Below are 72089 nucleotides of genomic sequence, written 5' to 3'. Positions count from 1 at the left end.
GCATCGAAAACGTGCGCCGTTTTCTGATTTTGAAACTAGACACATAGACCTTTAAAAATATGTAAAGGTTGCTCCTTAATTATGCCTGAGCAAAATTAGGTTTTGGTTTGAAGTTGTCAAAATTTCAGATTCTGTAATTGTTCTCTCGAGGCTCGCTATTTAACTTTATATTTGACCCTAGAGTCTTGATTAGTAATACTTAGGACATCGAGAGAAAAGGATCCGATTAGAATAGCTTGAATTGTATCTAATATATGTTCTTGATGCTTATTTGATATAGGAAGTTTTGTGAAAGCTTGGAGTTGAGGTGAGTGATTTAATATCTAAATTACATAGTTTTGAACTTGTTTTCCTTAACGAGCTTATTTGAACAAGTTTTATAAATTGTGTACTCCATGGAATAACAATGGAAGGTGGACCTATTTTTAAAATATTTGTGAATCTATTTAATGGCATTCCCAACGTCCAGTCTTGCTAGGGGACGGCTTAATGGCTAGCAAGGGTGTTTGAGGTTGGTGTGTGTTTTGGGATAATGTGTAGACGTCTAGCGTATCTACTACCGGGGATGCCTGGTAGCTTTGAATTTTGAATAGTGGAATGTGCATTATATTTGGCTTATGGATTTGAGTTCTTTGTTTTGAAATACTATCAAATTATTTTGCATTGTCCATGGAGAGCATGTAAATTACATATTTTTCACTCATACGAGCGTTAACTTATGTGTTTTCTCCACCTTTCAAGAATTGAAGAGTTGGATGGCGCGACACTTGTTTTGTGGAGTCAGGTCTTATGGTTATTTTATAGACAGGAGATGTGTTTAGATTACTTGTTAAATTCTGTAACCATTGTAAGTAGCTTGCTAAACCTCATAATTAAGCATAGCTCTGAGGTGTGTTTTGGGTATCCTTAGTCTTTGTCAGTGTAAGTTGTCGTTTTATTAGATTGCATAGAATATGCTTCCGCTAGTTACGCACTCTTGTTCCTTTTGATTATATAATTTTGAGAAGTTGAATATATGATTTGGCCTTGGTAATGGTGTCACCGGCACTTTGTTATGATTGTGGGCACGCGCCCCCCGAAAATTTTCGTTTGCGAATACTGAGCGCGGCCCCTTTTTCGGAGAGCGCGGCGAAACGCCTCGATTCAGAGTCGCCACTCGGGTTTTAGCAGTGAAATACCCAAGGAACCGAACTCGAAAACGTTTGCCACGTTTGTTTGATTTTGAAAAAGGCTTGTAGACTGGACCGTCGTCACCTTCGATATCTGAGTTTCGGGAGCCAGGTTACGAGAGGGGAAGGGTTTTATGGCACCCCTCTCGCCCAATCCGGAGATCGGTCTTTACTCGGGCATTTCTTTGTAAAACGTTTGCATTTTTCTCTCATTTGATCATTTTTAGCCAGTTAGGGAGGGGGAAGCAGTTAATGGGGGTTAAAACTGTAACAAGTTGTGATTATATGACAAAACGCTTATGGATGATTTGCTTGCAATGATAAATATAGATTGAGAACAAGCACTGGGCAAACCGATTGAATTGAAGTACGCTGCCTTGAAAGAACATGAACAGGGTCCGCGCCAGTATACACTGGCCAAGCCAGTGCATGCAGGTACGACCTGCGCACGCCATAATCAAGCTGGCGTACTCCACTTGCCAGGTTTCACAGTCTTTGTTTGCAACCCTCTGGGCTCTGGAAAGGGACCAGCGCACACCCAGGGCAAGCCACGCAGTTTAACAGAATAGAATATACTTGGTTACAGACAAATGAAATGGCTTCCAGCCTCAAAAGACAGCAGAATGCCCCGAAACAACGTGGGGATAGAAAAGAGGCCGAGTCTAAGCAAAGATGCAAGAGCCAGCCACTGGATTTTGGGACAAACTGCCGTACGCCAGTTATGGATAGCCATACGCCACTTTGACCTTAATCCAGTGCTTGGCTTTGCGTTACCTGGGCTCTGGAACATGACCAGAAGGATCCCAGAGGCCTTTTGAATAGACGAAAAGTAAGCAATAACTACCCCATCCAAACAGTTCTAAATATACAGAAAGGAGTAAGCTGGTTATTTAGCATGCTAAGGTGATCGACAGAAATGTGAGATAACAGAAATGATGATCCATGATCCCCACGCTAGTAGTGCTCGTACAGCCATGACTAGCGTACGGCCTATATATACTGGCGTGCGCCAAGGTTCATCTCATACGTTTATCGTATTTTACCAGTTTGAGACCAGGACTAGTATTACTTATTAGCCTGGGCCTTACTAGTTCCCCTCAGGGGTCAAAAATAGAAAGGGACACAAATGTGGTATACCTTTTTGCTTGAGGATTGAAGGTGGTATTGAGCTTAAAGCTTGGAAATGGAGGCTTAGATGGCGACTGGATATCAGTAGGATGTATGGAAGTGGGTTGTCTTGCTTTCTTTGTCAATGGAAGAAAAGAGATGGAGAGCAAGAAAGAGGGAAGAAGAGAGCTTTTTCTTCTTAATGAGACTAACCCCTTGCAAATGAATGCAAGGGGGGTATTTATAGGGGAGAGAGACTGAGATCAGTCTGGTGCTAAAGCCCTGTTTGGTTGGTTGCTTGAGGAAGGGAGCCTCCCATGCATTAAATGCATGGGACTTGCCTTGATGGGGGGTGTAGGAGAGAAGTGGGACGGGCCTAGACGATATAATCATCAGGGGCTACTGTGGCCGACGTCAAGGTGGCACAAAAGTCTCGTCCATGTGGCTGAATAAAGTTGATTTGACTGGGATTGACCGGCGTGCGCCATAAATTGACTGGCGTGCGCCAGTTATAACTGAGTCAACGGTCGATGATCGACACGTGGTAGATAACTGGCGTACGGCATCAAGGTACTGGTGTAAGCCAGTTGGGTTTTACTGGGGCTGTTTGGCTCTGGTTTGAAAAGTTTGAAAAGGGTTTGAAAGAGGTTCGGAACGCTCAAAGCTCAAACACACCATCATCCTCAGACTGTTCTTGACTATAATCATCATTGGGGAAAACAAATGATCGACAAATAACGTTATCTGGACAGTCCAGAATGGGGTGTCTACATAAGCCCGCCTTTGACGGAACTTGAAGCACCATTGATTGGAGACAAGTAACGTCAAAGGTTTCCTAGACACCCTCTTCAAGGCTATCCAGAATACGTAAATTTTAAAGAACCTGTTTGATTTGAAGTTGGGCGAGTGGATAGCCGTTGATTTGATTTCGGACGAATAGATCGCCGTTGATTTGAAGTTGGGCGAGTGGGTCGCCGTTGATTTGAAGTTGGACGGATAGATCGTCGTTGATTTGAAAGTGGATGAGCAGATCATCGCTGATTTGAAATTGGACGAGTGGATCGTCGTTGATTTGACTTTGGACGAGTGGATCGTCGCTGATTTGACTTTGGATGGATAGATCGTCGCTAATTTGAAATTGGACGAGTGGATCGTCGTTGATTTGACTTTGGACGAGTGGATCATCGCTGATTTGACTTTGGACGGATAGATTGTCGCTGATTTGAAATTGGACGAGTGGATCGTCGTTGATTTGACTTTGGCCGAGTGGATCGTCGTTGATTTGACTTTGGAAGGATAGATCGTCGCTGATTTGAAATTGGACGAGTGGATCGTCGTTGATTTGACTTTGGATGGATAGATCGTCGTTGATCTGAAATTGGATGAGCCTCTGCTTGGGGATGGGCCCATGTGATCCAATGTGAAGTGGGGCAATTTCAAAATATCATTTGAGAACGGACCCCGTCGCAATGGGGTGATTTGGGCCTCAGGCCCAAGAAGTACTGGCGTACGGTATAACAATACTGGCGTGCGCCACTTTTTGAAAAGATCCGAGCCCAGACCCGGCCCAGATCCGGCCCAGCACGGCTCCCGTGTCGTGTAAACTTCTGCAGACTGTTTGAAAACCGCCATTCTTCGATTTTTTTCGAACTCCACAACTCCAAAAACTCCCACCCCTCTCATCTTCTCAGTTTCTCACTCAATCTAGCCAAATCACATCCACCCATACCTGTCAATGGCGGAGTCCGGCGGTGGCAGCGGCGATGGTGGTACCGGAGATGAGGGAGGCCAACCAAGGGTTGGAATCGAGACTGTGGGGTCTCGAATCGACGATCAAACAGTAGTAGGGGCTTCGTCGAGTACTGGTGCAGAGGGTATAGGCAGCGGCGATGGCAATGGTGGCCATGCAATGGAGGCAGGTGGCGACGGCGAGGGGCGTACACCAGGAGGGATAAGGCGTACGCCAGGCTCTGTTGTTATAGTGGGTCCTCAGGTTCGGCGTTTAGACCCACGGAGTAGTGTTGAGGGCTCGGTGGTCACGGGTTTAAACTTGGCTGGGGTCGGCGGCAGCGGCAGCCGTGATGGTGATGATGGCGGTGATGATGGAGGCCGGCCGGAGGTAACGGTGAGAGATCCGGCGAGGGGCAAAGGTCCCGTGGTTGAGGAGGGAGTATCCGGAGAGGTACCCATGGAGGAGGTGGAGTTCCGGCCTGCAGTAGGGTCTTCGGTGCATGTACCCATCACTCGGGGTGACTTTGCCGAGTTCGTGTCGGAGGAGGAGCTTGGCCGCTTACTCCGAGAGAACCCAGGGGTGGTGGCTGCAGTGTTGGCAGCACGAGAGGATAGGGTCCGGCAAGTTGAGAGGGCCCAGGAGGAAGAACGCTTGAGAGAGGAGGCCGAGAGGGCTAGGGCCGAGGAGGAGGCCTTTGTGAGCAAAACTGAGGCAGCCAAGGAGGCTCAGGGGGAGGTGTGGTCTTTTGAGCGGGCAGTGACGCTCGCAGAGTCCATACGGCTAGCACCCCGTGCTAGGTTTGATGCGGCCACATACGTCTTGCCCGAGCCATACTTGTTTATTCCATCCGGGGTTGATAGCCTTACACCTTTGAGGGAGAGCTATGACGCAGAGCTTGTACTGAGAGATCCACAGAGACACCTATCCGTGGACTGGGCGCAGGTATACTCTTGAACTCACTTTGATATGCATGCCTTGTCATTCGTAACCATATGTAGCTTAAATTGTGTAGCATAACTTGTAACGTACGTAGGCCCAAAACCTAGAATTGTAGCTTGACTGAGAGAGTGGAATTTGAATAGCATGCCTCGACTTTGAAACTTGACTTGACTGATAGAACACTTGAAGTGGTTGAATCAACTTTGCAGAGAAACCCGTAATTTCGACAAAAACCGTTAGTGCCAAACTTGAATCAATCATAAGCTGTCTCGACTAACAAGATTGTCCTTTGAATTTGAACTCGACTATGTAGATTGCCGTGGCATGTTGAACGCCCGCATGGCGTGTCCCGTAGTTTGTATCGACCATATTGATAAGCTGAACACTTGTGAAATCGACTGAGAAGTGTACCTCGAGAGAAACAGGGCCTTGTGGCTCGGAACTTGACTGAGAAATACCTTTGAATTGATTCGACTGATAGCAGAACTGGATAGAGTAATACGAGTGCCCGGTAGTTTTGTTCGACCTTTATGATACCTATTTCGACCGTAGAATCACCTTTGAAATTCTGAATTCGACCAACTACTTGAATTACAGACTCTGATGAACCTCTTTTTGTTGTCTTTCTTTGCATGCAGAGAGGAGCAGCCAGCACTCGGGGCCATGGAGGTCCAGCGAGCTCACTTGAGTTGTGCCGAGGTTTGCCCGAGCGAGTCAGGGCTTTAGTTGATGCTGCAAGGTTCCGGCTGTTTATCCTCACGTTGACGGCCGTGAAGAGTGATCACACCCTACTTACAGGGCTGGCCGAGAGGTGGTGGGATTCCTCGAACACCTTCCACTTGCCGATCGGGGAGATGACGGTGACTCCGTCTGACTTTGCAGCTCTCACCGATTTGAGGGTGGGAGGAGAGCCTATCCCGTTTGAATCGGAGGTCTACAGGGATCCCAGGGCTCTGGAGTGGTTCTTAGGGCAGGCCCCAGCAGGCGAGGCAGAGACCGTTCACTATGACCAGTTCAGATGGTACTTGCACGAGAGGGAGCCGGATTCGGAGTTGGAGGCGGAGCAGATGGCGAGGGCCTACTTGCTGTACTTGTTTGGGGCTACACTGTACCCGAACAAGCGGTCCACGGTGCACCTGTCCTATTTACCGGCCCTCTATGACTTGAGCACAGCTTCGAGGTTTGACTAGGGAGGAGCAGCTCTGGGTACGTGCTACGGTTTCATGGGAGAGTTCTCTCGCGGGAAGAAGGCAACGGCCGGCTACTAGAGGGTGTGGGAGGTAATAAACACAGCTTGTATTGCATTTCCTATTTTCCCTTTCTTGCACTTGTCTTTGATTTGCTTATAAACTGTATTCTGATGCTTTGATTGTCTGACCATTTGCAGCTGTGGGCTTACGAGGTGCTGAAGATGTACCCACCAGAGAACAAGTGCCCGAACCTGAGGATGCTCCCTCGTGCCATGATTTGGGGCCCTATGTACAGCGGCAAGAAGAAGTCGAGAGGGAGCCTCTTAGCCTTCCGATCGTACCTTGACGAGCTGTCAGGTACTCAGGTATGCAACATGTCAACTGATCATCCTGCCCTTTAGAATTGCTTTAATGCTGTCGCTGATGCCTTTGAATCTGTGCAACTGTCTTGTAGGTAGAGTGGAACCCATGGAGCAACGCAGAGCGTGAGCCTGAGTACCTAGCACGGAGCAGGGTGGTGACAGCGAGCCGGGCGTTGTTGGAGTCTGCCTTCGGGTGGCGGTGGTACCTGGGTGACCGGGTGACACGGCAGTCACTGGGCTCTCTTGAGTTCCAGGTTCCTGGGCCACTTCCTCCTCACGCGTCTCACACAGATAAGTACACTCTGGCTGAGTTGCGGCGCTTTACTGTTCCGGCCGGCCTTGCTACTTTTTTGAGGCCCGAGCGCGACTGTGCTGTCTACCGGAGGCAGCGCTTGGCGCAGCCGCTTGGAGTTTTGGAGCACATTGCCATGCAGGGCGAGGCGCTGGAGGCTAGTGAGGAGAGGCGGAGCCGGGAGAGCAGGGCAGCTCGGCCGAGAGAGAGGAGCAACTATGCCACAGCGACTGGGCTGCCTCGGCTTTCTTGGACACTGGCGGTGCGGGATGCGGAAGGAGAGGAGGCTACGGTTTGGTTTGAGCCCGCCAGGACAGATCTAGCAAAGATCACAGGCCCGGTATGACACTCTTCATCCCTTTGTAGTTTCCGCACTTTACTTTCAGCATGCATATTTGGCTCGTAATCTGATTTTGCCCCAAAAATTGTATCACAGGCTCCGATGGAATGGGTGCGGGAGGCAGCTCGCTTGATGAAGGCTATGTAGAAGGAGTTCCATAAGATAGCCGGCGGCGCCTCTTTGCAGTTACACTATCCACTGCCAGCTCCAGCTCCTACTGTGCAGCTTGAGGTATAACCTTCCGTTCTGCTTTTGACTAGGACCGCTCCCAAAACTTCCTGCACTTTTTATTTCAACATATACAATATGCACAATGTATGCTAAATGACTTGAATGACCATGCAGGGACACGTTAGGGCGGCTCCTAGGAGGAAGAGTGTGCGGCCTCCTCCAACAAAGAAGGTAGCACCGAGCTCCTCTCGGCCAACAGCGAGGGTAGAAGGGGGAGCGCAGATCACTCCGGCTAGCGAGGAGCTCCAGTTCCGCCGAGAGCTGAGGAAGAGGCCTGCAGAGAAGAGGCTCGCCGAGGGACCCTCACAGAAGAAGAGGAGAGAGGAGGAAGAAGAAGAGGAGCAGACGTCCCTCAGCAGCGGTTCTGACTCGGCGAGCGACCCCAGGTTCCAGATGGACCCTCGAGAGTTGGAGGAGAGCGAGGAGGACGACGACGACGAGGACCTTTTTGACGACTGCGGGCTACCACCGAGCCTTAGTTTATTTTGCTGATACTTGATACTTTGGATAGGGCCTGCGTGCCTTTTGACTTTTTGGGCGAGTGTGCCCTGCTACTTTCAGTTCTGCCCGGGCCGTTGTGCCGTTTTGATTGTTGATACATTTCCACCTTTACGCTTTGACATGGTAGTATAAAATTTCTGCATTTTCTGTTTATCATTTTCCTTTTGCTTTGATGAGACTTGGTAAAGGAAAAGAACAAACCATCCGCTAATATCTAACATGCACTAATGAATGCTCTGAATCGACAATAGAGACTTGCATATGTACATAATTGACTTAGCTCATAGAAGAGATGGACAAAAAAGCCCCAGGATACGACACGTACCCCAGACATGCGGAGGATACGGGAAATTCGGGCACCGGTAGGCCAAACTCTGAGATTCTCCCGGGGGAAAGAAACTGACCCTTTTGAAAGATAGCATAGGTGCACGATGACTTGCACGAACCATCAAAACCGGTAGAATTGTCCCGGTGCGAGGAAAATACCAAGGAAAGCTAAAAATGCCGCAAAAATGGACATAAGACGTAAAAGATGACTGGATATGGTCCCGGACTGAAACCGACATCCCCATACAGTCACATAAAGCCTATGTAACATGTGTGGTATGACAAAACTTGGTAAGAGCCCCTGAAACGAGATTTGACCTCCCGTATCCTTGATTTTGGCTTGAAACGGGCCACCGAGGGTCCGGAATCTTCATCGGGTGTGGCTTTTGGAATCCGACGCCTTGCCATAGTCCCAAATGACATTTGTGACTTGTAAGAACCAACAAACAGCCAAAGCCAGCCCCGGAATTGAAAACGACCATGCGGAGGCAGTAGCTGCTGCAAACTGGTTTCTGGTGCATCTTACTGGCGTACGCCAGTAAGTGGGGGACACGGACACGCCAGTTATAAACTGGCGTACGCCAGGTTTCTGAACGCCAGATCCACTTGACTGACCAACTGTCCTTTTTCAAGGGCCACCTTTGTTTTTAACCCCACACGGTTTCCACACGGTTTCTGAGCCTTCAGAGGGCAGTGTACCCTGCTGCATTGTGCTTTGGACACTAGCATGATGCTTGCATGAATCTTTGGTAAGGGGAAGGAAAGGCCAAGGCCTATAAAGCAGAGGGATTACATTGAGGCCTCCACGGCTTGCTTTGCTTCCTCTTTTCCTCAGTATACTTCAATATTTTCCATGGATAACCCCCTCCCAACTTTGCTTAGGCCCTGGTTGGTGCAATTTCTAAGCATCGACTGGCTCAACTTCCAATATCACGGCCTTGCTTCATTCCGCTTTCTTCGACATGTGCCGCTCCGCCCAGCGCTTCTACAGGCTGCCCTTAGAATCTGGGACCCTGACGTCCATGTCTTTCGCTTTGGCGATAAGGAGATGTGCCCGACCGTCGAGGAATTCCAAGCGTACCTCCGGACCTATTCGTCCTCTACGCTTGTTGTTCCGCCTTATCAGGCGAGTATGCCCAAACTGCTTGCCAGCTCGCTCAATATTTCCCGGGGACTAGCGAACACTATCCTTGAGGGCAGTCAAACGAACATCCTGCGCTTGATTGAGATGTACAGTCCAGACGGTGACTTGGACAGCGATGAAGCTCAGGCGCGCCGTCGCTTTGCCTTGGTAATCTGCCTGCTTGCCGCCTACCTGCTTGTGCCGACCTACGGACAAGTCAGCCCTTCACTTGTGAGCGTTGCTGCCCAGATGGGGGTACAAAGGAATGTGATCCCTTTAAAACTGGCTGAGGCACTCTTGGGTTTGGACTTGGTGTATACGGGCCAGTCGGCCGTTTTCAGTGGGAGCCCGCTTTTGCTTCAGGTAACCTCACTCAGCTCACCTTTTTTCGGTTTTTCGCACGTTCTCGTTTTACCTCGACGCTCGATCTAGGCTGCTTCCTAGCTCCTTACTTGTCTTTTCGCTCAGGCTTCATCTGACTTCTTCTTGTCTTTTCGCTCACGCAGCTGTGGCTGTCGGACAAATTGAATCTACTACACCCTCCAGTGGCGGGATGGAATCTCTTTCCGAAGAGGATTCATCAAAGGGAGATGCACTACCCTGGCATGGACATAGAAGGCTGGTACGAGTTTATGCAGCAAATGCAGCCTGACGAGATCACCTGGAGGTGCCCTTGGCTGGACCTTCTGGATATGGCTATTCATTCTGATGGATTCGACAGGATGGTGATTGCGAGACTGTCGAGCTTCACTTTCTACATTCCCAGCCGCGTTCTTCGACAGCTGGGTGCCTCTCAGGAGAACCACCGTATCAGCATTGGGGACTTCCGTGTCCCAAATTTTAACGCTCAAACACTCAACGGCTACCAGAGGCGCTGGGGCCTTAGAGCCCTTCATGCTGAGATGCCAGAATTTACCACAAGGCTGAGGGGTCGCTACAGGCAGTGGCTGAGAGCGGATGTGAATGCAAGGGAAAATATTAACTGACTCCGGGCCACTTTGCTATGCTTAGAATAAACTGCGAGCCGTTAGGCTTCCTAAGCATTTTGTTCTGTTTTTCATGCTTCCTCTGTTTTAAGGCTTTTATGCTCAGTTTATGTATTAGAAGTAGTAATTTGCAATAAAGTTGAAAGACGATGGGTTTCCCCTTTTCTGATTCCCTTCAATGCAGCCTTTGACTTGTGCTCGACCTCCTCGAACTGCGACATGGGCCTGAAAATGTCGAACCTGGATTGAAATTTTGATGGAATGTGACCGAATCTCAAAGTGAGATTGCCTACGTATCCCTTTTCAAGGAATCAGGTCAAAACGTAGTTCAGGCTAAGGTTCCCTCGTGTATTTTACCTCTCCTTTTACGCTCTAACTTTTGCCTAGGACCTCCCTTTTGGGTTTTCGGCCTAGCAAGCTTTTGACTTTTGCCTATTTATTTTTGCCTAGAACCGCCTCCTTAGGTTTTCGGTCTAGCAGGCTGCTCTAACTTTTGCTTGGAATCGCCCACCCTTGTGGTTTTCGACCCAACGAGCATCTCTCAAGGATAGTAACGCTTGAGTTGATCCAGGCTGACCAGGGTGTTGAATTTGTTGCCGTCGAGGTCGATGAGCTTAGCAGCACCCCCGGATAGGATGGTCTTGATGATGTACGGCCCGGATCGCTTTGGCATGAATTTCCCGCGGGGATCAAACACTGGGCCCCGGATTTCCTTTGTAACCATGTCTCCTTCGACTAAGCCCCTGGACTTCACCTTTTTGTTGAACGCACGTGCGATTCGACGCTGATACCCCTGAACATGATACAAAGCCCGGAGCCTTCTTTCATCAAACAACATCAGCTCGACAAACCTCCCGCTCAACCACTCAGATTCTTCGAGGCCACTTTCAACCATGATTCTCAGCGACGGTACCTCAAGCTCAATGGGAAGTACTGCCTCCATCTCATAGACTAAGGAGAAAGGAGTTGCACTTGTTGAAGTGCAGATAGACGTTCGGTACCCCCAAAGGGCGAGAGGCAGCTGCTCATGCCAATCTCTTGCAGACTCGGTGGTTTTCTTGATGATCATTGAACATTCTTGTTTGCAGCTTCGACCGCTCCATTTGTTTGTGGATGGTAGGTCGTCGAGTGATGGATTTCAATGCCGAATTCCTTAAAGAGTTCCAGGATCCTTCCTTTGAAATGACTTCCGTTATCCGACACAAACGCCTGAGGGACCCCGTACCGATAAATGATGTTCTTTCGAATGAACTGAGCAACCTGAACCGTTGTCAGTGTCTTGTAGGATTCGGCTTCGACCCATTTGGTGAAGTAGTCTATTGCCACCAGTATGAACTTATGGCCATTCGAAGCAGATGGCCTGATCATCCCAATAACATCGATGCCCCAGACAGAGAAAGGCCACGGTGAAGTCATGCCATACAATTTAGACGGAGGCACATGCTGCAGGTTCGCGTGAATTTGGCATTTGTAATAGCGTCGTACGTAATCGATGCATTGTGACTCCATTGTAGACCAGTAATAACCCTGCCTGATGATCTTCCTAGCGAGCATGACGCCGCTCATGTGAGGCCCGCAGACTCCCTCGTGAACCTCTTCCATTATCCTTGTCGCTTCGACGCCGTTGACACAGAGCTTGTGCATCCCGCAGTGAGACCTTCGATACAACTTCCCCCCACAGATGATGTACTGAGAGGCTAGCCTCTGCAAAGCAATCCGATCCTTTTTCGTGGCCTCGGCAGGAAATTCCCCACGCTCCACAAAGTTCCAAATGTCATGGTACCAGGGTAGGCCATCATCGACATCATCAATGGCGTTGATATACTCGTAAGCAGGCAGGTCCCTCTATTCAATCACAATCGGCCGCAGTTTAACACCTATTGGAAGTTCGATCATTGAAGCCAAAGTTGCCAAAGCATCGGCGAACTGATTCTTCAAGCGTGGGACATGGGTGAATGTCACCTTATTGAAGCGAGGAATCAGTTCTTCCAAATCTTGGTGATAAGGCTTCAGCTTTTCCTCACGAACCTTCCAATCTCCATTGGCTTGGGAAACCACCAAGTTTGAATCCCCAATTACTTCGAGCTTCTCGACACCTAAAGCAATAGCAGCTTCCATTCCGACGATGTAGGCCTCGTACTCGGCTTGATTGTTGGTGACATCGAAATTCAGCTTGAAGCCGAGCGGAATGTGAGCGCCGGTGGGCGTGATCAGCAGCACTCCGATCCCAAATCCCTTTTGGTTAGCAGCCCCATCAAAATAGAGCTTCCATACTTCCTCGACCACTATTAAAACCTCCTCGTCGGGGAAAGTGAAATCCACATCTTCCGGGCCATCGATCGGGTGATTGGCCAGAAATTCGGCCACGGCACGCCCCTTTACTGACTTCCTTGTGACGTGTTGGAGTTCGAACTCAGCCAGCAGAAGCAACCAACGTGCTAGCTTATGGGTGAGCGCAGGCTTCTCGAACAAATACTTGATAGGATCCATCCGAGAAATCAGTCTCACAGAATAGGCTAGCATGTAGTGTCTAAGCTTTCTGGTAGCCCAAACCAGCGCCCAACACGTCTTTTCCAGAGGGGTATAACGCTCCTCGGATCCCACCACCTTCTTGCTCAGATAGTAAACAGCCTTCTCGATCCCGTTGCTTCCTTCCTGTGCTAGTAGACATCCCATGGCGGTTGGAGAGACGGACAGATAAAGAATCAAAGGTCGGCCCGGCATAGGCGGCATCAGTACAGGCGGGTTCTGCAAATACCTCTTAATAGACTCGAAAACGGCCTGGAATTTCCCTGTCCATTCGAATGGGACCCCCTTTTTGAGCAAACAGAATAACGGCTCGCAAGTTAGAGTTAGCTTGGAAATGAACCTGCTGATGAACTGGACCTTCCCTGGAAAACTTCACACACCTCTCTCAGACTTGGGAGGCTCCATTTCGAGGATTGCTTTGATTTTGGAAGGATCCATTTCAATTCCTCTTGCGGTGATCAGAAATCCCAACATTTTGCCTGACGTGACCCAAATGTGCACTTTTGTGGGTTCAGGCGCACGTTGTACTTGCAGAGCCTTTCGAGAAACTGCCTGAGTGAAGGAAGATAGTCTTTTTCCTCCTTTGCCTTTACAATCATGTCATCGACGTAGATCTCAACGGTTTTATGGATAAAATCATGAAACAAGGTTGTCTGAGCCCGTTGGAAAGTACATCCGGCGTTCTTCAATCCAAACGGCATCTTCACATAGCAATAAGTGCCCCATTCCGTGACAAACGTCATCTTCTCCTGGTCCTCGGGCGCCATAGAGATCTGGTTGTATCCGGAGAATCCGTCGACAAAAGAGAGCAAGGCATGCCCCGCCGTGTTGTCCACAAGCACATCGATGTGTGGTAAGGGAAAACTGTCTTTGGGGCTTGCCTTGTTTAAGTCTCTGAAGTCGACGCAGACTCGGATCTTTCCATCCTTCTTGGGGACAGGCACGATGTTTGCGACCCATTTGGGGTATTCTGCAACCCTTATGAATGCCGCATCAATCTGCTTTGTAACCTCTTCCTTGATCTTCTGAACCCAATCCGGCCTCATCCTGCGGAGTTTCTGTTTGACAGGGACAGCCCCAGGCTTCAGTGGGATTCGATGCTGCACTATTTCAGGATCGATGCCGGGTGCTTGACCGACCGGGTGTTAATAAATAAAGACTAAAAACGCGTCCCAAGCGTAGGACTCTCGACCAATGTAGCACAATAATTCCGGAAGTACCGGAGTCGAACCACAGAGACGGACGGACGGTGTTGACTCAATTGTGATGAACTTTAGTTTAATCTGGCTCTTAGGTAGCCACCCTTTGTTTGATTGATTGATTTACTACCTAAATCACTGAATTGATTTAATTAACTATAAATTTAAAGGAGAGTACAGCCGTGGGAACCCAGCGTCTGCAACTAGCCTAACCAATATTTACTCGGGACACAATTATTCAATTCACTGATCTCAGAATAAGAAAAAAGGGGTTCCTAATAAATGCCCACCACTTGTCACCAGCTCTCATGCGCATTTAAAATCTGATGATGCCTGGGTTTTGTTTATTAGAAAGGGATTTTCTTTCATATCCCAAAACTGTTGGAAAAACGAATTAATTCGTACCCGAGGTAAAACATTGATTAAACTAGTCACAGGACGCCTTCGTCCCGTGGCTGCACCCTGGGGAACTACTCACGCATGCTTGAAATAACAGAAAATAAAACCCTAGATCGAAACATGATCATCTATTGCAGAAGAGACGGAAAAAAAAAATAAAAGAAAGATCCACGTAGAATAGATAATAACGAACAACTTTAATTAACGAAGAAATTCGACAAACGTTACCAGAATCCAAGCGATTGAAAGAAATAGTGCAGAAAACTTAAGAACTGAGAGAAAACAAAACAACGTTAGTGAAAAAGCTGCTACGTAAAAGTCTGGAATGAAAAATCTACCCTAAAACTAACTTAAAACGAGGTATTTATATTAATCCCCGTTAAAAACAATAAAAATCCTAAAATTAATCGGAATTGGAACCGGCTTAACCCAAAACGTCAACGTTTTAGGCCCTTTTTAAGCCCCTCGGTAGCGCTATACAACAAATGGTATAGCGCTCGCGAACTTGTTTGAGGCGTTGACTCCGTTGACCTAACTTTGGCTGTTGTTCTCTCTTAACCTTTAGGTAGCGCTACACCAAAAAGGGTGTAGCGCTAGCCAACTCTCTGATCACTTTGTGCAACACGCTATGCCACTTCTGAGCGCTGAACTCATTCCCCTGTAGAGCTCACGGAGATTCTGATCACTTCCTCTCGAGTTCTACTTCAACATTTAGTCTCCAAAGCCTTCCTAGCGCTCTAACTCCATCATGGTCTTTCCGAATACTTCTCATTAGCGCCAAAACATCTCAATTTCCTGCAAATCAAGCTCAAACACAAAATCCAACCATGTGCACGTATTAAATGGAAAATGAGAATTAATAGCACGTCTAACGCGCTAATTTCTCTTACTTAGGCGCTTAAATTCATGAATTCCGCGCGCCTATCACCGGGCATATCCTTGTGAGACCATGCGAAAACCTCGGGAAATTCTTTGAGAAGCTCGATTGTTCCGGCGTAATTTTCTGGGTACAGATTTGCACCAATTTGCATCATGCGGGGGTCATCCTCGTCTTTCAAATTTATAAAAATTACTTCTTCTTTTAGAGGCTGAGCACGCCTTTCGTCTTCCTTTTCGATGAGGGAACCCAACTCAGCCGGGATGTCCCCGTCGAAGTTTGTTCTTTCATCGTTCGGGTCAACACAGTTTATGTAGAAGCTAGCAAAGTATTCGGAAGTAGGATCATGCATTGCATAAAGCCCAACAGGGTTGCCAAGTACAACAGACTCGAACTCAAAGTAAAAGCTACGACGTGGAGGGCCAGGAGGCACAAACTCCGACTCTGAGCTAGACTTAGACTTGACAGACTCTGTGTCAGATTCAGACTCATCGTCAATGCATGTTAGACGCGGAGTGAAAATGCAGTTATTGAGACTTCCCTGTGCCTTCACGATGAGAGAGGTAGGATCCTCGAGGGCATTTGAGGAGTCGGGCCCGAGCATCAGCACTTCAGCTTCTTCGCCCTTGCCAACCAAACCTACTTGGGAGAACAGCATCTCCAGACTCCCTTGATCAAAAGGCTTTAGCCAATCAAACTCTTCTTTGGTCCGACCCAGCTGTTTCTCGAATTCCCCTTTGGCAAGCTTTTCTTCGACTATTTCCTCTTCGCCATTGGACCAGGTGTCTGCAGCAAAGATTTCGAATCCCGGCAGCCAAGTGGAAGTCTCTGGATGCCAAAACGGCTCTATTTGTCCCGAATAAGCAGAGCCTCCTCCTTCTCGCACAAAATAGTTGTCGGGGTTACCAAAAAGGGTCCGAGGTTTTCCTGTGTCTTTCCTTTTTTTGACGTCTTTGGCCGGCGGAGTGTAACCCAAGCCAAAGCGGCCTTCGGTGAAAGGAAAGACAGGGAACTCAGCGATCCCTTGTTGGTTGATCCCGAGCCCTAAGCCAGGCTTGAATGACATCTTCCTCATCATTTCGAGGACAGTTGAGCTTATGGTGAAATCGTTATCCATGGCGATGGCGAGGACTGAACAAGAGGTGTCAAAAGAGAATCCTCCGAAGTCTGAGTCTTCTTCCCCATGCATAATGCCCAAAACAGGCGTTCCATCATCCGTGAGCGGGCAGATCCTCGAGTCCCCGCAGATCGTTAAAGTTCCGGTAGGGAGCCCCAGCATGACCTTCTGGTGCAGGGTTGAAGGTACTGCCATAATGTCAGCCCTATGCAGCCACGGCCTGTCCAGCAGCAGGTTGAAGGTGGCGGGGACATCGACCACGTGGAATTCTACGTCCATCTCGAAGCCCTCAGCATCCAGTTTCAGCATCAGAGTTCCTTCCACCATGCGGCGTGTGTTGTCGTATGCCTTGACGGCCAGATTAAAAGGTGTTAGGTCATTCTTGGTGAGCCCCAAATGGTAGGCAACCTTCATTGGGCAAACGTTGATGGCAGAGCCGTTGTCGATTAGCACGGTTGGCACCCAATGTCCCCGGCACTTAATGGTGATGTGCAGCGGCCGGTTGTGAGCAGTTCCTTCGATGGGCAGATCCCTCTCGGTGAACGTGACGGAGTGCTTAGAGAGGAGTGGCAGTACAAGAGCAATCATGGCCTCGGGAGTGATGTCGATTGGTACTGTGAGCCGGGCCAACGCGGAAGACAGCTTTTCACGATGCTCCTTTGATGACGATATCAAACCCCAGATAGAGACAGCGGCCGGAATCCATTCGAGCTGTTTCAAAATGGCGTCTTATTCTGGAACCCCATTTGGAAAGAGCGGATCATTCCTCTAAGCAGCGGGAGTGGTAGTTTTCTGAGCTGGCGGATTGGAAGAGCTTCCAGCCTTGAGGTTGGATGGCTGAAACACTCGGCCACTCTTTGTGACGTTGGCCACATGCCACCAAGAAGACGAGTCTATAGAGTCCCACAGATCGGCTGGTACCACTTCTAGCTTGCGCTTTCCTTTGTCTGCTGACGCAACCGTTGCGGTCGAGTCTGGCCCCAGAGCTGTGTCCCATTCCAAATCCTCCATCACTAGTCCTTCCCAAAAGGTGGGGTCCTGTGCAGCATCTTCCTCAAAGGGCGCCCCCAGGTTAGTGACGAACGGAACATCCCAAAATCCTCCATCGACGAGAGCAGTGTTGACGGTCCATACCTCGTTCCCCATGTTTAGATCGACGATATTGTCGGCGTCCCAAATATCAGCAGGCGGCGGAGTCTTAACGGTTTCTTCTGCATCCCAGAGATCGACCGGAGGCGCATCTAGGACCATGATCGAGCAGTCGTCTCCGGGGGCCGAAATGATAGGGCAAGGCTGCTCCACAGAGACGATGTCGAGAGTAGGGTCAACCTCATGGGCGCAGCGGCCGACCATCCCGGCAATCGCATCCACCAAAGGTAGCACGTCGCCGAGCGGGCGACGGATATTGGGCTCAATCTCCCCTTCTTGAAAGTGGTCCCAGTACTCCTCACTAATGTCGTCCTGGTTCAAATCGGCCTCGAGACCCTGACCCATTTGCCATTCATCAGGTTGCGGATCCCATACGTATTCCTCGGCTTCCACTTCGACTTGGTTCAGTTCAGGCTGGTAAAAGAGTGCAAACAAAGAGAGTCCGTCCACAGGGTCAGCTTGCGCCGCATTCCAGTCTCCTTCCCACTGGTCTAGCCATATTTGATTGACCTGAGGGTGCGCGGGAAACCCCATGTTATACTGTTCGGTCCTATCATTGCAAAGCTCTTCCCATTCCTTGGCTTTGTCTTCCATGGCCCAACCGGCTGCCATCATGTTAATGCTTGGTTCAGATGGAAAGGGTACGACTGGCTTTTGGTTGCTGTTTGAGGTAATATGGTCGGTGGGGTTGAATATGGTGGAGCTGAGGTTTATCTGGTTTACTTGAGGGTTGGGGTCTTGTATCGCATGACGGAGGCGATAACAAGAGTCAGTGTGATGGCCGGGCATTTGGTGATACGCATAGAAAGCGTTGGGGTTATGGCTAGGGGGTGGATTTTGAGGAAGCGGAGTTGGGGCTAGAGGCCTGAGGTGCCCAGTTTTGACTAACTTCTCCAATACCGAGGAAAGTGGTGCCTCGAAATTGGCGAAGTTACGGGGTTGGTTGCGGTTTCGGGGTCTTTGAGGGTTTGAACTTGGTTGATGTCGGCGATGTGGTTGGAGCTTTGGGCAGAGGGGTTGTTAGCAGAGTTTGCATTGGCATAGCTGTTGCCATCGAACAAAGTAGTGTTGTTTCCGATGTATGCACGGGGCTTCGACTTCAAGACTATGGTGGAGGAGGGATTGTCGCTTCTGGGCAAAACACCAGTTTGGAGGGCTTCTTCGATGGCCAGCCCGGAGTCGTAGAAAGTTTCGAAGTTCGTGCCCTGAACCAATACAAGGTTTTTGGCAAAGTCCTGCTGCAGATTGTGGGAGATGATGCGGATCTAGTCCTTCTCGCTCGGGCAATCGGGCATGAGAGCGGCCTTGGCTCTCCATCTCTGGATAAAGTCCGCAAAGGACTCCTTTGCATTCATCTTGGTGGATTCCAACTCCCGGGTGGTCATTTTGAGCTGGGCATTGTAACTGTACTGAGCATTGAAGGCCGTGCCAATGTCTTCCCATGTCCGTCTCTTGGAAATGTCGAGCGATAGGAACCACTAGAAGGCAGGGCCGGCAAGGGTTTGTGGAAACAGCTGAGCCATGGCATCCTCCCCCACACCATGTAGTTTCATCGCGCCATGATAGGCCAACATGTGAGTTTTCGGATCCCCGGTACCGTCAAACTTCGCAAAGTCGGGCATTTTGAAGCGATCGGGCAACCTGGCGTTCGGGAACGGGCAAAGGCGATCCATGTCTAGTACTCCTGCCCCTTTTCTTTCGGACTTAGCAACTGTCTCTTCCAACTTGGCCATTTTGGCGACCAAAGCTGCCATTTCTGGGCTTGGAGTAAGGTTCTCGATTAGTGGTTCCTCTTCGGCGGCGACTTCCCGTTTTCGCCTTTCGCCGCCTTCCCCTCCTGCTACAAGAGGAAGTCGCTCTTCAATTAGGGTTCGAAGATTGGCCATAGAGGCGTCGGCCTAGTCGGCCCTTTGCTGCATGATGGCTAGGTTGTGCTGTAGATCTGCCAATACGGTAGAGAGATTTGGAGGTGGGACATCTGCCATGGTTTGAACTTCTATCTTAACAAACCTTGGAGATGCCGGCGGAGATGGAGTAGACGGAGGGGACTCGTGCGGAGTAGTCGGCAGTGAATCCTCCTGTGACACAGTGCAGGCCAGAGTTTCCGTTGCGGTCGACTGAAAGACAAACCCTAAATCATACCCTCAAACAGACTCGACGGACGGTCCCAAGTAGGTTTGGCTCTTTGATTTCGGGACCCTGCTTTGAAATCGGCATGACTAGACAGCAAAGTATAAGAGCTCAGTGGCAGCCTGCAGTCATTTTATTTGAAAGAATTGATAAGAATGGAAAAAAAAATCATGCCAACGTCGTCGGTGTCCTCCTAGACTCTAGAACTAGAGGGAGTCTGCCTTACGACACTTGGACAGTTGCCATGGAATCCTCGAATTTTCTTTTCGACGGTGTATCCATGATTGAATCGAATGTTACTAAGAGACGCCAAAACAGCCTAAGCCTTTGACTTTTACCCTTCTCGAAGTTTCAAAGTTTGATTTTGGAACAACTCGGTGTAGATGGCATGATACCGTAACCGAAATGACGTAAGCAGCACTGTGCCGGAGCCTGAGCGGTGTAAGTGTTTAGCACTTTTAACCTGAGTGGTGTGAGCATCACGACATCTTCCCCGTTGTTCCTAGTTGCTCAGTTTGAAACCTCGATCGGGCGTTTGGACAAAGACCTATAAAAGTATTGATTTCCCGAAGCCCCATTGATTAAGGACTTGAAAATTTTTGGTAACGTGCAACATCGAGATGCACGACTCGTCATCGGTCCAAGGCAACGCCGAACAGGCGCAAGACAGACTCGACGAAAGACATTCTAAAAGCCGCCCTAGCATGCTCCTACGCAAAACGGTTATGAATGTATGTACAGACATGCGATAAGGAAAGCGGTAACACATAGACAGGATATGGGGGTTAGATGCAAATAATCCTACCCTGCAGGTCCCTGTCTTAGGTTGAAAGGTTCTAGTGCTTTGTAAGCGCTGTAGAGGCCGGTTTTGGCTTAAAGGGGGTCCTCTGACTAGAGCCGCGATATACCTCCCACTACAACGCGTAGAGCAAAGCAATGGTCGAACGGTAGTACGACTCATCATCGTTCAAGGTTGTTGGGCGTTCGAGGACCCCGGGCTCCAATAAATTGTGCCGGTTACCTAAAACACCTCAACGGGGCTGACCAAACATCGATGCGAACGGAGAACGCCGAAGAATGATTTGCATGAGAGAGAAATGCAACGCTTTGGAAAAAAATGCTCTTTTGAAGTTTGGCTCACTTTTGTTAATTGATATTTGGAGAAAATTACATAAGAGAACAGTAGTAAAAGCCCCAGTTTGGATTGGTCAGATGCTGAGATCCTGTTATGTTACCATTCCGTTCTTCAGCAACGCGAAGCGTACTATTTTGACAGACTTTTGAAAATTGTTCGATTATGTATTAAACGCCAAATACCAATTAACGCGATGAGTCCCCAGCAGAGTCGCCACTGTGGGCACGCGCCCCCGAAAATTTTCGTTTGCGAATACTGAGCGCGGCCCCTTTTTCGGAGAGCGCGGCGAAACGCCTCGATTCAGAGTCGCCACTCGAGTTTTAGCGGTGAAATACCCAAGGAACCGAACTCGAAAAAAAGGCTTGTAGACTGGACCGTCGTCACCTTCGATATCTGAGGTTCGGAAGCCAGGTTATGAGAGGGGAAGGGTTTTATGGCACCCTTCTCTCCCAATCCGGAGATCGGTCTCTACTCGGGCATTTCTTTGTAAAACGTTTGCATTTTTCTCTCATTTGATCATTTTTAGCCAATTAAGGCGGGGGAAGCAGTTAATGGGGGTTAAAACTGTAACAAGTTGTGATTATATGACAAAACGCTTATGGATGATTTGCTTGCAATGATAAATATAGATTGAGAACAAGCACTGGGCAACCCGATTGAGTTGAAGTACGCTGCCTTGAAAGAACATGAACAGGGTCCGCGCCAGTATGCACTGGCCGAGCCAGTGCATGCAGGTACGACCTGTGCACGCCATAATCAAGCTGGCGTACTCCACTTGCTAGGTTTCACAGTCTTTGTTTGCAACCCTCTGGGCTCTGAAAAGGGACCAGCGCACACCCAGGGCAAGCCACGCAGTTTAACAGAACAGAATATACATGGTTACAGACAAATGAAATGGCTTCCAGCCTCAAAAGAAAGCAGAATGCCCCAAAACAACGTGGGGATAGAAAAGAGGCCGAGTCTAAGCAAAAATGCAAGAGCCAGCCACTGGATTTTGGGACAAACTGCCGTACACCAGTTATGGATAGCCATACGCCACTTTGACCTTAATCCAGTGCTTAGCTTTGCGTCACCTGGGCTCTGGAACATGACCAGAAGGATCCGAGAGGCCTTTTGAATAGACAAAAAGTAAGCAATAACTACCCCATCCAAACAGTTCTAAATATACAGAAAGCAGTAAGCTGGTTATTTAGCATGCTAAGGTGATCGACAGAAATGTGAGATAACAGAAATGATGATCCATGATCCCCACGCCAGTAGTGCTCGTACAGCCATGACTGGCGTACGGCCTATATATACTGGCGTGCGCCAAGGTTCATCTCATACGTTTGTTGTATTTTACTAGTTTGAGACCAGGACTAGTATTACTTACTAGCCTGGGCCTTACTGGTTCCCCTCAGGGGTCAAAAACAGAAAGGGACACAAAGGTGGTATACCTTTTTGCTTGAGGATTGAAGGTGGTATTGAGCTTAAAGCTTGGAGATGGAGGCTTAGATGGCGACTGGATATCAGTAGGATGTATGGAAGTGGGTTGTCTTGTTTTCTCTTTCAATGGAAGAAAAGAGATGGAGAGCAAGAAAGAGGGAAGAAGAGAGCTTTTTCTTCTTAATGAGGCTAACCCTTTGCAAATGAATGCAAGGGGGGTATTTATAGGGGAGAGAGACTGAGATTAGTCTGGTGCTAAAGCCCTGTTTGGCTGGTTGCTTGAGGAAGGGAGCCTCCCATGCATTAAATGCATAGGACTTGCCTTGATGGGGGGTGTAGGAGAGAAGGGGGATGGGCCTGGACGATATAATCATCAGGGGCTACTATGGCCGACGTCAGGGTGGCACAAAAGTCTCGTCCATGTGGCTGAATAAAGTTGATTTGATTGGGATTGACCGGCGTGCGCCAGTTATAACTGAGTCAACGGTCGATGATCGACACGTGGCAGATAACTGGCGTACGGCATCAAGGTACTGGCGTAAGCCAGTTGGGTTTTGCTGGGGCTGTTTGGCTCTGGTTTGAAAGGTTTGAAAGGGGTTTGAAAGAGGTTCGGGACGCTCAAAGCTCAAACACACCATCATCCTCAGACTGTTCTTGACTATAATTATCATTGGGGAAAACAAATGATCGACAAATAACGTTATTTGGACAGTCCAGAATGGGGTGTCTATAATGACTAAGACCTTCAAGATCGAGTCAGGGTCGTTACATATATATAGCAGGGTGAGGGAGTAGAGAATCATTTTTCTCCTCCACCTCCCTCACGTCTCTCTCTCTCTCTCTCTCTCTCTCTCTCTCTCTCTTGCTCTCTCTCCAAATTTCACCCAACCCACTCAAAACCCACTCAAATCAACCTTCAATCTTTCATCCCTACGCATATTGTGGTCCGTATCGCACTGGTTTGAGCTCGGAGGAGTTGTATTCCAGTTGGACCATGGTTTTCGGATAGCTAGGGCTCGTAACTTCTTGGGTTTCATGCTCCGACTTTGAGGTAGAACTCCCTATGTGTATTGTGGTCCGTATCTCACTAGTTCGAGCTCGGAGGAGTTGTATTCCGGTTGGACCAAGGTTTTCGAAAAGTTAGGGCTCATAACTTCTTAGGTTTCGTGCTCTGACTTCGAGGTAGAAAATTCTACCTCTCTTTATATGTTTTTTGAGTATTTTTGTGTTTGTTTTGAGTTTGTATTAGTTGTTGTTAAGTTTGAACGAAATTCTATTGTTATTGTAAGAATCGTCTGTTTTTCCCGGATTCCTACCGGTAGGCCCGTCCTTCCTACCCGTAGAACATTGTTGCTTTGCCAGAAAATCAGTTTCCTATCGATAGGAACTTTTCACCTACCGGTAGGACAAGTGAGAAATTCTTCTACAACCAGCTCAAACGTACTGCAGCAGCTTTCAAATGTATTCATCCACCTACCGGTAGGTCAAGTATAAAGTTGTTTCATTCAAAATGTTGGCTCTCCTATTTGCACCTACCGGTAGGACTTGTTTACCTACCGGTAGGTCAAGTATTAGTAGGTTTCGTTCAAAATGTTGACTCTCCTGTTTGCAGTTTCTACCAGTAGGACTTGTTTACCTACCGATAGGTCAAGTGCTGAATTCTTCTCTTCTACCGGTAGGATTTATTCACCTACCGATAGGTGGTTGAGCTGCTACAGTGCCGAATTCTTCTCTTCTACCGGTAGGATTCATTCACCTACCGGTAGGTGGTTGAGCTGCTACAGTGTCTTTAAGCTGCTTTACCTACGTCTTCCAAATCACATTCTGAAACTTCTCATCGATCTTAATGGGTTTGTTTACACATTTCTTCAAGTGTTTTGGAGAGTATTACTTGTTTCTCACTTAGAGTGGTATCCAACGGACTAGAGTGAACTCGTTGTATTAAGAAATGAGAAATGGAGGTTATAACACATTGAAATACGAACGATACACCTGAATATGTCTAGGGATCCAATGAGTAGTATTGCAATTCATTTCCTCTTAACTCGTAGAACTCCTTAGATTCCTTTAGCATATGCTTTACGGACTCCAAGTATAGAAACTAGAAGACCGGGTATCGCAGAGTCTAGTCATGGGTTGATATGCGATATGTGAAGATACGGGGGTGTGCTTAGAGGTACGGTAATGACGTGTGCATTTGATAATACGTGATATGGTAGATTGATGGTCTTGTAATACCATGTGATCGATTAGATGGCTTTTGGATTCAATTGAATGACTTGATGTTTTGTGAGTGAGAAGTGGAATGATAATGGATAACAAATAGATACAAAGAGAACTTTCAGGTTTCAGGAATGAGTAAATGCTTGGCAGGAGCTAAATGCTCATATCATATACTTTCAGGGCTCATGAATGAGTAAATGTCTGGCAGGAGCTAAATGCTCATATCATATACTTTCAGGCCTCTTAAACGAGTAAATGCCTGGCGGGAGCTAAATGCTCATATCATTTGTCTTCAGGGCTCGTTATCGAGTAAGTGTCGGGCAGGAGTATCGGCTCAGACTCTTATTGATACATAATTGGCTTATGAATTTAATTAAAGGATTTAAGTTTTGGTTAAAGGATTTTGATGGAAATCCTCCGGTATTCTTGAGCGAATCATCGGTTTCCGGTATTTGGGCACAAATCAACGGACTCCGGTATTCAGCCCGAATCAACGGAGCTCAGCCTACAACGGTCTTAAGTTTTCTCTAAATTATTTTGGAAATCAAAAAGGAAAGTTTTATGACATTAGGCTCTATGGTTGAATAGTTGTTGTAGTTCGTTGGATTGATATGAGTTTAAATGCTGCTCTTAGTTGACGTGTGAAAGGTTAGGGTTATGTCTAAGTCGTCCGAAACCTCGAAACCTAAATTAGTCAGTTCATTTTGGTAACTCCTATTGTATTTCATGTTCGCTTGTTGAGTCTCATCGCGTTTGGTGTATACTTCATCGCATGATAAAGGGATCAACGACGAACGAAAGAGAAATGAGAAAGAATATGGTACCGCTCGAGAAGTTAGATTGGCGATTGTCGGATACTTGATCATGATAGTTATGTTTATCTTTGTTGTCATTGGGTTTCTATCGTCGTTCTTCTGTATTGCTCATTTGCATATAGAGTTTGCGTAAACTTTTCTACTGGGCTAGTGTAGCTCAAACCTTACATTATTTTCAGGTGCCAACCCAGAATAGTAGCTTGCATGCCTGGAGTACTTGGAGTGTGGACACACCTTTTTGAAAGCTAACCAAAGGAGTTACTGATTAATCCTTGAAACTTCTTTTAAAAAATGTATTTGTAACTCAAGTTATAATTCTTTGATTGTGAAATATTTGTAAACTCTTAACTCTTAAGACTTGATACTTAAGTAAAAATTTGGGCCGTTAAGTCGATGATGTAATATTTGGAAATCTAATGGACTTGGAACTATGATTATGGGAATGGTAATACTGTACTCTTTTGGGTATCATATGGAATGTTGTGAGGACTTATTTGTGGAAGCCCTTTTTATATTTATGTTAAAAAATTGAGGGCGTGACATCACCTCCTATGTGGAGTCGCAATGCTTTTTGCCGCTTCCGAACCTGACATACAGCACATAAATCCATACATGTGAGTATTAGTATAGAGATGCCCATAAAATTAAACACCGGCAACCATTTTCTCTATACCCTCTCCTTAACTAAGTGTCCCAATTGATTTTCACTTGCTGTTAGTACCAATTTACGACAGATTTATAGCAGACACAAAGCTTATGTCCAGCAATAACAACCAGTTTTTTGCGATAAAAATCAGTTCAGACTAACCTCAAGATTAGGTTTGACATGTCCACAAACATAAGTAAAGGTCTTTTGCATTACAAGTTCCCATTAGAGATGTAACAAACTATGTGTAGGATAAGTAATGACCCCTTTCACATAGGATAATTTTTCCAAAGCAGCCGTTGACAACCATTTGCAACGACAGCCAACAACGACAATAACACTGCCCCAATTCATTTCTTTCTCTTTTTCCTTAATTCTCCTCGTTAACCAAATTAATCAAAATCAAATCTTTCATAATCAATAAAAAGAGAGTCTAAGAATACTTGCAATCACATCTATCAATTCGAGCAGAGAAAGAAAACTAAAAATAGCCCAAGTTAGGGATACTTAGAACCCAATTGATTCTCAAAATCCCAAAATAACTCAATTCAATATCAAGATATGTTAACTGAACAATATGCAAAAGAAGCTAAGAGTTACCTACTGAGATTGGAACTACCGTTAACGTCAATTCTCTTTGCTTCGATCCCTCTCTCTGCGCCTTTTTTTTTTTTCTCCTGAACGTTTCTTTTTTTTTTTCCTTTCCGTTTTGTTCTCTCTCTCTCTCTCTCTTGTTCTCTTAGCTATACCTATCCGCATACGCACTAGCACCTCCTTTGTCATACACGTGCACACCAGCACACACATTTTGTTTTTTTACAACTACATACCTATAGTTTTAGGAATCTACATTGCTAACCACATAAAGAAAATAAAATTCACTTTTAATAAGACTACTTATTTTCTTTTCTTTTAAAGTAAGAATCAGGTCTCACAAATTATCCTAACAAAAAACTAAAAAATAAAACTTAAGTTAAAATTGGTCATACTCAACCCATTTCCTCAGAAAGGTCGAACCCAAATCCTTGTCTTGAGACAGTTGAATAATTAATTTTTTAGTAAACTCTCATTTATCCACGAAAAATTGGAGGAATTTTGATTTTTTGGATTAAATTTTTTTGAGAGAGAATTTGATTTGGAGAAATATTTTGAGAGGAAGCTGTAGTTGTATTCAAAAATTTGGGTATAGTACTTACTTTTTGGTGAATTTCTTGGATGAAATTTTGAGCGAGAATTTCATTTTTAGTTTAAATTTTTGAGATATTGTATCGGGAAAAATTAAAATTTCAAAAAAATAATATGGATGGAATTGAAAATTAAGATAATATGGCAAAAATTTTAAAATTTGAAAAAATAATGTGGCAGAAATTAAAAAATAATTTTAGTTTAAATTTCGTACAACACATTGTACTAAAGTAACGACAATCTATAGTATTGTTACTGAATTTGTGATTTTTTTAGACATGTATTTTGCTTGGGTATAATTATTATTGATTGTGGTACGACATATTTTGGTCTTATTACGAAATATTTTAATCGATTTTCATTCATACAACACGTTGTGGTAAGAAAATGTCAATTTTTGATATTGTCATAACAATTGTGATTATGTCATATGATTTGTGGTATATGACATATGTTTTCTTTTGATACGACACATTATGGTAACAAAATGACAAATTTTGGTGTTGTCATAATAATTGTGGTAATTTTACGTAATTTGTGGTATTTTACACATGTATTTTGCTTGGACATAATAATTGTTGATTCTAGTACGACATATTTTGATTTTGTTACGAATAATCATATCTGTTAAAGAACTTTTGGTACGACCCATTGTGGTAAGATAACGTCAATTTATGGTGTTGTTATAACATTTGTGGGTAGCATTATTTTATTTGTGATCATGTATGCATATATTTGGTTGGGGTATAAGTATAATGGATTCTGGTACGAATAATTGTGGTTACATAATAATAATATTTTTTAATTATGGATAACCTGCTAATGATATGTTCAACAGGTAAATTTTAAAGTACAAGTTATAACTAACACCATAAATATACATTAGAAAATCAAAAATTAGCATAATGAAAATTACAAATTGTTATAATTTAGACATACGGTATACTATGTACCATAGCTTTCTACAAAACAGTTGCTTCAGCGGAGAGCAATTTTTCTTAGTTGAAGTCACATTAAAATTTACCTTCGAACTATTATGTCACACAAGAGATTAAATAGATATGTTATCATTTCAATTGAAAATGAGTACATGATTAAGCGTTCAATAACTTAATTGAAGATTTTACTTCAAGAAATGCAAGAAGTTGTTTTCTTTAAATTGGATTGTGGTAATCATAAAGCAATATAATCAGAGTTACATTTTAATTTAAATTTTTTGATGTAATTCTAGCTAAAATCACAATGATAACGTTGTTTTTTTTTATTTGTATGTTTTTTTTTTATTTTTACGACATATTAGTACATAAGTAACCAAGCTTGGAGTCAGGTTTGGGCAACCCAAACATCGGGGCCGACCCTGATCTCATCGCAGGAGGGGCGGGCCAGCGGGTTCAGCCAGCGTGCGATGACATCACCCTTGCGACTGTACAAACGATCGTCGTGGGATCGTGATCCTATTTTCTTTTTTTTTTTCAATTTTACTTGTTTATCTCAACGGGCAGAATCGAACAAAAAGAAAGAAAGATTAGCTTGAATCAAATTTGAAAAAGTTGTGTTAGAGATGAAAAATGAGCGAAACTACCTTATTTTGGCCTACTTACTTTTACTCTTTTTACTTTACTTATTTTTACTCTCTTTATTTTCTCATTCCAAATTCTCATAATTAAGTCCAACACCATTGATGTCCAATATCTTTGATACCATAGTAAATTTAGTAATGGCTGGATCTACTACTACCTCGTCCCTTGAGTCAACTACAAGTTTATAAAAGTTCAACACAAAAATCAACACAAAAAATTAAGACATCCCAAACACACGCGCATGTGTTTCAATGAACCACAAGGAGTTTGCCCGATGGTCAAGGTCTAAGACTTATGAGATATCCTACAAAGCTTTTCTCTATCTTTAAATGAATGATATCCAAAGATCAGTGGAGATGAATATAAGTAATTACCTTGGCCACCTGAATTATAAAAAAATTGGAGTACTAAGAGCATCCGCAATGGTAATAATTAAAACCAATAACCAAAATGAGTCACATCAGCATTCGATTATCCATTTGGTTCATAATCAAACTTAACAACTTCTACCTCTACATTGGTTATTTTTGCATCCCTAATAAAAAAATTAAAAACCCACAATACACAATGCACATTTGTCCAATCGCAAACGAATTTCAATTACGCACCCGACCACACCAAATTATTCGTCTCGATGAGACGATTTCAATGTGGGGTGTTTTTGAGTTATTGAGTTTTGAGTTTGGTTTTTGATAAAAGTTGTTAAGTTTGGTTATGGAATGGATGAAATTTAATTATTTGCTAAAGGACTTGTAACTTTGCTTATTACAATGTAGGGTGTTTTTTGAGCATTGTTGTTAAATTTGTTTATCAATACTCATTTGCTTATTACAATGAAGATGCTCTAACTGTACTATATTTCATCGGCCCAGCTTCTAAGTTGTTGAGCTGAGGCAAAAAGAGCTTATTTAATCCATCTAATCAAGTCTTGGTGACGGGTAAGACGACATAAATGCATAATGTTGGAGAGCAAATTGAAAGGGTATAGAAGGTTGATTCACCACGAATTATACCTTTCGTTGCAAAGGAATCTAAGAGAATTTGAGCGAAATATATGTTTTGGGCATAAGGATCAAGCTGGTTGCTGTTGTTCAAAAAGTTTACAATCAGGCATCCAGAATACGAATTCAAACATATGTTTTGGGCATAAGGATCAAGCTGGTTGCTGTTGTCCAAAAAGTTTACAATTGGGTATCCAGAATATGATTTCAAACATAATTACATCAACAGAATTTACACCGAATTGAAATTACAGATTCAAAAGTACAAACCGAATGCAATATAGAGTTGTGAAATGAAACCCGTCTGTCACACGATATTCTTAAAACAAATTCGCCGCCTATCGGAGGGTATTGATATTAATCGGCATTTGTCTCCCAAGATTGATCAGGCTCGAACCGCGAACATCGGAATACCACCGATGAACGCCTTGGCGAACTGACTCAACATCTGCCTCTCTCTCACTAAAATTATAGATGGACTTTTTGAAACTTGTGTGTCAAAGCCGACTTCGATATGCTTCTTTTAGAGCCAAAAAGTGTCCCTTGTCGTGCTACCTTGACAAGAATTCGGGGAATGAATAGCACCAAAGAATAAGAGAAAACCCCCACAATGAATAGGGAAAATTGAACCTTGAGCAAGCCAAAGGCCATCCACACCATTTTTCCAACAGTTGCAAGGAGTCTTCTAAACTCCTCGTGGCCATGCTTAGAACAAGCGTAAATGACCTAACACAATTGAGGATAGTTGTAGCAATCCAAATTTGTTGTGCGACCAACAAGGACGGAACTAGGATTTTCTATGCGAGGGGGCCGGCCACAACATGAACAATAAAATTTTAAAATTTCGATGTTCAAGAACATAAAATATTTGGATGACCAAATAATACCCGTTACAAAACACAATATATAAGTGATCTTAAGTGTAACGATCTGCGTCAGCTGACCTATTAACCATTCGCCTAAACACGTGGCTCAAAAAGTTAATTTCAAGTTATACAGTAATTGGTCAGCTTTGTCATTTATATTACTCACTACTCCCACATGTTTGGGATTCTTACCCAAGTGGGTTCTCATATTAACAAACCAAAAATAACTAAAAGGTAAAAAAGAAAAGTTTTACAATTCGTTACACCTCAAGCATGTATCAAAGTAGAATTTAACGATACCTTGTATATATCCGAAAGTCACCTATGTATAATTGAGTTGGAACTAATTTTTGCAGTAATTTGCTTCTCAAAAAATATAACCAAAACATTTATGAGAAATTCATTCTCCATCCGAAACATGTGTTCTAAAAAATATATATTTATTGTTGAAAATGTTTTTTCTGATCAACTATTTTTATTTATACAAAAAAAACTTAGATAATTATAAAATTTCGAGACCACACGAGGGTGCAGCCCCCACAGTGCCAGCTCTGACATTTGGGTTGCCCTAACCTAACCTCATGTTTTGTTGCCCACTAACAATTAAGTCATACACAATAAAAAAATATACAAGTACAAAAAAAAAATCAAAATTACATTTTAATTTTAGATTGAATAACATCAAAAAAAATTAACATCAAAATGTAAACCCCGGTTATTGTGCTTTGTGATTAACACGGTTATAGTGCTTTTTAGTTGATATACGTGAGGAGAATGACCTATCTTGAAAAACGAAAAAAGTTGAGAAAAAGAAGCCCCAAATGCCCAAAAATGCGCTTGGTGGAATGTCGCCTCATTTCAATTGAGATCATAGTCAATCTCTTTAATCACTCTTGTGAAATGGTATTTCAAAGGTAAGAATGAAAAACATGTTAGCTCGTTCAATTTATTTTAGCTATGACTTTTTTTTTTAATCTAATGTAAGAACGCGTCACTTATACAATACTGTTGCGTTTGTTAAATCGAAAATTTCTAACAAAGTAATTTGATTTTCGTAATATTATGCATTGGGAGGAAAACAAAAAGAGCTAGGTAGAACAAAAGTGGAGAGAAATCCGTGAAAAAAAAAAAGTGGAGAGAAATAAAGAAAACAAAAAGAGAGAACAAAAATGGAGAAAATAAGGAAAACAAAAAGCAAGAACAAAAGGGCAAAAAATTGACCCCGCTCGTTTAAGAGTTTTGAATTTTGGATTCTAATTATTATTCTATTTCTCTTCAATCATTACTCTCATCTTTATCTATATCTCTCTCCAATCATTACTCTCTCTAAACTCATTACCTATAAATCCAAATCCAAAATTTCAAAACGATCGGGTCCTCGGGAAGGGGGGAGGGGCAGGAGTCATTCATGGAAATTTAACAGCGTACAGTCATCACAACACCAAGACAATGGTTTATGCCACTACAGAAAACTTTTAAATATTTATATGTAACTTAAATGTTTTTTTTGAGTTGCCCCAGCCGGGGAGGTTGCCCAAGACCAAAGGCTTGTGGGGCTTTCCCCAGGACCTCCCCCTCTTGTTGCGCCTCAGGGGTCACTCACACACACAACACACACTGATTGTAAAGAAAACTCCCTCATGTGTGTGTGTGTGTGTATATATATACACATACACACAAATATATAGAAGATGAAAAACTCTCCGGAAGCCACATTTCGGCTCACCGACGGGAGCCACACCAGCTCCCCACTCAACCTCACCCACTCCGGACTACAATCTGCTAACCAGGGCTGGCCCAATCCCAAAGCCCAAGAGGCCTGGGCCTTGGGCATGCCAAAAATGCCTAATTTTTGGGGCAATCTATTAATTTTTATATTTGGATTTGAGTAGAAGTCTTTTTTGGCCCAAAAGAAAAAAAAAAAGGACCCATTTCAATTTAAAACTGACTGTGACCCACAGAATCCCATGAGGCCCAAAAAACACACAGTGGCATTTTTTAAAATAAGAGATTTAAATGGTCCATTTAATTCAAACCCTTCTCAGCTTTTCTCACCATTTCACGTTTTGTGCCACGCTCTCGATTTTAAACATAAATCTATAAATCAGTTCAATAAAGGATCCTCGCATAAACTAAATAATACCCAAAATGCATTTGCCACCTGTTTAATTACAGACGAAGTCCCCGAGTAGGAAATTCTCTACAAAATCTATATGCAATGAGATGATGAGCATGAATACAGCAAATTAAATTAGATGTCAAATCCAAACGAACGTACGTCAACACCCTTTACAAGTATCATAACATTCTCGTACACATATACACACACGCACACGCATATACACACACTTCTTCCAACGAACCTCCACCCCTTGCGAATTAATATTTCCACCCCTTGCGTCACAATATACTCCACCCTTTGCGAAATTGTGTTTCCACCCCTTGCGACACAATTTACTCCACAATCACTTCACATCGACAACGACTCTGTCATCACAACCAACATCGATACCATAAACTCATTCCACACACAGCCAAACAGTATCAAATACGTCCCACATAGCTCATGAACCACAACATTCAAGTCCACAATACTACTTTCAAAGAATATGCAAATCCTTAGGCTATACATCATTCTATCCGACCATATATAGCAAATAAACACCTAAATCAAACATAGTCATCGCAAAACATGTAGAGGAAGAGAGAAATCCCTATCTAGATGAGTTTTGAGCAGAAGCCTAGGTCTACCAAGAGCAATAAGCTTGAATCCTTCAAAGACAAATTTTACCCAAGCTTGGATACAAGATCTAGTGCAAATAAAGCCCAAAAACATGAATGACAAATAAAGATCAACAAATAATCGAGAGGAGAGAGAGAAAAACGTGATAGAGCTTCAAGGAGTGAGAACAAGAACACAAAACTCACCATTGGTTCACCAAATGTAAGAATGTTGTGTTTTTGAGGAAGAAAACCCTTAGATCTTGGAGATTTGAGGTTGAAATCAAGGGTTTTGGATGAGATTGGAGTTGGGTAGGTGAGAGGGGGTGTTTCCAAGTGTGTTTCGTGGGTTTGGGAGTGAGAAATGACAAAATAGGGGTATTTATAAAAGTCCAAAAAGCGTGCTGAAAATTACAGAAAAATGTAGCGGGTACCGGTACTGGAAGACTCCCAGTACCGGTACTGGAGCCTTCAAAATGTCAATTTGATCAAGGTCTAGACAGTGGGTACCGGGACTGGGAAACAGACAGTACCGGTACTAGCTAGGCAGAAAAGTAAAAATTTTCAACGGACTCTAGAACGAATCCAACTTGATACCAACACCTCCAAATAACATTACAACATCAAAACTTACATTTTACTATTCTCCAAGAGTCCGATACGCAACCGAATACGTATATCCGTACACCCCCATAAATATACGCACAACTTTCATAATAAAACTATTCTTTTACACACCAAATTATTTTTCGAAATTTTAATAATTTTATGGGTCTCCACACCCTATTCTCCTTCAAGAAATTTCATCCCGAAATTTATAATTCAAGCCGAACAATATCATGCATCAAGTACACATGCTCATGTCACAACATACATCACCAAACAATGAATCAACAATCATAGGATTTGAAATTTCAAGACTCACATTGATTAATTCGGAAACAAGTGCGGGTACTTCTCTCTAACTTCATCTTCCTTTTCCCATGTCGACTCGTCCTTTCCGAGAGTACTCCAAAGAACTCGCACTAACGGTATGGTTTTACCCCTCAAAGCTTGCTCACGCGAGTCTAGGATACGTATCGGCTCCTCCCCATAAGACACATCGGCTTCCAACTCTAGCTCGGACCACTCTAAAACATGTGACGGATCCGGTTCGTACTTTCGTAACATCGACACGTGGAATACATCATGAACGCCCGATAGTCTCGGTGGCAATGCCAATCGATATGCCACTTCCCCAATCTTTTCGATAATATCAAACAGCCCGATAAAACAAAGTGAAAGCTTGCCCTTTTGCCCGAAACGAGATAACCCCCGAAGCGGTGACACCTTGAGGAATACATGATCCCCCACTTCGAACGATAACGGTCGACGACGACGATCGGCACAACTCTTTTGCCTACTTTGCGTGGTTAATAATCGCTGACGAATTATTTTGACTTGCTTGGTGGTTCTCTTTTGTGCTTCAAAGAGACGTTGACGAATCGCTCTCATGCTCTCGGAGGTTTCTTTGATCAAATCCGGCCCAACTAACGTAGCCTCGCCCAACTCAGTCCAATAAACAGGTGATTGGCATGGTCTCCTGTACAAAGCTTCATATGGCGCCATCTCGATGCTAGATTGGTAGCTATTGTTGTACGCGAATTCGACTAACGGTAGGTGATCTTCCTAATCACTCCGAAAGTCTAAAACGCAAGCCCGAAGCATATCTTCTAGAATTTGGATCGTTCTCTCGGATTGCCCATCCGTTTGAGGATGATACGCGGTGCTAAATAAAAGATTTGTGCCAAGAGCAGCCTGCAGACTTTGCCAAAAAAGCGTAGTAAATCTTGGATCTCGATCCGACACGATGGATATAGGAATTCCATGAAGATGGATAATTTCATAGATGTACAAACGACTAAGCGTATCAATCGAATCCGTAATCTGAATAGGTAAGAAGTGCGCTGACTTGGTTAATCAATCAACTATTACCCAAATGGCATCGTGCCCCCTCGGCGATCTCGGTAACCCGGTAACGAAATCCATTGTCATATTCTCCCACTTCCACTCGGCCACTGGCAACGGTTGTAACTCCCCGGCGGGTCGTTGATGTTCGGTTTTGACTTGTTGGCACTTAAGGCATTTGGACACAAAAATAACGACGTCTCTCTTCATCCCCAGCCACCAGAACTGTCTACGTAAGTCATGATACATTTTCGTTCCCCCCGGATGCACGGTTAACGGTGAATGGTGAAATTCTCTCAATATTTCCTCCCGACACAAAATGGGTACGAACAACTTTCCTTGGTATCGCAAGCCTTGATCAGCATAGATCATCCACCGCTCTCGAGCCTTTCCGCTAAGAAATTTGATGCGAAACTCTCCCGCTTTCTCATCATGTTGTTGGGCCTCAATTACTCGAGTTGACAGTGTTGATTGAACGGTTAAGTTACATAGGGTGACCCCTTCTCGAACTTCCTTGAAATGCAAGGCATAGGTGCCCAAATCGTTTGTCATCTTCCACTCATGAATGGCTAGATTCGCAAGGTGTGTCGATTTTCTACTTAATGCATCCGCTACCACGTTTGCCTTTCCCGGGTGATATTGTAACTCAAAGTCGTAATCTTCCAAGTGCTCCATCCATCGGTATTGTCGCAAATTTAGCTCCTTTTGAGAAAATAAGTACTTTAGACTCTTGTGATCGGAAAATACTTCGAATCTCTCACCATAAAGGTAATGACGCCAACTCTTCAAAGCAAAGACGACGGCTGCAAGTTCTAAGTCGTGGGTAGGGTAGTTCCACTCGTGAGTTTTCAATTGCCGCGATCCATACACTACCACTCGCCCCATTTGCATCAATACGCACCCTAACCCCTCTTTCGAAGCGTCACAATACACGGAGTAACCGACTCCCCGTTCGGGCACGACCAAAACCGGCGCTGTAGTCAATCTCCTTTTCAATTCTTCAAAGACTTTTTCACACGCGTCACTCCAAACAAAACGAGTCCCCTTACGAGTCAACTTGGTCATCGGAGCCGCTAAACGAGAGAAATCAAGTACAAAACGACGATAGTACCCGGCCAAACCCAAGAAACTATGAATCTCGAATACACTTTTTGGTCGTTGCCAATTCATTACGGACTCTATATTTCCCGGATCAACAGATACCCCATCCTTCGACACAACGTGACCCAAAAACTTGATTTCGGATAACCAAAACTCGCACTTACTAAGTTTGGCATACAAACGGTGTTCTCGCAAGAGTTCAAGAACGATAGAAAGGTGGGTTTGATGTTCCTCTTTCGAAGGCGAATAGATAAGGATATCGTCCACAAAAACGAAACGACCACGAAACGATCAAGATAGACACGAAAAATGCGGTTCATCAAATCCATGAAAGTCGCTGGTGCATTCGTTAATCCAAAGGGCATAACAACGAACTCGTAGTGGCCATATTGAGTACGAAAAGCGATTTTAGGAATGTCTTCTCTCTGAACCCTCAATTGATGGTAACCGAACCTCAAGTCGATCTTTGAAAAACACGTTGCACCTCGAAGTTGGTCAAACAAATCGTCAATTCTAGGCATTGGATACTTATTTTTTATGGTGACACGGTTCAACTTACGATAATCAATACATAGACGAAGCGACCCATCTTTCTTCTGAGCAAATAAGGTCGGTGCTCCCCATGTTGACGTACTCGGACGGATAAACCCCAAATTCTCCAATTCTTATAACTGAGTCTTCAATTCTCGTAACTCAGCGGGCGCGAAACGATAAAGAGGTACGAAAATAGGAGCAGTGCCAGGAAGTAAATCGATGGTGAACTCAATCTGTCTCTCAGGTGGTAAACCAGGTAACTCCTTCGGAAATACGTCCGAAAAATCACAAACAACAAAGGGCAACTCCTCGCATGCAGATACATCCTCATCTAAGGCCAAACTCGCTAATAAGGCATACATCGACTCCTGCTCCCGAGACCCACACAAATATGACTCTAACGGTTCTCGACGCTCCCCGAAGAACTCAAAACAAGAACCCCCAGGTGGACAGATACGAACCCGACGCTTGAAGCAATCTATGGTAGCGTGAAATGTAAATAGCCAATCCATGCCCAAAATGAGGTCGAACCCCGACATATTCAACACAATGAAGTCAAAAGTAAAATGGCAATCTCGAATAATGAGCTCACAATCCCGACAAATATGATCTAACGGCGATCCACCCCTATAGGTGTCTCAACAAACAACGGAGGACTAATATTCTCAATTTTCAATTCCAAATTTCATAATATTATCTGTATTATATTCTAAAATAATGTTTTTATTTCCCCAAATATATTTTGATTATTCAATCAAAGAAAAATAATTAGGTGAGAAATATATTAGGTATGAGTTTGTTTTGCAAAATCAAAAATAAAATGTAAAATTTTTAAAACGGTCCCTCTAGTTTGCATTTTGTCTCAATTTCATCCCTTTACGAGTGAAATGTCAATTTTGCCCCAAAGTTCCGTTAGTTCTAATAACACCGTCAATGAGAGGGACCAAATTGAAACAAAATATAAACTACAAGGTTAAAACTGACACAATTAATACAAGAGGGACGAAATTGAGATTGCATGCAAACTAGAGGGACTATTTCTAAAATTAACTCTAAATTAAATTTGAAAGTTGTCCTTGTTTGAATTTTTTTCGCATTTGTTAGTTTTGTGCAAAAATTTTTTGAGTTATTGATTCGTCTCGACGAGAAGAATCAGAAAAGTAATTTTTTTTTACTTTTACCCAAGTATTTTGAGAAATTACACTAAAAATTGGTTATTTCTCAAAATACTTGGGTAAAAGTAAAAAAAAATTTACTTTCCGATTCTTTTCGTCGAGACGAATCAATAACCCACAAAATTTTGGCCTCAAAACTAACAAATGCGAAAAAAATTCAAATAAGGGCAAAACTTTCAGATTTAAGTTAGGCTTAATTGCAAGAATACCCCCTAAACTATCGCGTTTTGGCAAGTTCACCCCCTTAAGCTTAAATTCGAGCAACTTCACCCCCCTAACTACCAAATTTGAGCAACTTCACCCCCTCCCCCATTTTCTGTTAAAAAAAATGACGGAGACGAACAAAATTACATTTGTACCCTTTTGAAAAAAAAATAAGTTTGGAACTTAGTTTGTGTCCCAGATGGTACCTGTACCACCAAAAACTTGGTACTGGTACCAAAGAAGATTAATTTGGACAGAAAATTGGGTACCAGTACCACCTAAAATTCGGTGTACCAGTACCAAATGTGGAAAAAATTTAATTTTTTCCAAGTTCGATATTCTCTCTCCCGCCCCACTATAAAAAAAACAAGTCCCCACTCTTCCTTCTCATCCTACGACCACGATTAGAGCCCTAAAATTTCCCAAACATCTCTCTCTCTCTCTCTCTCTCTCTCTCTCTCTCTCTCCAATCCTCCATAAACCCAGACCCACCACAATTCAGCCAGGAATTTCGAGATTCAAGCTTCCTTTCCGTGATTCAATTGCAAATCTCCACTGGGTGGGTTTCTTAAGTTCAGGCAAAAAAAAATTTCCTCTCTTTGAACAAGGTAATTTTGAATCCCTCTCCTTTCTCTCTATAATCTCACCACGACCATGGAGGGAGGAGGAGGACGAGGTTGTTGAGATCTCCTCCAAGTAGTGACTAGAGGTCATGCTGGTGGTGTGAGAGGTGAGAGGAAAATTCTGGGTTAGGGTAGGAGGAGGGTTTTAGGGTTTAGGATTTTTTGCTGTTACAGAAGAGAAGAGCTGCGGAGAGAGAGAGAGAGAGAGAGAGAGAGAGAGAGTTATCTGGTGTGTGTGAGTTGTTTAAAAAGGGTGAAGAAGGGCATTTTTGTACATTGAATTCGTTTTCCATCCAATTTTGAAACTTTCCATCCAAATTTATAACAGAAGTGGATGGAAAATGGGGGAGGGGGTGAAGTTGCTCGAATTTGGTAGTTAGGGGGGTGAAGTTGCTCGAATTTAAACTTAAGGGGGTGAACTTGCCAAAACGCGATAATTTAGGGGGTGTTCTTGCAATTAAGCCTTTAAGTTAAGTTTAAATTAAATCCAAGAGAACCCAGCCTAAGATAATTCCGTTCAACCAAAAAAAAAAAAGTACACTTGGCCCCATTCCAGAAAGGGAAACAACTACTAATTTTTTAAGAAGGCAATTTTAAGCTCAAAAATCATGTGCTTACGCAAATAATTTTTCTATCAATATGGATCTTGTTTGATAGATCTCATTGAGATCTTATATACGATGCAAAATAAATTGAAAAATTATTTTTTATTTATATTATTTTTGAGTTTGAAAATGTGAAATAAATACTTATTTTTTAAGAAGGTGTTCTTGAACGGGACCTAAGCCAATGGCTGGAGCTTCTCAATTAAAATGTAAATGACCACCATATAATCGAACTATTTTCGTGTGTTGCATAATTCTACGAGATTTAATTATTTGAATCTCCCTAGGAATCACTTGTGACATTTGTGCTAAATTATGTTTTGTACTTATTTTGTTGTCTTTTTAATTTTTTGTTTATTATTTTACTACTATTCGTATTTGTATTGGTGAGAAAAATTTAAAAACAATTAAGTAAAATAATGACCAACAGCTAAAACAATACCTAGGAAAACAATCAGGGCCCATTCTTCTATGAGAACTAATTTTTTGAATTAAAGGTGATGCATTGTGAGAGAATGATCTGTCTCGTAAAGCAAAAAATATGTATTTTTAAAAAATAAGAACTTTAACGGAACAAGACCTAAGTATAGATTGCTTTTCTGAATTATATTTGTGTTTCTAAACTTAATTATTTTTAAGTTCGGTTCACAATGCACACTATGCCGTTAATTTTTCTAGTCAATACTCCAACAGTAATTAAATTACGAATGACATAAAGTTTAGACTACTTCGTATGGCAGCTTGGAATTAGACATTTCGTTTTTGTTTCAATTTAATACAGAAGAATTGTTTCGATTTAGTATGTTGAGAGACACTTTTGCGTTCTCGTGTTTAATTATATTGAGGGTGTTTTTACTATACTAAATAGACTAAAACACGTCTTTAGGGATTTTTAGGTAGGTCATTTTCGTCATATACAGAAAGTAAAATATCATTTAGCGAAAACAATTTGACTATTGTCATTACATAGCTTGAAGACAAAAACATTTAGTAGAAACTCACCTTGACTTTCTTTTGCCGATCTTCGTACGTACATGTGATGTAAATTTTCATGCCAAAATACGTAAATGTTCTCCGTCTGGAATATCGTTATTTATGCATGACTGAGTTGAAATATCGTTATTTAAAATAAAAAAAAACCTGGCTGCTGTTTCCACATCTTCTTCTCCGCATTGACTATGAAGATGGGTTACTACGGTAGTAAAAAAAAAAATTGACATAATTGTGTTCCTCCTTCTAAGCTAAAAATTTATGATCAAAATTTTTTAAAAGTACATTGATAAAAGGAATATGGATGCCTTTATCTTGCGCGCACCAATTTGCTAGTATTTCAGTATGAAGTCTATATGAACCTTAAAAACATAAATGCAAAATGAAGAATTGAAAATGCAAAAAAGCCAAGGCCTTATTATTCCTAAATAACTATTGTGATTTAACAAATAAACTGGTTTATTTTTCCTTAAAAACAGTTTGTTATTTAAAAAAAAATTCAAATATTTTTCTCCTATTTCTACGTGTGAAGACGCCCCATAAAGAACATATTTGAACCCACCCTATCTTTGAACAAAAAATGTGGATGGTAGGGGGATCAAAAAAATTGTTAGACAGGAAATCCAAATGGAGGAAAATTTGAACCAAAAGAAAATGGGTAACATAGAAGGACCCCAAATCTATTTACTGAATTCTAAAAAGGGAGATAGAGAGAACATCGTGGTTGGGTGTAAACCAAAAGAAAATAATTTCTACATTAAATTAAAACAATGGAGTCACTCACCTCAATTTTTGTAGTCTTGGAAGCAAAGTTCAGTGATTTTTGGTGGTATGGTTGTATTGTAACTGAGGTTGAGAGAGGGAGGATGGGGGAGGAGAGTGGGAATTGAGTAAAGAGAACTGGAAAGAAAACATGTTGGGGGAGAGAGAGAGAGAGAGAGAGAGAGAGAGAGAGAAATTTCCCTTACACAATTTGTATTTCCATGAGAGAGAAATTTCCCTTACACAATTTGTATTTCCCGTTCCATTATAGCATTGACCCAATCAACGGCAATTTCAGAAATCAGGGTCGATGATTGACATAATTGAATAATCAAGATTGATAATACTTGAATTGTAATCCTGGTTTCGATTGTAATCAATAGCAATTTCATTTCGATTGTAATCAACTGCTTTTTTATTACAGTCAAGTCTTTTTTTCTGAAGCACCGAGGAGTGGATTCTGCGGAGAGAGAGAGAGAGAGAGAGAGAGAGAGAGAGAGAGAGAGAGTAACTATGGAGGAAGAGAGAAGAGAAGAGAGGAAACACGATGGAGAAGAGGAGGAGACACGATGGAGAAGAGGAAAACTGCTGGGACAGGTGTGGGAAATAAGTTGGAATCAATGATTCAATCCAACGGCCATAACCTATTGAAATTAAGATCCAATGGTTAGAAGGATGCTCATGTTTATATGAGTAGACAAAAAGCCGCTCTATTTTGAATTCTATTGTAATACAAGTATCCCTCCCTCCATCATTGTCTTAAACATTTCTTCATCTTCCAAATACTAAAAACCTCCTCTTCTTCCAACACAACAAAAGTACCCCTCCCTCCATCGGTCTTAAACATTTCTTCATCTTCCAAATAGTAAAAGTTAACGTTTAACCCGATCTATACACGGGTAAAACTAACACGTTATAGCATTGTGCCCGTTCAAACCTACTTTTATTAATTGTCCCGTGTATTGAACGGGCACAACGCTAGAACGGGTTAGTTTTGCCAGTGCATAGAACGGGTTAAACGCTAGTTTTTACTATTTGGAAGATGAAGAAATGTTTAAGACCGATGGAGGGAGGGGTACTTTTGTTGTGTTGGAAGAAGAGGAGGTTTTTAGTATTTGGAAGATGAAGAAATGTTTAAGACAATGATGGAGGGAGGGATACTTGTATTACAATAGAATTCAAATGTTTTTGACTTGGTACAAAAATGACTAAACTCACCTCTATTTAATATTTATACTACTATATGGATGATTCTAGTCTGAAGATATTTCTTACAAAATATTTCTACACAGAAAATTCTAGATTTATACAGGTGCTCTAACAAATTTAGATATTTTGACAAAGAACTTCTAGTATCTAGAAGCTCGATATTAAGACTCCTCCAAAAATATCATTTATATTTGAGCTTATTTCTTGGGCTTGACTTGGGCTTCCAGAATATTTCAAAAAAATATCAATGTGAATTTTTTTGTGTTGCTAAGTTTCAGTTCACATGACACAATCTTAGATTGTTCTCACTTTATCTTCTTACCCAAGATTGTTCTCACTTTCTGCTATTGTATGAAGATAAAAAAAAAAAAAAGGGAGAGGTCAGAATTAAGTTTCATCATTTGTGGTTTCTTCATTTCTCTCTCTCAAGCTAGAACCAAAATTAACAAAGGGATTTTACACTTTTCCCATCTGCCAGGGGCAGTCGATACGCTAAAGCCACGGCACAATACGCTGATAAAAAAAAAAAACCACTACACAACACTTTTTTATTACAACTTAAAAAAAATTATCCTTCCCTTCTAGTAATCTTAAAAAACCCAAATGAAAAATTTTATAATTTTTAAAATTCTCTTCAAATAGACAAATGGTATAAATTGAACTAATTTCTTTTAAGGATAGTTTCACAACAAATAATACCACACTCGTTGAAAAAGTAGGAGCACATACCCAAATGAAATTTGTAATTAACTTATGTACAACCATTTGTTAACAGCTATCACGATCAACCAATACTTATATCACACCCGTATCTAATATAGTTCAACCAACAACTAATCCAAAAAAAAAAAATGAATAGTTTTAAAACTCTACTTCCTGTAAGTTAATGAATGCTGTTTTTTTTTACATTGAAAATAATTCTTGCAACGGAATGCCACAACTTGAGTTTTTTCTCCCTTCAAATCAAAGGAATGCTACAGGCCTGTAACTGAGACAAATTATTAAGCACTACTACTTTCAATCATGCGTCCAAGAAATAGGTGAAACAACTTGTTACCAAAAAACAAAAAATTTAAGTTTATTCTTTTGTATGAGTAAAGTTTTTATAATATTTTTCTATTGTTACCTCAGTTGATGGAATAAAGAAATTAAATAGAGTTTTCTAACAGATGAGTGGACAATGCACAACATCCCAATAATAGAGTTAAAGATTGACGATAGGAAAAAGAAAACGTTTTGATAATAAAAGGCTCATTGTTAAATAAAGAAAAAAATATATGTTTGTCCCTAGAAATGACAATATTGCCAAAGAAGTAAGGAAAGAGGGAGGGAGGGAGAGGATAAATTTATTAAAGAAGTTGATTGGATGGCTATAACCTATTGAAAATTTGATCTGACGGCTGGAAAGGTACTCTTATTTGTATGTGTACATAAAAATCGCTCTGTTTTATAATATATATATATATATATATATATATTCGAGTTTAAAAAAAGGATGATCAATTTTCCTATCTTCATTTTTGCCTTTTTAAATTATAGATGTTTGCCTTACCACCCAAAATGAATTCTCCTGTAATACTTGCTCGTTTTTTGAGTTTAGAGAACAAAAGGCAAAAGTAGGTGGAGATGAGATGTTTGACTTTTTTCATTTTGGTTAACAAAAAAGATCTACAGAATGTATTTTGCACATATTTTCTAAACACTATTCTTATTGCAAAATAAAAATGCATTCTGCGCCCATATATATATCTTCCAAACACTTAAATTACAAACTCATACTGTAACACATTTTGGCCATAATTCAAAAGCTAAAAATGTAAAAAGTAAAAAATGAGGCCTTAGACACCCACTAAAACTAATATTAAGCATAGGTAATTTGGATTATTAGGGTTAGAAATAATGTCGAATGTCGACTAGTAGCTGGTATGCTAACTCTATAAGGAGTTTGATTATTTCGAGAACTATTGGGAAGAAATTACCTTCCCTGATAACTGGACTATGCCTAATGCGGTTCCACCTAGACCCATAAGTAATACGATTGAACAAATTGTTCAAGATAATGATGGCACTGTTTTCTTAAATTTTAGAAACTCACAGGCTGGAAGTTATGCGAGAAGTTTGAGTTCTGAAGCCTACTTGAAGGCTCAGAGATTGCAATATCCATCTCTGCAAGAGGCCAATTTCGCCTCACCATCATCACCTTCAATGGCGGAGGTAGTGGTTAGAAATAATGACCAAATAAATAAGAAATTAGTCAGTTTCTTTTACGATAATTAATTAAGGAGGTCAAATGCATCCATGCAAGAATAAAGTAGTTCAACCTCTCATTAGTTTGGTTCTACTACGCACCTGCTCTCTAAAACGCGTTCATAATCAGTGTCAACTCTGTAAATCATTTTTTTATTTTTATTTTTTGTTTCTAGCCATTTGACTTACTTTTGGAAGTAATTTCCTAAATCGCCCTTTAGATACGTTACAGACATCAATAACCTACGACAACTACTAGTAATCCTTCGACACACACGGAAGCTTGTTGTTTTCCCCTTTTGGGATTAATTTTCTTGAATTTTAGACTATTGAGATCGCGTAAATTAATAAATATTAAAATCCGTATAAGTGGTCATTTCTTTTGGAAAACAATGTGAAATTTTTTTTTCCCAAAAAAATTACACTATTTTTTAAGTTCTTATTTTGTAAACCTGACAATATTTTAAAACAGAAGTAGTGTATAAATGGCCCTCTTGTTCAGGGAATTGTGAAAAAGAATTGGCTAAGACAAACTTCACACGTAATGTTTTTCGAGGAACGTAAGTACTTAAACAATAAAAATCTTAGAGAACAGGGGTTAATATTCTTATTTTTTATGTACTTATTATTTTTCACTTTAGGAGACAGGTAATTCTTTCATAATATATTATCTTTAATTCAAAAAATAAAATAATATATATATATATATATATATACACACATATATATATATATATAAGTACTTATTATTTTTCACTTTAAGAGACAGGTAATTCTTTCATAATATATTATCTTTAATTCAAAAAATAAAATTATATATATATATATATATATATATATATATATATATATATTTAAGCGGAATGAGACCTAAATGCAAATTAATGTGATGTAAATCGTAGAACAATCGTGAGGGGAAAAGGAACTTAAATTAAAGTGTCAACAACCACCATGTTAGACTGCATCAATTTGTCAAACAACCATGTGAATATTATTGACATCATATTAATGAGTAATTGTATATGCGTGCTACCATTACTAACCACCACATCGTTGCTGTACCACAAATTTAGAGGTCTGCTGCTAGCATTAGCCTCGATTTTCGATGATCCGAGCAGCTCAGTGTGATCAGAACATGATTTTAAAGGGTACTGGCGATGAGTTTGCAAAAAAAATGATCAGGAAGGGCTTGATCCGAATAGTTTTTTATTGAACGGTTCAGTAAAAAACTGCTCGGATCAAGCCCTTCCCGATCATTTTTTTTGCTGATTCTTGCGAGTATTCTTAAAATCACGTTCTGAACACACTGAGCGGCTCGGATCATCGCAAATCCATCAGAAAAGGGGAGGTCTGGACGGTGTAGACCGTAAGAGGTGTGGACCGAAAAACAATTGAGGCAAAAGGTGTGAGAGCCCGTAAAGGGCTATAGTCTTTTTTTTTTTGATCCGCTAAAGGGCTACAGTCCCACATCGAGAAAATTGTAAAGGATTAAATGGAATATAAATGAATCCGACCAACTATTGTGTATAATTTGAAATTAATTTTTTGAGCCACGTGATTAAGCGAATGGTTAGCAGGTCAGCTGAGTCGAGTTGTTACACTTGGTATCAGAGCACAACCCTGATCTATATGGTGGGGGCCATCTCTAGAATCTGGTACGAGCACACGAATTGTGCTGTACAGACCGAAGTGCCACACTATGGCCATCAAGGGAAGATTGCTGGGCCAATGCAACACTATGGCCATCAGTGGAAGCTTGCTGGGCCAATGCAACTAGGGACGGAGCCAGAAATTTCACCACGCAGGGGCGACCGTGTATGCGAGAAAAAAATATAAATAATTTAAAATAACTTAAATACATAAATCGGTTTAACTAGTGTGATCGATCTTGATGTATGTGTATTGTTTTTCTTTATTGTTCATCTTCTTCTTTTTCATTCATCACAACTGGATTTCTTTATTGTTCATCTTCTTCTTTTTCATTCATCACAACTGGACGAATTTGGTACATGGGCTTTCATTTTTACTAGTCAAAAAATAAAGAATTAGGAGAAGTAGATATAGGTACCGATCGGCCGGCAGGGAAATTGTACCGACGGCCGTGCCGGGCCGTCTTCGACCACCAGACGGCAGATCTGAGCCGTCCAAAAATTCTAAAAACAAAAACCGAGGGACCTAGCGCGGGAATCAACTGCATCCGAGGTGTGTAGGGTGCTTGATCCGAGCACCCCTTTTTCGTACATATACACCCCTTTTTTCGTGTATATATATACACACTAAAAGAGGGTGCTCGGATCAAGCGCTCTATACACCTCGGATGCCGTTGATTCCCACGATGGGTCCCTCGATTTTTTTTTTTAGAATTTTTGGACGGGTCGGATCGGTTGTCCAGTGGCCAGAGACGGCCCGGCACGGCCGTCGGTACGATTTCTCTCCCCGGCCGGTCGATGTAGATAGCAGCACTCTTTTCAAAATCACTTCTTCTCTGACTCTATTTTCTCGAAATTGCCTTTGAAGTCTTAACAATTGAGGATGTTTGTGCCAGGAGAGAGAGAGAGAGAGAGAGAGAGAGAGGGGATTTGGTGTGCCATTGAGATTTTAGGGCAAAAATAAATAAAATTGTAAAACACTAAACTCACCCATCTAACGAAAAGTGGAGGTTTATTACTTGAATATTCACAATATTAACCATATAGTTTTATTTTTTGTTATATTTTAGCCCTTAGCCTTTAGTAATTAATGTTAGTATCCTCGTAGTTCAAATGTTACAATTATTTTTTTTCTTTCAAAATTCTACACAGGGAGGTCTATATACTTTCATAGGAATTTTTATTTTTATTTACATATAATAGTATTGTTTCTTTTTTTTTCTTGCAGGCGCGACAGTCCCTGCTGGCCCTTCCCTGGCTCCATCCCTGAATGCAACAGGGTGCAACGAGGACATTGTGCTATACAGACCGAAGTGCCACACTATGGCCACCAGAGGAAGATCGTTGGGCCAATGCAACAGGGTGCAACGAGGACATTGTAACCAAGGTGGGGAGATTGTGAGAGCCCATAAAGGGCTATAGTCCCACATCGAGAAAAATTGCAAAGGATTAAATGGAATATAAAGGAATCCGACCAGCTATTGTATAACTTGAGATTAACCTTTTGAGTCACATAATTAGACGAATAGTTAGTAGGTCATCGAGGTCGGGTCGTTACACTATGCCAAGTCATATTATGGGCATATGCAAGCGTGAGTTGAAGCACTAGCGTGAAAGCATCTTTTCGTAAACATTCCAAAATTACTGAAATTCACTAGAACTAAGATTGAAAACGCAGGCATAGAAGCGTTGTGCTAATAAATACAACTGTAACTAACTAAAGGGTATAAGAGAAAATAAGTGAAGTGCAAGGGATCATAGCGTATAGTAACCTTGTTCCGCAAACCCTTCTAAAAATTTCAAACAAATCTATAGGGAATTAATTTTTACGCTCCCCAATTGTCCAATTGTATTTTATTTATTATTATTATTTATGTGAAATTACAAAATTATATTTTTTACATTTTTTTCTTCACTCATTAAAAAAGCAGAAATGTTACACACACAGTAAAAGTGCACAGATTTTTTGTGGGGCTCACTACGGGTCACACACAAATAATTCAAGCCGTTCATTAAATGTAAAACATTTTTTCAAGGGCCTCTGCAAAAAATTAGCTTAATTCAACATCTATAAGTGCTCGATTCAATCATCTAACTTTTCATTATCTTGAAATTCGAATGAAAAGTTAAATGATTGAATCGAGCACTTATGAGTATCGGATTGAGCTGATTTTTTGCGGGGGACCCTTGAAAAAATGTTTTACATTTAATGAACGGCTCAGATTATTTGTATGGGTTCCGTAGTTTGCCCTACAAAAAATCTGTGCAAAAAATCTGTACACTTTTGCTGTGTGTGTAGCATTGCTGTTAAAAAAAGGGTGATGATGTAATTTACATGGGCAAATTTCACTGACCTCCCCTGAGGTTTCTGACACGAACAGAAACCTCCCCTGAGGTTTCTGAAATGACACTGCCCTCCCCTCCTTTACCCGACAATACCAAGGGACCCCCCTGCCGTTACCTTTCCGTTAGAAAATGGATGGAAAAGGTGATGTTGTACTATACTTTTTACAATACCTACACTACTCTCATCAGACTCTTTACCCCTCTCATTTATAAAATATAAAATACAAACATTTCTACACTTTGTGCTCATTTCACTTTGAGATTTTGTCCTTATTTAAAAGGATTCATATTTGTTAATTTTCTGTCAAACTCTTGTGAATTATTGGTTCATTTTGATAAGAGGAATTGAAAAAAGTAAAAAATTAAGACTTTTACCAAATATTTTGAGAAATTCAATATTTTGGGTAAAGGTAATAAATTTATACTCTTTTGATTCCTCTCGTTGAGACAAACCAATAATCTATAAAAATTTAACGCAAAACTAGCAAATACGAAAAAAATTCAAATATGAACAAAAACCAAAAAGCCTAAAAAACCGCACAAACAAGCCCGCACGAAAAAAAAATTTGTGGGTTTGTTTGTGGGATTTTTAGGCTTTTTAGTTTTTGTTCATATTCAATTTTTTCATGCAGGCTTATTTGTGGGATTTTTAGGCTTTTTGATTTTTGTTCATATTTGAATTTTTTTCGTATTTGCTAGTTTTGCGTTAAATTTTTATAGATTATTGGTTTGTCTCAACGAGAGGAATCAAAAGAGTATAAATTTATTACTTTTACCTAAAATATTGAATTTCTCAAAATATTTGGTAAAAGTCTTACAGTAATTTTTTACTTTTTTCAATTCCTCTTATCAAGACGAACCAATAATTCACAAGAGTTTGACAGAAAATTAACAAATATGAATCCTTTTAAATAAGGACAAAATCTCAAAGTGAAATGAGCACAAAGTGTAGAAATGTTTGTATTTTATATTTTATAAATGAGAGGGGTAAAGAGTCTGATGAGAGTAGTGTAGGTATTGTAAAAAGTATAGTACAACATCACCTTTTCCATCCATTTTCTAACGGAAAGGTAACGGCAGGGGGGTCCCTTGATATTGTCGGGTAAAGGAGGGGAGGGCAGTGTCATTTCAGAAACCTCAGGGGAGGTCAGTGAAATTTGCCCAATTTACATGAATACAAACAAAAAAGTAGAAGTACAGGTAGATAAAAGGAAGGTGAAATCACTCTCTTTGTTTAAAATGAGGAAAAAGTGGCAAAAGACAAAAACAAAAAAGAGATTGCAACAGACAAACGGGAGAGAGAAAAGACAAGTGTTGCGGAACGGAACGGGTAATACGGTACCCATATTTTAACGTGAGACAGAATAACGATTTTCGTTCGCTTCTTTCTTTTTTGGTATAATTTTTTTTCAACGGCACACATCCCGTTGTGTGGGACGCATTTTTAGTTTCACACAAATGATCGAAATCACTCATTTTATCTAAAATATATATTTTGAAAAATTTCTTAAAAAAATAAGCTCAATTAAATATAAGTAATTGTTTGATCAGTTCTTTACTCAATCATCTAACATAACATGAATTTTTTAAAAAGCATTTTAAACGAAAAGAGTAGCTTTTGATCATTTGTGCGAAGCGCAGTGAAATCTCGAGACGAGTCTCATTCAACTCGGTGTGCAAATAGCTACCCGTAAAGAGAGGGCCTTTCTTTTTTTTGCGGAGAAGACATACAAGTTTTGTCCTCTTTCCCCTGGAAATGGAAAAATCACAGAGAGAGCCTCCCCTCGCCTCCGTTTAGCTTTAGTTTATGCATGAGATGAGAACTAACTACTAGCCTACAGCTTCGCATTGGGATTCTGATTTAATTTGATTCCTCCAATTTTCAACCCTCTCTAGTCCCCAGATCTTATACAACTGTATCTCTCTCTCTCTCTCTCTCTCTCTCCTCTGTCGCACTCGCTTCCGGTATCTTACCAAAAACGCGTGTGCGTGCATCTGAACAGTATCTGTGTACGTACATAATCTGTCTGATTCAACTCTTCTCATTCTCTGCTTTTATCGTTTTCTCGCTCTTAGATCTCTCCTACTCGCCGCTAATCGCCGGATCCGTACACTTACCTGCTACTGAAAAAGTTGACCTAGTTCCCCAATCGCAGTCGAAGAGAGAGTGATAGTCTAGAGAGACGAAGAGTCGTGACTAGGCTCGATGGGCCAGTGCTACGGCAAGACCATCCCCTCCGTCATCGACGACGATGAAGACCGCCCCACCTCCGCCGTCACCGATCGCCCTCCCCCGACGCCGTCGAGATCCGCCGTGAAACACACGCCGGCTCGATCCTCCGCCGCGACAAGCCCGTGGCCTAGCCCGTACCCCCACGGCGGCGGCGCGAGCCCGTACCCTCACGGCGGGGCCTCGCCGTTGCCCGGAGGGGTTTCGCCGTCGCCGGGGCGGTCGACGCCGGGGAGGAAGTTCTTCAAGCGGCCGTTCCCGCCGCCGTCGCCGGCGAAGCACATCAAGGCTTCTCTGGTGAGGAGGTTCGGCAAGGCAAAGCCGCCGCTGGAGGGGCCGATACCGGAGGACGGGGCGACGGAAGGGGACGGCGAGGATCAGTCGCTGGACAAGAACTTCGGGTACAACAAGAATTTCGGGGCCAAGTATGATTTGGGGAAGGAGGTCGGGCGAGGGCATTTCGGTCATACTTGCCAAGCCAAGGGTAGGAAGGGGGACCTCAGGGACGTGCCCCTTGCTGTCAAGATCATCTCTAAAGCAAAGGTTTTTTTTTCCCCCTTGCTTCTTGCCTTCTTGATATGAATCTTAGTTGAATAGGTAGTTGTTTTTGTTATTTTGTTAAAACTGCAATAATTGGTTTAGATGGGAGTTTGTTTTCCGCAGCAAAAAAGTCCCTTTAGCTCCTCGGTTCTTGGGGCCACTGTTTCGGCATATTCTGTGAGCAACCACTTTGTGCATATATTGCCAAAGTTTAGGTCTATCTCCAATGATCGGGGACAAGATGGGTTATTTTATTGTTGTTGTTGTATTGGTTGATTATCCAGCTAATTTTTCTGTTCTGTCATTGTTTTGGCTGGGGGAGTTTTGGTTGTCTGGAATCTGCGTGTAGTTGTGTGTTTATCTTTTAAAGAAAGGGGCAAAAGAAGAAGGGAAAGAAACAATCGACTAATCAAGATTTAATTTGGTAATGTGGCTTATGGCTGCTTCAAGATTATGAATCGAAGGCAATAACCGGGATTGAGTGGTGATATGATTTAAATTTTGATTTAAGCAGTCCTTTGGATTTTCTGCATTTCTCCTTGTCGTTCACTCTATTTTGTTTTAATTTCAGTTGAGGAAAAATTCTTGGAGTGTCAAAGAAAGCTTGTTTGGATGATTTAATGATTGAAAAATTGTTACGATAGACATATATACACACAGTGCCAATCAATGCATAAATACAGTATTTATGGTACTTTCTTCAATCAGAAGTATTTTTAACGCTTCAGTTCTCCCTAGCTAAACCCCACATGTATCTTTCATTGGGTTATTTGGCCTTCAGAAGACAGAAAAGGGTCACCACTAACCAAGAAGTCATTAACACTGTTTGTTTTCACAATGATCCACATAAATGTTCTCCCCTGAGTAGGAAAGCTTCCACAACAGAAAGTGTGTTATTTTTAGATCGGAACATAGTTATGACTCTGCCGTTGTGCCTGAACGTCATATTGGTTAAATCAACGATTGTAGTCAAGAGTCAATAATAGTTTGTATAGAAAACACTTATTGCTTATATTAAAGCGTGTCGTTTAGCGGTTTAAAACTCACTATGAGAATAGATACTCATTATTCACTTGCCTTATTGCTGTTCCTTTACACACACACACACACACACACACACACGTGTGTGTGTAATATGATTGTGCCTCATAAAAAATACATGTGCATGGGCCTCATGTAACAAGGAGCTTGGTAAGATAAAAACTCTTCTAGCGTCTCAGATGCCAGATGCCTGCCGTATAATGTGATGGAAAGATTGAACACGGTTGAATGCTACATCTTTGACATCTGGTACCTTGGTCAACTGTTGTTTAGTCTGATCCATTCAACTGCTTAGGTATGCTCAATGGCATATCCTCGATTAAGTTGATGTTGATGTTGTATCTTATTTCCTCAATCCATTACTCCTTACTGGCACATAAATTGGTTTTTCGATGCTTGGGAAAATCATCTCAAACAAAGGGTTCTAAATAGTGGTATTGAGATAGTTATTGCCTATTGGCATCAGTGGTACAGGTATATATCTGCCAATATCAAATGTTATCGACTGAAAAATGGACGAATAATGGTGTCCAAGGTCCAAAATCCCATTACGTGAGGCCGATTCAATACGTTAAGGCTGAATTTATACCCCTTCATAAACCTCTCGCTTCATTTTCAGTCAGTGCCACTTCTAACTTCCCAAGAATTTGCTCCTGTCATGTTTCTGTAACTCCACTCATCCATTTCAATAGCCTCCTTTTGGATTTGGAAGTTCCAAGCATAAAATTTAGGTTCTATGCTCATAAGGTGTGACAATGAAGTTTTTGGATGGCCATTTGCCTGCTACATCCCTCTTCCATTCTGTTCACTTCAATCGGCAATGTAAAAACTGCTAGTTAACATAATTATGCTAACAAAATTGGAGTTCTTTTACGCTTAAGGATCACATATTCAAAATCTGGGAAGGCTTTTGTCTTTGCTGCTCTTGCATACAGAATTTGATTCAATTTAGTCAAAGCAGTTAACTTGCTACATTCTCAAGTTAAGCACTGACAGAATTCACATTTTCCTCCTATGCATTCCGTTCTTCCATAGAGAATTTGACTTCATTTAGTCAAACAGTTAACTCGCCACATTCTCAAGCTTTCAGGAAGAAGCACTAAGAGGATTCAAATTTTCCTCCTATGCTTTATTATCTTGTTTAGGGTCATAAGACTGAACTAAGTCTATCCTATTTTCTAGAAATAAACAGATTTTGAATTTCAAAGGACGAAAGCAATTCATTGTTCTAGACTACCGATATAAGCTGATTTCTCCAGAAATTCAAATTAACAATTTCTTGTTTATTGTTTTAGTTTGAGTTGTTCATTACCCTAGCCGTTTGCTTTGCCGTGTGATATGTCCATTGAGCATTACATGTATCTAAGCAAGCTTTATTTGGCAGATGACAACAGCAATATCTATTGAAGATGTTCGTAGAGAAGTCAAAATATTGAAAGCTTTATCAGGGCATAAGCATCTGGTCAGATTCTATGATGCATGCGAGGATACCAACAATGTGTACATAGTCATGGAGTACGTCCTTTCTTAGTTCTAGTCTTTAAATTATGAACTGATTCCAGGAGCAAGCTGCTAAGTTTAGTCATAACAAAGTATTTCTTTCACTCTATATCTATAAGCTTTTCTAATTTTACTTTTTCCTAAAAGCATATCGCTTCAGAATACGCATGAGCAAATAAATAAAATAATGCAGTTCGATAAAACCCCATAGTTTTGGGATGTTATCCTTTGCCTTTATTTGTCTTGTTCTAACAATGTCATTTTCTAATGAATGCATGTTTGTTTGTTCTTTTCTCGGAAATATTGGTAATACTGGCTGCCGTCAGTTATGTTTAGATTTTTCTAGGATTCATTGCTAAAAAGCTCTAATTCAACTTCCCTTCATAGCTTTGTTTCATCATCTTCAGTTATTTGTTCTTGGGATTTTTTCGGGGTCTAATGAAGCTTTTATTGTGTTATCTTATCAGATTGTGTGAAGGTGGAGAGTTACTTGATAGAATTTTGTCCAGGTAAAAGTGAACAATGTCTTTCATATTATTCTTTTTGTAGATCTAATTTCAATTACATGCTCTTACTTGAAACAGAGGTGGTAGATACACAGAAGAGGATGCAAAAGTTATTGTTTTGCAAATCTTAAGTGTGGTTGCTTTTTGTCATCTTCAAGGCGTTGTGCACCGTGACTTAAAGCCTGAGGTTATTGATTCTTGAACTTGACATCCTTGTATTTTGTGTCATTGGGAGATGAACTATATCTCCTTTGAAGTAAAAATCCTTTTAAGTGTTGCCTTCAGTAATCCATTGCACCATATTCCATGTTCTTCGTATTAATGCTTTTCTGTAATTACTTGCATTCCAGAATTTCCTTTTCACCTCTCGGAATGAAGATGCTGATATGAAGCTTATTGATTTTGGTCTTTCTGACTTCATAAGACCAGGTAATAGCCGCAGATCATTATGAGTATGTTCAGAATCTTTACCAATGTCAGTCGGTCTTCCGTTATTAATGAAACTTGACATTGTCACTTATAAAAGCTGATGAGTTCTTATCATACCTCCCCCCGTGGATAATTACTTCCCATCTTTCCTATCTAAATTTCTCTTTGTGATTATGTTTCTTTCTTTTTTATGCTGCTTTGTAGTACTATGACAGTGCCTCCAACATTGGCCGGGCCAATATGGTTGATTAAGATAGGATAAACTATAAACATCACACTTATCTTGTTCAGCAGGTATATGTGCTTGAACGAGGAGCTAACAATTTCAGTAAACTGGTTTGCTGCTCAAGTAAATGGCTAGTTTATCAACTATTCCAAAACTTAACTATTGATGGAATGTGTTTTTTTGGGTGTTTAATATTAACAACTCTAAGGAACTTAAAAACCAATGTCAAGCCTCTTATGACCGGGGCCCAATTTTTTAACAAGCAGCTTGTTTGTCAAACACTAAGGGTGAGTTCTCCTAAACTTATAAGAAATTAAGTTGGTTTTGACCTTATTTGAATTTTTTTTCACATTTGTTAGTTTTGCGCCAAACTTTTGTGGATTATTGATACGTCTCGACAAGAGGAATTGGAAAAGTAAATTTTTTTTTTACTTTTAACCAAGTATTTTGAGAAATAACCACTTTTTAGCAAAATAAGTGAAATAAGGAGAACTCACCCTAAATATAGGAGTTCTGGAGCTGGTTATAGTGTTTTGGTGTCTGGCCCTTTCAAGCTGGTGCTGAAACCTTTTTATGGGTTCATTCTACAGCGGCCATACAGGCTTGAAGTTCTTAGTAGAGCATTTTGGTCAACGTTCCATTTTTAGCTCTAATGGGATTTTCATTTGAAGAAAAAGAAAAGAAGCTTTAATGGCAAATTTTTTTATTTGCAAGAAGTGCTCACACAGACTTTGTTCATTGGATTGGGCCTTAAAGTCATTTCATGTTTGTGTTTTATGTCTGTTTGAGCAGAAGAGCGACTGAATGATATTGTTGGTAGTGCATACTATGTGGCACCAGAAGTCCTTCATCGATCTTATAGTCTTGAAGCTGATATTTGGAGTATTGGAGTTATCACTTACATCTTGTTATGCGGAAGCAGACCATTCTGGGCGAGAACAGAATCAGGAATTTTTCGTGCGGTACTTAGAGCTGACCCTAACTTTGATGACCTACCTTGGCCTTCCGTGTCACCAGAAGCAAAAGATTTTGTGAAAAGGCTGTTGAATAAGGATTACAGGAAGAGGATGACTGCGGCACAAGCTCTGAGTAAGTTTCTAGTTTTAGTTATTGTTGTATTGACAAAAAAAAAAAAAAACATGTGCTTTGGAGCTGCCATTTTCTTATCTGGTTGAGGCCTTATGTGACCTCATTTGTATTTGTCATTTTTGTGATAATGGGCAGTTACTGGTTTTTTAGAGTCTGTAGACTAAGGTAGATCTTGTCATTGCAGCTCACCCTTGGTTGCGGAGTGAAAATCATCTGGTTCCTTTAGATATATTGATCTATAAGTTAGTCAAGTCATACCTTCATGCTTCACCTTTCAAACGTGCAGCCCTAAAGGTAATATTTTATCATCATGGATAGTTGAAAACACTGTATTTTTTGAAATATTTGCTAGACACTACAAGTTGAGTATTAGACGGACTATCTTTTGCTCTCTTCACAACTTGAAAGTGCATTATTCCCCTACTGATTTGATTATGGTTTCCTTAACTGCATTCTGCATACTGTGTAATGTCTTATGATGCATCTGAAATTGAATTTTGGCTCTAAAGCATGTAAAGGTTTTTAAGTGATAATTTCTCTCTCTCTCTCTCTCTCTCTCTCTCTCTCTCTCTCTCTCTCTCTCTCTCTCTCTCTCTCTCTCTCTCGCGGGCGCGCACCGTTTTCAGTGTGAAGTAGTTGCCAGCTTGCCACTCTGCTGTTTAAGTGTCGAACATTCTTATATCTTCCCCTGTTTTCGTTTGGCTTTATTTCATCAGGGGCAGTATCCCTTTGGCTTTATTTCATCAGGGGCAGTATCCCCTTTCCCTGAAATAATTGCTTATTGAGGTTGACTATACTGTAATGTGACTGTATCAGCAAGACATCAAGTAGTGTGTGATCCTCTTGTAAAAAATTCTTTATAGACGGCTCACTTATCAATTCACTGCAACTCTAGCCTGTTTTTGCATCTTTTTAGCACCTCCTTGCTGCTGCCATCAGTCCTAGGGAAAGAATGGCATGGGGCAATCTTGGAAGGCCATATATTGTGGTGCGGTGGTTTCTCCTCAAACTCCTTTGGATCTTTCCTCTTCCGCTCCATTGCGTACCTGCACCAAGGCGCGAGGCGGTTGGCCGCCTCATGCCCCTCCGACGAGCAAGTCAGTATGCAGGAGTAGGAGAGAGTACTGTAGTAGGGTTTGAGATTGTGTACCTTTCTTAGGGTTTATCCTCTCCTATTTATAAACAAATATACTTGCTCTCCAAGCTAGGTGTGTACGGCACATGCCCAACCTAGCCTCAACTCTGGCATGTTCTAGAAGCCTCTAGAACCGACTGGAGGGATCTCTACGCAGCCCCCGCCCGGGACGAACCGACTCTCTAAGCCCAACCGGCCCATTCGCCCGACCTGAAGGTTTGGTCATTGGGCTTGCGAACTGGGCCTCTGACACCGGTGGGCCCAACCCTTCGGTCCGGTCCACCTCTTCTCAGCTCAACCCACTACTCGCACAAGGCCTGGGCCCAAACCGCATGCACGAGTCCAACACGTCACGCTCGTCTCCTAGCCCCGCCGAATCAACCTGGGGGCCAACCTGTGGCCAAACTAGGTTCGGCCCACCACATATTATTTTCGCTTTTAAAATTCTTTAAGACGAGGGTAGGAATTGCAGGAAGGCCATATATATTCTGGAAGGCCTGATTATGATATTAACCTGGGATGTCATCAGTTGGTAAACTGCTTGGACGACACTCTAGATCTGACAAGGAGTTGGACTAGCTACTTGTTTACTGGAGCTTGCCACTTGCTATTCTTTGCAGGGTTAAATTAACAGATACATGAGGGCAGGCTAATATATGGTTCTCTGAATCTCGTCTGTGTGTTAGCAAATAAGTGGCGTGGCTGCTTTTGCAGAAGAAAAGGCAAGATGAAGATTGATGTAGTTACTTGATGTACAACTCATTAGCGCTTACCTTCAAGTACTGACATATTTCATGCAAGCATAATCCTAAATCTACTGAGTTTATATTATTAAGTAAATAGGATGACGTTAATTCTAATCCTACTGAAATGGAAGACAGTGAGGCCCATATTCTAGTTAGTAGTAGTACAGTTGCATGTATTAACCTGCAGGCAACAGTACCTTGTCCCATATCACTGATGTCGTAGTATATTTCCCACAAGCTTATATATCAGGAAACTATCCTTGGACTATGGTCCGATATTTTCTTTTTACTGGAGAACGATTATCCCAGCTGTCAATCGTGACTTTGATACGTGTAAATTACAACCGGTAACACCCAATGTGTGCTGGTTTCTATAGTGGCATTTTTGGCATTGGTCTTGAGTTCTATCTGTTTGGCTTTTGTGGCTTTGATAACCACTAGAACACATTGAAAAATTATCTTTTCAGTTTTGGCTTGATTGAATTTCTTCTAGCTACCAGAGAGTGAATAAGTGTTTATCAATTTCCATTGTTCCCCTTCTAGATTGACCTCGTTTACATTATAACTTTGTTCAAGAGGCTGAATATGTGCATCCAACTTGTATGCTAAACAAGATATTATTTCATATTGGCCAAATTTCTGTTGATGTTTGAGGTCTCAATACTCTAAAGTTTGACTCAATGTTCGTCAAATGGCAGGTATTAGGCTTATTCAAATTTGAATTTACGTTTATTGAAACTATAGGCTAAATCTACAAATCCTGGTTGGCAGTTGAAACCATGGTGCTTGTTCCTGATGGAACATTACCTTATTTCCCTTGCTAGTCAAAAAAGGGTCCCCCATACCTAAATTGTAGTTCCACTTGAAGATCTATCATTCCTACAGAGCGCGGATAAGGGCACGGGACATAGACAGGGCGAATGTTATCCGTCCAAAAAATAAGACAGGCACTTCAGGGACACGTCGAATATGAAGTACATTAATGACATAGATGTATCGTATGAACTCATAAGATTTAAAATATTATATCTCTCTAACTAAGATAAACAAACTCAAATGGTATTTACATTGTGAAGATATAGATCAACTGTCATTATATAGGTATCCACGAACCAAATGTCCATGGAAATTTCCCATGGGCCAATCTTAAAAAATTGCATTTAAACCTCCGAATGAGTTCTCAAAGTGTTTTGAGGGTGTTCCATAGGTGTTCGAGAGTGTCCACAATGTGTCTGACTAAACAAATATAATAATTATAAGGTGTGTCCGACACATGTTTGGGAAAGTCATGTGCTTGTCTGATAAGAGTTGGACACAAATACATGAGGCCAGTAGATGTGTTCATGCTTCTTAGGATCGTGCGAATGACAAGATCAACTGTCAAGCTTTGTCACTGCTTTTCCTGGCAATTGGAAAATCATAATTGTATAATTGGGTGTTTGGGCCAAGTGATGACTCGGGAGTTTCTTTTGAGAGTGCATCATGGGTAAGAGAAATAAGGAATCATTGGTCTCTAAAGATAGAAGTGCATTGTGTGATTTCTAGTTTCAGACATCAACTAGCTTTACTCTTAGTGGACTTTTTGTACTCTAGTTTGTTGTTGATACAAATAATGCCTCGGTGTTAACCCCTAAATTGAAACTGAATGATTGGACTCTAAAATTGAAAATCTAGTTTTGTCACGATTTAATGGTTGGTTTACGTAGGGTTTCTTTTCTTAGTTATTGTTGGTTGTTTACAGGCTCTTTCAAAAGCTTTAACAGAGGATGAGTTGTGTTATCTTAGAGCTCAATTCATGCTTTTGGAACCAAATAATGATGGACGTGTCTCACTTGATAATTTCAAAATGGTAAATTTCTTCTCTCTGTTTTACCTTTTTCAAGCAATGAGGTGGTTTGTCATTATGGAATCTTGTATTTCTATTTATGAAATGGCAAAATACTATGAAGATTTAATCGTGCTTTCAGGCTCTCGTGCGAAATGGAACTGATGCAATGACGGAGTCAAGGGTTCCTGAAATTCTAAATACGGTATGACACGTCTGAGTTTGTTCGATTCAACAGGAAGTATTCACTAATGTGATGTTTGTTGTAGAATTAATATGCCTCTTGCCTAGCTTGAGATTAATATAAAGAAGATCATCCTTAAGCATCATCAATTCCTTGTCTAACTTTTTCCAAGTTGAACTCTACGTTGGTCACAATCATATAAATTTATTTGTTTACTTCTTCGATCGGATAAATACTCACTCCTGAGGTGTACTCGACGTATATTATTTTCCTCACCCTCCTGCTGTTCTTGTGTTGTGAAACAAAATAAATTTGTGGTGGTTTATTTACCGATGCTTATAATTACCATCACAAGTGTCGACAAAACACACAATACTAAGAAGAAATAATGGGTCCTGAATTTGCTCGTGTTGTTTCAGATGACACCACTCTCCTACAGAAAGATGGACTTTGAAGAGTTTTGTGCTGCTGCAATTAGCACATATCAGCTAGAGGCTCTTGAAGGGTGGGAGCAGATTGCATCAACAGCTTTTGAGCATTTTGAGCAGGAGGGCAACCGAGTTATCTCGTTGGAGGAATTGGCTCGGGTATTTTCATCTGATCTTTTTGTTTGTTTTGCCCTTGTTTCCCCCTTTGATGTTGAAAATGTTTGTGAGCATTTTTTTTCCCGAAATGCAGGAGTTAAATGTTGGCCCAACAGCTCATACTATTCTAAGAGACTGGATTCGAAGCTCCGACGGAAAGCTTAGTTTGCTTGGTTATACCAAATTTTTGCATGGCGTGACACTTCGGAGCGCAAATACGAGACATCGTTAGTTCTATTTTTTAGCATTTTCGAAAACGATAGCAATTACAGATTCATGGCATTCAAAGGTTCAAATTCTCTTTATTTTCTTTTTCCCTTTAGGGGTTGGTGATATAAAATTGTGTACAAAAGAATATAGAAGTTGAGTCAGCTTAGAGCCCGGAGAGGAAAAATTATTGTTGAAGATTTTTTTTCCATGTTCGTTTTGCAGATTAAAGTGTTCCCCCCCTCCCCCCCTATCTTTAGTTTTTACTTGAGCTGTGTTTTCCAACTAAATTTTGTATGGAATATCTAGTTTCGTTTGGCCGATCAGACCGTTTATCTAACAGTTCAATATCTGAAGGGAAAACCGGCAAAAGGAAGAATGTCAAAATATAGTACTATGCAACTTTGTTTGATACAGTGTGATATGTACAAATACCGGTTCCGTGAACTACTAGTATTAACTTTTGTGTTGCTCAAAGATTTTAATGGGGTTATAAATGTCAGTTATGAAGTCACCCCAATATTGTTGGCATTGTTGCTGAAAACATCAATGAATGCCAACTGTTTGTGGTCCTTTCATGCATTGTTTATTATTATATATACTTATTGAGATTCATCTCTCTGTGGTCCTTTCATTCATGGTTTCCTTTTTCCGGTTAATGCCAAGAGCATCTCCAACTTGGCTTCAAATTTGGGTGTGTCAAATCATTTGAATACTTTTGTGACAATAAGCCAAATTTACTACTATTGTAAAATTTGTTTTGACTTCTGGATATTGCAAATTTCTCTTTTTTCCTGTCAAATTCTTTACACTTTTGTTGGAGTTATTTCAAATGCCAATTCGTGGTAAGCCATGTTGATTCTGTTTTTGGCATTTAGAGAGTTAGCTATAGAGCCCCAAAACACACTGGACTGAAGATCACATCCTAAAGATAAAGACACAGGATGCAACTTCTAAGGGAAAAGAGATCCGTTAGACCTAACATTTCAATCATTGTCAGATGAAAAAGCCGATAAGAGAGATACCTGAAGAAGCAGTAAAGCTAGCAAAAAAGATACTAGTAGCTAGATTGATTGCACATGAAAGCAGTAGCTGAGAATTCCTTCACAGCCCATCTCCTTGGAATCAATGAGGGGAACAATGGCTGCACACTCTTTTCGGCCTAAGAAAGATGATCCAACAAGCCTAGAGTTTGTTGTAAAAGTAACGGCCACTCCCAACTTTCCTAACATGCAAACTGAACACATACTCGCCCATAATACGAAGACAAGGGTGATTTTTTCAAAATTAATGAAGCTGGCTGGAGCAAGCTAGTGTGGACAAGAAATGTCTGAAGGTGCAGTGCAGTGAAGACTACTCCAATATGGTTTTTAATCAAATGTCTGAAGGTGCTATCCATTGGATTGGAAGAGACCAACAAATTTGTTTCTGGAACTATGGGTCAAGATGGCGTACACATATACTATCATATGGGGGGTATTGTTGGCTTTTGCGTTCTGAGCATCTTTTTTGTTGGTCTTTTACAAACTTTTTTTAGAGTTTGGTAAGCACGTGATCAGTCAAAAGTTTGCGCCAACTTAGTCGGGGATATGTACTTTTTTTGACTATGATGTTAATTCCCATTAGTACCCCTATTAGCTTGTTGTGATAGCTACTCAAGTTAATAAAATTCTTCTTATAAAAAGGGAAAAGTGTGGACAAGAAAGAAGAACGTGATCGGAGTGCCATGTCGAATTTCATAGTACAATGTTAAATGGCTAATACTGCACTGTAACAAATCCTCCAAATGAGCAGCAAAACATGAAGACTGGGTATATATTCTGTATCGGCTAGTGCCGTACTATTATACTAACAAATTTATCCTCCAAAGTTGTCAATTCTAAACTGTATTATTGTATTGGCCAGTGCCGGTTGGTCGATACATAACCGCCACTAAAATACGGGTCACGTGGTTTGGTGATAGATACCGGGTCGTTCGGATTTGTATTGGGTATACTGGCAATGTACTGTGTGAGCTGTTTCAAAATCTCGGCCCATACAATTTTTCTTTTGAAAGGATAATATTAATAAGGCCCTACAAAAATACTAGTAGTGCATTTGTTTCATTCAAAAGGACTTCGGCTTTAAGGTAATTGAATAAACCTTGGAGTCCATAGATATACTATATGTGTATCCTTTCTCAAAACATTTGTCCTGCCCTTTTTTTTTTTTTAAACGAGGAACAGTCCTACGTACAGTCGGGCCACTAAGTGGATCCGACTGTGCAACCCAAACCTCGGGGAGAGCTAGCTATACCTAGACCTGGGTAACAGGTCGTGTTCGTGTCGGGTCAGTCTGGTTCGTGTCACAAATCACCCAACCCGAACCCGACCCATTTAAAATTTGTGTTTCTCGAGTCGTGTCATTTTCGTGTTTCGTGTCAGAAATGCTCAACCCTAACCCGTTAACTTCGTGTCCGGTTCGTGTCGTATTATCATGTCTGTTGCCCAATTCTATATAGAATTATAGATATACTATATATATATATATATATATATATATATATATATATATATATATATATATATATATATATATATATATATAGTGCTTTTCATATCCGGTCGCCCGGATTTTAGTATGGTCCGGATTTGGGTCTTGGGCCGTTGGATCTCTTCCATCCAATCCAACGGCTGTGGAAATAAAAGAGAAATAAAAAGGGATTTCCCCACTCCACCCCCCTTCAGCCCCATTTCGTTCTCGCCAGAGAAGAGAAAAAAGAGGCAACTGTATACGAACGACCCACGCGAAGACGACGACTGTATACGAACGACGGCCCAAGGTGTCTCCCTCTTTCTCTCGTTCTCTTCCTCTCTCTCGCTCTCTCTCGGTCTCTCTCTCTCTCTCACTCTCATTCATGTGATTTTCGAACTGATTTTTGTGATTTTTCAATCAATCTCGGAATGGCCGATGACGAACGATCAGAGCTACGATTGGAGCTACGATCAGCCCTAAGGTCTCTCACTTTCTCTCTCATTCTCTCTCTCTCATTCTCTCTCTCTCTCGTTCTCTATTAGAAACCCTAATAGTATATCTTCGATTTTTGAAACCCTAAATGAGGAATAGAGGCTGATTTTTGTGATTTGTTTGTGTGGTGATTTCTTTCGATCTCGGGATGGCTGATATCTACTGATTGAATGATTTTCGAAACCCTAACAGTATGATATCCGGTTTGGGGCATTTATGGTCCGGATTTGTGTCTAAGCCGTTGGATTTTGTTATGATCAGTTGCTATTTGGATTGATTTTCGCGTGTGACTTATGCTGATTTTGGCCAGAGAATTTTGAAGTGGGGTTTGGTTGGTGTTATCCGTGTATCATTTAGAACTGTGATCTGTATATCAGTTCTTTTCAGTTCCAGTCGCCCGGATTTTATTATGGTCCGGATTTTCTATGAGTTTGGCTATGATGAAAATTTTCTGAGCCATTGGGAGAGTTTTTGCCCCTATTTCCAGATTTGTTTGGCCCTATTTATTGGCTATGATGATAAATTAACATGGAATGTGTACTTAGGCCTGGAAACATTAGATGGTCAATTGGCAACTAATGTTGCCACCTTTGTGCCTAAAAAATGTGGTGTTGTGAACATTTCATTTATCTGAGCCATTTTATTTGGCTATGATGAAAAATTTCTGAGCCATTGGGAGTGTTTGCCCCTATTTCCAGATTTGTTTGGTCCTATTTGTTAGCTTTGATGATAAATTAACATGGAATGTGTACTTAGGCCTGGAAATATTAGATGGTCAGCTTGGCAACTAATGTTGCCGCCTTAGTGCCTTAAAAATGTGGTGTCGTGAACATTTCATCTATTTGGCTATGATGAAAATTTTCTGAGCCAAAACTACCTATCTAAATTGAAAAGTTATAAGTTACTTGTAGTTGTGGCTGTGTTGGACATTAGAGCTGATCGTAGCTCTGATCGTTCGTTGTCTTTGTTTTCAACTTGAGCTTGGGTCGTTCGTGTACAGTCGCCTCTGTTTCTCTTTCTCCCTCCCACTCTCTTGCAGTGAAACGAAACTCAGAAATGGGGCTGGAGGGGTGGGAAATCCTTTTTATTACCCTTTTATTTCCACAGCCGTTGGATCTCCTCCATCCAATCCAACGGCAAAGACACAAATCCGGACCATAAGAAAATCCCGGCGACTGGGCATGAAAAGAACTGTACATATAATGTGTACTAAGGCTTGGAAACATTAGATGGTCAGCTTGGCAACTAATGTTGCCGCCTTAGTGCCTTAAAAATATGGTGTCTTGAACATTCGATTTATTTGAGCCACTTTATTTGGCTATGATGAAAATTTTTTGAGCCAAACACTACCTCCCTAAATTTGTTATATTATTTCTAGTTTTTAGCTGTGTTGGACATAGGGATGGCATTCGGGGTGTTTGGGGCGGATATGGGGATTTCCGTCCCCGATCCCCGAAACCGATCTGGCCCCCGTATTCGCCCCGATAACCGAACGGGGAGCAGAAAAATGAACCATAACCGAACCATTCGGTTTTCGGGTAATCCTGAATCGAATGGGTAACCGAACAGATCAACAAAGGAGAAACAAAAAAAACCCCATTTCAGCCAAAGTTCACTTACAGATTCAACATAGATGAACACACATACACGGATCAAAAAAAAAAAAAACATGCATACACACGCACAGAGAAAGAGAGAAATAAATAAGAGACGATGAGTCGACTGGCCCAGAAAAATGTAACAGTGGACTGCTCAATAGCCTGCAAAAACAGAGTTACGGAGCCGATGAGAGACGAGATCGAGATCGAGAGAGAGTGAGAGAGAGAGAGAATGATTCTACCTTTGATCGTACGAGCTATGGAGTTACGCTTCTTCTACCGATCGTACGATCTATGGAGTAATGCTTCTCTACTTTCGACCAAATGGAGAGAGAGAAAGAAACCTCAGATCGGGAATCAGACGAACACACACAGAGAGAGAGAGAGAGAGAGAGAGAGAGAGAGAGTCAGGCGTGGAGACTGTGGAGGCGAGAGAGGGTAATGGCCGATTCTAATTCTTTGAACCCTAGTCAGTAGTCACCCACCGACCCACTATTGAATATATAAAGGGTTATCACACTCCAGGTCCCTATACCTTAACATATGTAAAAATTTGGTCCCTAAATTTTTTGAAAATTTTCACTTCGACCCCTGGTCTCTTTTTATTATATATATATATAATGGTTTCGGTTCGGTTCGGGGATCGGTTTGGGGATCTGCTAAACCATACCCGCACCGATACCCGTTCGGTTATCCAAGGCCTCAACCATACCCATACCCACGGGGAATTTTTCGGTTATGGTTCGGGAAAAATTTTCGGTTATGGTTCGGGTACCCATCGGTTCGGCTCACTTTGCCATCCCTAGTTGGACATTTGTGTGAGTGTGTGTAGACATTGTGTGAGTGTCTGCAGTAATCGTGTTAAAACAGTCATGGCCAGTTCAAGCAACAGGAGTACCATTCAATCTCGTCACCCTACATTTCAAAACAAGACATGTTGGTGTGGGTTGAGAGCTGCTGTGTATATTTCAGAGTCGGAAAAGAATCCTGGAAGGCTTTACTATAAGTGTCCAAAGGATGCAAAGGATAAAGACAAATGCGAGTACTGGAACTGGTGCTATCAAATTTGGTATCATGAACTCAGCCCACATGTTGCACCAGAGGTGAAAGTAGTAAAGAATGATGTACGTGTTGAAGTCATGGAAGTCACCGTTGCTAATTTAAAGCACATGCTGATTGTCTTTCAATTCTTAAGTGGGCTAGCCTTGGTAGTTTGCTATCATTGCACTTCTTAAGTGAATGTAATTTATATTCGTTCGTAGTTGTTGTAACCGGAAGTTTAAAACTTTAGTTCTCAAAATGTATTGTACGTTTTGACTGTGATGGCAAATATTGTATTTGTTGTAGTCGTTGGTTTTTTTTGTTGTAATTCACCAGCAATTGGCTGCTTTCTTTTTACTAGTCACGTTCAGTATCGTTGTAAAGGCTGCTATGGCTGGTTTTGTGCATTAGATTCTAGTAGCATGTTGGTACTCAGAAACATTCTAGTGTGAGCTAGCAAATTCTTCAGATTCATGTTTTCGTAGGTTTTGCATTGTAGAGAATAAACGTTTTTGAAAGAGTTGTGGTTCGAGATATATAGTTCCGTGCAGTTGGCTTACATAGTTCATCACCAATTCTTCTGTTTGGTATCCCTATTGTACGACGTAGTTGAGTTTTGTTTAAGTATTCAATAAGTAAACGGGAATCTAGCTTTTCGAGGACAGTTACGGGGATCTAGCTTTTCATTCCATTCATTGAAGGCATACACTACAGCTAATCATGACTAAGCGTGTTTTTCTTTAATCCACTCTTGAATTCTCAACAGTTTGGACCATAAGCATGGCCAGTATTATAACAAACTCTTCTAACATTTTCCTCTTAACCTCGTATTAATTGATTGGAAAATACCTTGAGCACCTCATCACCAATCTCTCTGTCCATATACGGGAGTTTAGGTGTCAAAATCAAATGATATTTCTTGGGCTTCAATTATCTACCATGATACCATCTTGTTGGCTAGCCATGATTAACACCAAAAGATTGCGTTTTTACTGTAGACCACATGAAAAGCAAGCTACACTACTCAGACAATATAGCCATACACTATGTAGAATTTCAGGAGCTACATAAGATACATTTCCCACAATATCATTCAGTCGTTCATCTGCAAAGAAATCTTACAAAATCAGATCCCAATCCAAATTTCTAATAGCTGGAAACGATATGTTTTGGAAACAATAGGAACAATTTTGGCCATCTTCTGACTGCTTCTTTTCGATCCATTATTCAATCATCGCTCCAATAGATCTATTTGAATCACTAATCCATCCTGCAACCCAAAAAAGATAATAACATGAATAGACGAAACAAAACACAAGCACAAGTAAAGAATTAAACGCAGATGTGCCACAAACACTTACACTCATCGTCAACGTCGTCGTCGTCGTCGTCATCATCATCCTCGGCACCACTCAACCTAACATCTTGTGAAGACCTAATAAAATAAGATAACAATTAAGATGTATTCCGTGTATAAACTATAAAATTCATAATACAAATTAACATCCACTTACATGTTTATAAGCTTTGGACAATTTCTTTTGTCATATGACTGCCCCGTTAACCCACAACCATTACATTTCCTCATCTTCTTGATGGCCTTCTCTTTTCCTCCTTTCAAACGCTTACCACAACCCTTTGCCCTTACTTGTAGTGGTTCTTTCAAACTATGTTGGCTTCTGAGAAAAGAAGGCACTTGGATACGACTTGTTGAAGCCAATTGGATAGAACTCGGTGAACCATCTTTGCGAGCACTCCTCATCAATGCAATCTTCTTTTGACTAGATTCCAAAGCTTCTCGCACAACTTCACTTTCTTCTTCATTTAAGATAGCCTCATCGATAACTGTACAAGCAAGTTGGAAGAGCCCTTGTCGCCTCACAAGAAGTGAACTGTTACATATTTCTCTCACATCACTACCTAAGTCATCCATCACCCTACCCGCTTTTGCTGTCTTCGTCCACCTCTGCAAGATATATTCAGTAGGGAGTTCCCTAATTTGCATTCGAAACAGGTACGCCAACAGGTGCCGATAGGAATTCCATTGAATTCAAACATTTTACAACTACAACTGACACGGTTTGATGACTTGTCCACCGAAATCTCACGAATTCTCGCACCTTCCATTTCTTCTCTCTGAACATTCCACAAACACCGATGTTCGTTCTCGCGTATGAACGTAACCACATATGCATTAATTTGAAAGATTTCCTCTTGAAACCTCTCAAATATGCTCCATGTATATATTTCACTCATTCTCTTTTCCATTGCCCACGAGGTTTTCAACTGAGGCTTCTCATTTACATCTTTATGGTCCAAATCCAATTCATTATGTCAGACTTTGGCAAGTGCCCTGTTGAATCGCGTCACAAAATCCATCATTGAATTTTTTTTGGACACATACCTCTTGAAAAATGAATGAGAAATTTCAGCCCATTGACTACTAGTCATATAGGCAGAAACATGTGGTTCGTATATGCTGGAACCCATCTATCACGAATTTCATACATGTCCTGCAACCATTTATTACTAGACAACTTAGAGTTTCCTACAATAGTTGCCCATCTTGCATCGAACTCTCCAGGTGTTTCAGAATTCCATATACAATTCTTCAACTCATCATAATGTTCCTTATACAACAGTACACCCATTTTTTCAGAAAATTTGCTCACAATGTGGCAAATACAATATTGATGAAACGTATTTGGAAGAGCAGAAGCAATTGCTCTTGTCATCGCCGGATCTTGATCAGTTATGATCAATTTGGGTGGTCCACCTGACATCGCTTTTAACCATTCATTGAAGAGCCACACAAACGAATCAGTTTTTTCATCACTCAAGAATGCACACCAAAGAAGTGTTGTCTGTCTGTGGTGGTTGACCCCCAATATAGGTGCAAATATCAAGGAATATTTGTTTGTGTAGTACGTAGTATCAAAAACTATCACGTCCCCAAAATATTGATATGACTTTCTAGAGGTGGCATCCGCCCAAAAACAATGAGTCATTCTATCATTTTCATCTCTCTCGAATGTGAACCTAAAGCCCGGATTCTTTTGTTGTTCCATCTCGAAGTGGTCATACAACATATTCACGTCATGACCATGTACTACATTCTTCCCATCTCTTTTATCATTGTAAAGATCTCGTGGTAAAAATCCAACATTTTCAATACCCCCCGCTTGCAATTCAAAAATACTCATTTGTTGGCAAGTTGGTACATTAGCAGTTGATAATTGTTCCGTTAAAGCTTTTTGTGCAGCTGGTACTCAGCGATGAGATTTTAACAAATGCACCTTTCTTGGCGTTGTAAGCTCATGGTTATGACTCTCGACAAATTTTGATACAACAAACACTTCACCTTTTCTCACGACAGCAAGTTTTGCACCACATTTGTCTCTAGTTAAACCCCGACGCCGTTTAGTGGCCTTAGAATTTCTCCTTTCCCCTTCTTTAAAACAAACGTACTCCTTCCTCATTACTTTATCATTCTCACCCAACCTACTAGAATTGATTCGGACACTAAATCCAGCTTGTCTAGCATACTCGTTGTAAAATTCCCAAACGTCGTCTAATTTGAGAAATTGTTGGTCAATTTTCGGTATCACTTCATTTTTAACTTAAGGAGTGTAAATTTCTTGACAAAAATTCACAGATGATTGACACGGTTGGGATGGTGACGGTGATACTGCTATGTCATCCAAAGATTGCATTCTAAAAATCAAAATAGAAAATAATTACTAACATGCAAACAAACATTTACAACAAATACCAATCTATGTGTCCCCCTTTATGCTATAATGTGCAACAAATTTTTGAGAGAGGGAGAGAGATACCTCGGTGGTGGTGCTCGAAACAAGGGGTTTGGATCAACATTGGTTCGATTTTGTTCTTCCATTCTATCAAATTGTCAGCTACTTATGGGTAACCTACCAATGGAAGCCAATGGCAGACATTAACTCAAAGATTACAAAAAAATATATATATCAATTTAATTGCCCTACCATAAATACTAGAATTTTTCCCTTTTTTTGAGATCAAATAGTACAAATAGTAACCAGTTTAATTGCCCTAGCACAAATTATTATCTTTGATTCATATAAACCAGTTCCAACTTCCAACATCAATGAGGACATCTCCAGAAACTTTTTTTTTTCCCATATTGCAAAAATAGATTCATTCGCTCGTATATCCGAGAATATGCAAAAAAATCACAGAGAACAAGAATGAGAGAGAGAGAGAGAGAACGAGAGAGAGACCTTAGGGCTGATATTGGCTTTGGATTTTCGCCTCTGTGTACAAATCACAGAAATTAGCCCTAAAATCATTAGGGTTTCGATAATCATACAAAACGAGAGAGAGAGAATGAGAGAGAAAGTGAGAGACCTTAGGGCTGATCGTAGCTCCGATCGTAGCTCTGATTGTTCGTCGTTGGCCATTCCGAGATTGATTGAAACCACACAAAAAATCACAAAAATCAGTTCGAAAATCACATGAATGAGAGTGAGAGAGAGAGAGACCGAGAGAGAGAGAGAGAGACCGAGAGAGAGGAAGAGAATGAGAGAGAGAGGGAGACACCTTGGGCCGTTGTTTGTATGGAGTCGCCTCTTTTTTTCTCTTCTCTGGCGAAAACGAAATGGGGTTGAAGGGGGGTGGAGTGGGGAAATCCCTTTTTATTTCTCTTTTATTTCCACAACCGTTGGATTGGATGGAAGAGATCCAACGGCCAAGACCCAAATCCGGACCATACTAAAATCCGGGCAACCGGATATGAAAAGCACTGTATATATACACACACACACACACATATGTTTGTGTTAATGGGTCACACAGATTAGTAACCGTGTTGGTCGTGTCAATTTCGTGTCTCGCGTGTTCAACCCGAACCCGACCCACTTAGAATTCGTGTTATCGAGTCGTGTCATTTTCGTGTTTCGTGTCAGAAATGTTCAATCTTAATCCGTTAACTTCGTGTTCGGTTCGTGTCGTGTTATCGTGTTTCGTGTCCGTTGCCCAGCTCTAGCTATACCACACTAGCCGCGGCCTCTCACTTACTCACCCGGTGGAGAATCGAACTCCAGAGGGAATTACTCTCTAAGTCTTGAACTCACTCTTACCACTCGGACAACCCCTGTGTGTGTTAATGTGTTTTGTCCTGCCCTTGTTTTATCTTCGAACTTGTTTTACTGTAAAAACTAGTCAATGGATGCTCTAAAAACTAAAGGGATGTACATTAAAATGTTGGTACTTATTTGATTTCTCTTCTTTATGTTTTGCAATTATACTTGAAGACATAGGATATTGATTGCAATAAATCCAAAACGGTGACATAGTTACACATTGATATTTGGCACATACCATCCTAGTAAAGAAGAAAAACGATAAGCTTGCCAGTTTGAAATTGATAACTTTCATATGGACCAATTTTATATACTCCTCATCAATTATTTCGTTATTCTGTATCAAGATTATATCGTTTCTCATATCAATACAGTGAACTATCACAATGAATAT

General features: G+C 41.3%; 3 protein-coding genes and 1 long non-coding RNA gene across 5 annotated transcripts in view; 2 read left to right on the top strand and 2 right to left on the bottom strand.

Annotated features, from left to right (window-relative positions):
* Positions 1-1016, top strand: part of LOC131307499 (uncharacterized) — a 1515-nt gene extending 499 nt beyond the window's left edge. The window contains exon 2 of the long non-coding RNA XR_009194145.1: positions 281-1016. This is a non-coding gene — a long non-coding RNA (uncharacterized LOC131307499). The remainder of the gene's footprint in view (positions 1-280) is intronic.
* A 33210-nt stretch (positions 1017-34226) lies between these two features.
* On the bottom strand, positions 34227-34904 carry LOC131331039 (uncharacterized). Its single transcript, XM_058364850.1, has one exon. It carries the CDS (start codon positions 34902-34904, stop codon positions 34227-34229), a length of 678 nt encoding a protein of 225 aa, XP_058220833.1.
* A 15580-nt stretch (positions 34905-50484) lies between these two features.
* LOC131307478 (CDPK-related kinase 3-like) lies at positions 50485-61154 on the top strand. Of its 2 annotated transcripts, XM_058334005.1 has the most exons (12): positions 50485-50820; positions 50857-51461; positions 53884-54014; positions 54467-54508; positions 54584-54692; positions 54856-54934; positions 55953-56249; positions 56434-56543; positions 59872-59979; positions 60098-60160; positions 60559-60726; positions 60818-61154. In XM_058334005.1, the coding sequence occupies exons 2-12, from the start codon at positions 50895-50897 to the stop codon at positions 60953-60955; spliced, it is 1812 nt and encodes a 603-aa protein (XP_058189988.1). In that variant the 5' UTR covers positions 50485-50820; positions 50857-50894; the 3' UTR covers positions 60956-61154. The 2 variants fall into 2 exon arrangements, with proteins under 2 accessions (XP_058189988.1, XP_058189979.1); XM_058333996.1 differs by having other exon boundaries at positions 50485-51461.
* Positions 61155-67564: 6410 nt separating this feature from the next.
* Positions 67565-69225, bottom strand: LOC131331023 (uncharacterized). Its single transcript, XM_058364829.1, has 3 exons — positions 68090-69225; positions 67937-68010; positions 67565-67680 (listed from the first exon to the last, which is right to left on the bottom strand). Exons 1-3 carry the CDS (start codon positions 68578-68580, stop codon positions 67565-67567), a joined length of 681 nt encoding a protein of 226 aa, XP_058220812.1. The 5' UTR covers positions 68581-69225.
* Positions 69226-72089: the final 2864 nt, after the last annotated feature.

The sequence above is a fragment of the Rhododendron vialii genome, chromosome 1a, assembly GCF_030253575.1.
Source record: "Rhododendron vialii isolate Sample 1 chromosome 1a, ASM3025357v1".
In the NCBI taxonomy this organism is placed as follows: Eukaryota; Viridiplantae; Streptophyta; class Magnoliopsida; order Ericales; family Ericaceae; genus Rhododendron; species Rhododendron vialii.
Note: the sequence above shows the minus strand (reverse complement) of the source record. Positions and strands in the feature narration are given on the sequence as shown.

Bases quoted from the DNA above. Each gene is read 5' to 3' on its own strand.
- LOC131307478 (XM_058334005.1), top strand. From the start codon at position 50,895: ATGGGCCAGTGCTACGGCAAGACCATCCCCTCCGTCATCGACGACGAT. The intron at 54,935-55,952 runs GTAATAGCCGCA...CTGTTTGAGCAG, and splicing joins TTCTGACTTCATAAGACCAG to AAGAGCGACTGAATGATATT. The intron at 60,161-60,558 runs GTATGACACGTC...GTGTTGTTTCAG, and splicing joins TTCCTGAAATTCTAAATACG to ATGACACCACTCTCCTACAG.
- LOC131331023 (XM_058364829.1), bottom strand. From the start codon at position 68,580: ATGCAAATTAGGGAACTCCCTACTGAATATATCTTGCAGAGGTGGACG. The intron at 68,011-68,089 runs GTAAGTGGATGT...TTATTTTATTAG, and splicing joins TGTCCAAAGCTTATAAACAT to GTCTTCACAAGATGTTAGGT. The intron at 67,681-67,936 runs GTAAGTGTTTGT...ATTTCTTTGCAG, and splicing joins CGACGACGTTGACGATGAGT to ATGAACGACTGAATGATATT.
- LOC131331039 (XM_058364850.1), bottom strand. From the start codon at position 34,904: ATGGCGCCATATGAAGCTTTGTACAGGAGACCATGCCAATCACCTGTT.